Source organism: Drosophila busckii, chromosome 3L, assembly GCF_011750605.1.
Source record: "Drosophila busckii strain San Diego stock center, stock number 13000-0081.31 chromosome 3L, ASM1175060v1, whole genome shotgun sequence".
In the NCBI taxonomy this organism is placed as follows: domain Eukaryota; kingdom Metazoa; phylum Arthropoda; class Insecta; order Diptera; family Drosophilidae; genus Drosophila; species Drosophila busckii.
In genome coordinates this window covers 12,196,683-12,267,599 of record NC_046606.1, presented here as the reverse complement: position 1 = coordinate 12,267,599, position 70,917 = coordinate 12,196,683, and the positions used below count along the sequence as shown (strand labels likewise).

At 43.1% G+C, this 70,917-nt stretch overlaps 6 protein-coding genes across 6 annotated transcripts in view; 3 read left to right on the top strand and 3 right to left on the bottom strand.

Annotated features, from left to right (window-relative positions):
• The window catches only part of LOC108600105 (peroxisome biogenesis factor 1), a 9,810-nt gene extending 2,708 nt beyond the window's left edge, over positions 1-7,102 (top strand). The window contains exons 6-9 of the mRNA XM_017987475.2: positions 1-105; positions 360-983; positions 6,767-6,870; positions 6,933-7,102. The exon at positions 1-105 is cut by the window's left edge and continues 92 nt beyond it. Coding sequence (XP_017842964.2) covers positions 1-105; positions 360-983; positions 6,767-6,870; positions 6,933-7,002 — 903 coding nt within the window. The 3' untranslated portion in view covers positions 7,003-7,102. The remainder of the gene's footprint in view (positions 106-359; positions 984-6,766; positions 6,871-6,932) is intronic.
• On the top strand, positions 3,133-6,758 carry LOC108600104 (fibroblast growth factor receptor homolog 2). Its single transcript, XM_033293830.1, is given in 4 exon segments — positions 3,133-3,611; positions 3,613-3,824; positions 3,826-6,034; positions 6,092-6,758. Coding segments are annotated over 4 exon segments (3,168 nt in total). The 5' UTR covers positions 3,133-3,425; the 3' UTR covers positions 6,653-6,758.
• Positions 7,103-7,179: 77 nt separating the features above from the next.
• LOC108600106 (fat-body protein 1) lies at positions 7,180-9,376 on the top strand. The gene is made up of 2 exons (XM_017987476.2): positions 7,180-7,560; positions 7,617-9,376. The coding sequence occupies exons 1-2, from the start codon at positions 7,315-7,317 to the stop codon at positions 9,327-9,329; spliced, it is 1,959 nt and encodes a 652-aa protein (XP_017842965.2). The 5' UTR covers positions 7,180-7,314; the 3' UTR covers positions 9,330-9,376.
• A 14,530-nt stretch (positions 9,377-23,906) lies between these two features.
• Positions 23,907-27,576, bottom strand: LOC108600511 (fat-body protein 1). The gene is made up of 2 exons (XM_017988149.2): positions 27,417-27,576; positions 23,907-27,364 (listed from the first exon to the last, which is right to left on the bottom strand). The coding sequence occupies exons 1-2, from the start codon at positions 27,493-27,495 to the stop codon at positions 23,913-23,915; spliced, it is 3,531 nt and encodes a 1,176-aa protein (XP_017843638.2). The 5' UTR covers positions 27,496-27,576; the 3' UTR covers positions 23,907-23,912.
• Positions 27,577-33,966: 6,390 nt separating this feature from the next.
• LOC108598194 (transcription factor Sox-21-B) lies at positions 33,967-36,657 on the bottom strand. Its single transcript, XM_017984809.2, has 2 exons — positions 36,318-36,657; positions 33,967-34,856 (listed from the first exon to the last, which is right to left on the bottom strand). Exons 1-2 carry the CDS (start codon positions 36,551-36,553, stop codon positions 34,154-34,156), a joined length of 939 nt encoding a protein of 312 aa, XP_017840298.2. The 5' UTR covers positions 36,554-36,657; the 3' UTR covers positions 33,967-34,153.
• Positions 36,558-51,630, bottom strand: LOC108598195 (transcription factor SOX-14). Its single transcript, XM_033293526.1, has 8 exons — positions 51,524-51,630; positions 51,301-51,464; positions 45,958-46,024; positions 45,767-45,894; positions 43,281-43,378; positions 41,510-41,675; positions 36,736-36,809; positions 36,558-36,647 (listed from the first exon to the last, which is right to left on the bottom strand). The coding sequence occupies exons 1-8, from the start codon at positions 51,628-51,630 to the stop codon at positions 36,558-36,560; spliced, it is 894 nt and encodes a 297-aa protein (XP_033149417.1).
• Positions 51,631-70,917: the final 19,287 nt, after the last annotated feature.

Genomic DNA, 70,917 nt, shown 5'->3' with positions numbered 1-70,917 from the left:
AAGACGCGCGCTGATACAACTGCCAATGAGCTGCGCCTGGATGAGCTGCCTGGACTAGAGTCAGTGGTTACCGTGCTGGAGGAGGTGCTCATGTGGCCTTCTATGGTGAGAACGATCAAACGATGGAGACAGAAAGAAAGTTCAATTGTGATTAAGACTCTGTGTAAAAACTATTGTAGCCCGAAAGAGAAGTGAGAGATTCCATAAGAGTTATAATGTATATATTATTGAAATCATGTTTATCTAGGCTATAAGACTACTCAATCTATTTGTGCAGTCTTAAGATTGAGACTCTTTTTTCTATACTCTTAAACCATCGAAAGTGCAGCTAAGCTCATCATGTTCCATTTACTCCACAGTATCCGTCGATATTCAGCAGCTCGCCGCTGCGTAATCAAGCTGGAGTGCTGCTCTATGGTCCCCCAGGCACAGGCAAGACCTATTTGGTCTCCCAGCTGGCCACCAACTGGAGTCTGCGCATCATATCCGTCAAGGGTCCTGAGCTGCTGGCCAAGTACATAGGCCAGAGCGAGGAGAATGTGCGCAATTTGTTCAATCGCGCACGCAGCGCCAAGCCCTGTGTGCTCTTCTTCGATGAGTTTGACAGCTTGGCGCCCAAGCGTGGCCATGACTCGACTGGCGTAACCGATCGCGTGGTTAACCAACTGCTCACCGAGCTGGATGGCGTGGAGGGACTGCAGGGAGTGACGGTGATAGCAGCCACCTCACGTCCCGAGCTGCTGGATCCGGCGCTGTTGCGCTCCGGACGCATAGATCGTTTGGTGGAGTGTCCGCTACCGGATGCAGTTGCGCGCGTGCGAATCTTTGAGGCGCTCAGTGCCACGCTCAATCTGGACGAGAGCGTAGACTTTGATTGGTTCGCGGGCAGAACACATCATTACACTGGCGCCGATATACAAAGCGTGCTGACCTCGGCGAACATGACGGCGGTTAAGCAGGCGCTGGCACAATTCGGACCTGAGGTGAGTGCTGAAATCTTAAATGGAGTTCTTGGTAAAGCCCTTAGGCCGTTAGCGCTTCCGTTCACAGGGTTGTAAAACTGTCGAGCATGTAACAAGTGCATTTATAAATACTTTATATATAGTTTTTTTTTTATTTTTTAAATATTATTTTTGGCTGCGTTTACGTGCCTGGCATTTGGTTTAGGCTTAGAGGGCCTTATATGCGGGCCTAGGCGAAGACAAGTGCAGGCGAATAGAGTTTTTAGTTATTTTAGATATATAAGTCACGTAACGGATATTTCCTTATTGATATGCGATTATCGCGCATGCGCACGTACTTCAACAACAACAAAAGCAACAACAAGAAAAAAAGACAATGGTTACATTTTCTTCTTGTGCATAAATTAAAGCCGGCAAGCAAACAGATAATAAAGAATGCAAGCAAGTCCTCAAAGCCAACACAAACATGCTTAGAATAAAAGTAAACAACAACAATTTACACAACTACAAGCAATAGCAACAATAGCAAAAACAACTAAAAAACTGAGAGAGCATGCGGGTGGTTTTCTCAGAGTTTGCGCACAGGTAGCTGAGAGTCTTGTCAGGATCGTCGACGACTCTGATTTGCTAATCACACACACACACACACACACACTTACGTTTTCACGAAGTTGTCGTCGCTTGATCGCTCTCACCTTCGGCAGCTACGAGCTGCGCATTCGTCGTTCGTATGCAAAGTTTTTATTTTCTTTATGCGCTGTTTGTATTTTCAGTTGCCAGTTTGAGTTTTTATTTTGTCTTGTGTGTTTTCAATCGATCGTTACTTTCAGTTGAGTGCGCACATTGAAGCAAATCGGTTGGTTGTTCTTTCGAGTAGTTGTCGCCGTCGCCGTCGTCATTGAGTTGCCAACGGAAGTTGTCAGCCACCCACGCATACGCTCTTAACCCCTTTGAGCCCCAAAAGTTTTTTAACTTTGACTGCTGTCCAGTTTAATAAGAATTGGCAACCAAGCGGAAATGCAAAGGCCCCAAAGTCTTGCAGTCCAGGCAGCGCATTTTTTATGCTTTTATTGTTGCTTTGCTTTTTGGATTGACAACTTGTGTTTTTTATTTTCGCCTGCTGTGGCTTTTGGCTTTAATTTTGTCTTTTTGGAAACTTAAGACAAAGAACGTGCTCGGCGGCGGCGTGCTGCAAAAAAATCAAAAAATGCCGCAAACAAATAAATGAAAGCAACTCAAGTGCAATGAGACAAAGTAAAATATTATTGCTGTGCATAAAAATCAAAATTGCCCATAGGCATAAAAGTGCATAAACAACTCAATTGGGATACCAGTGCAATATATAATAAATTTTAAAATTGTTGACCATAAGCAACAGTTGGCGTGTGCTGAATGCTTAAGTGAAATGCATATAGAGTTAATTAAATATTAGTGTAACAACAAACTTAAAAGTTAGTTGGCATTGTTGTTGGCCAACAAATCGAAACATACGCGTGTTGCCATTAACAATAAATGACAAAAAGGAACTGCATAAATTAAAAGGCTGTGACGCATGTGCATAAAACAAAATCAATTGGGCACAACAACAATTATAATAACAAATGCAAAATGTTTGCTAACCAACCAAAAAATACAATAACAACAATAGCAGATGTCTAGACAGTGACTTGGCTTAAAAAAAAATAAACATTATAAATAAATTAACATTGATAATTTCATTAGTGACCAAGCAGCTTAATTTAAATGATATAGATAAAGTATACGCAAGGTTATCTAGAAAATTTCACTGCGCTGCCTTAGATAAAGCAAATATGTTAAGTGCAATTGCAGTTAATCAATAGCGAAGCGATAAACAAATTAGTGCACACTTTAGTTTACAAATTCAACTAACTTTGAACTGTTGTAGATTTTGTCTAAAGGTTCAAGTTGAGTGCTTGACATATACTATACACTTTATTGACTTTAACAATTCGCCGACAATTATTACTGCAGCACTAACAATAAGATTTCTAACTATTTGGCAGCTTTATTGTTGTTTTGTATCAATGGGCATGGTGGCCACATAAGCGGCATATATATAGCCAACTTATAGCCAGTCGACTTGCCCCCATAGCTACTTACAATTAATAGCAACAACAACGATTGCAAGTAGACGGCTATGGGCTCATTATAGAGGCAGCGCACATATTGCTTACTGAATTTTTTTTGTCTTGTAGATTTATTTTTCAAACGCATATTGAACACGTTCAGCAGTTGGCAACACCACCAAGCTACAAATTTATAATAAATTTAATAGTAATAATAATAAATGACACAACGTGGCAAGTGGCAAAAACAAATGATGAAACTGTGCCGCACTTAACACAGCAACAACAACAACAACAGCAACAATAAAAACAACAGTGCAAAAAAACAAAGCAAAACAAACAACTTTGAAGTTTTAGGCAAACAAACGAACGCGCCATGATGCCAAAACTGCTGATCATCATTTGCTTAATCATCGTTAAGCAAAGTGGCAGCAGCTACAGCAGCGCCGGAGCTGGCTGCCAGCTGGCGGCGCATCGTTGCCACATCGATGTGCTGCAAGAGCCGCCGCCACGATATCGCCAAGTGCCCGCCGATGTGGACATCACCTCGGACTGCCCACAGTCCGCTGGCCGTGTGGTACTATCAGCAAGTGCCGGCGCATAGTGGCAGCCGCTGGCTGCTGGAGCGTGCGCAGTCCGCGCAATCCGGCAGCTATGGCTGTCGCTATGCAGGCAACAGCTGGGCGAATCTCACCCTGCGCATTGGCCATCAGCGCAGCAGCAGCAGCGAGGCCACAGATGTGGCGAGCTTCAGTCGCCAGCTGTCGCCGGAGGCAGTACTTCTATAAGCCCTTGTTGTCCACGCCGCGTCTGGCGCAGCCTTTGGAGAAGTTTGTGCAACGCACAGCTGGCGGCATGCATCAGCTGAACTGCAGTCCGGCGGAGAGCATTGGCGCCAGCAACATAAGCTGGTATCTCAACGAGACACACCTGCTCAATGCTGGACGCTTCAAGCTCAAGAACTGGTCGCTCAACGTATTGAACTTGGAGCCCACGGACAGCGGCAACTATCGCTGCAGCCTGTGCAATCCACAGGGCTGCAGCAGCAGCGAGCTGAGTCGGCTGCAAGTCAATCCGCGTCAGCATACGGCGCCGCAGCTGAGCGCGGGCTATCCGCGCAATGTGAGCGTGGAGCAGAACCAAAGTGCAAGCCTGGAGTGCAAGCTGGAAGCAACGCAGCTGGAGCCACAGATTAGTTGGTTGCATCAAGTCGGAACGGGCGATATACAAGCGTTGGTGCAGCGGCTGCAGTCGCGCTCAACTGCGCTGCATGGCGATGCTGAGGTGGAGCCGCTGGTGTTCAACCGCAATGAGCCGCAGCTGCTGCGCCTGGGCTATGTGCAGCCGGCGGATGCGGGCTGGTACATCTGTGTGGCGGAGAATCAAGTGGCGCGCACTGTGGGCGCCGCTTATTTGCAGCTCTTGAGTCCGGAGCAGCAGCAGAGCAGCACTACGACTACGACTACAACAACAAGCACGCCTGCTCCGAGCAGCAGCTTGGCTGACAATGATGACGATTCGAATGATGAGAATGCTAGCAAGGATGAGGCGCAGCAGCAGGCACCCAGATTCAAGAAGCCCTTGACGCGCTTGCAGCATTGGGTGGCAGGTCGCACCGTAGTCCTGAGCTGTCCAGCTGTGTCGCATCCGCCGGCCAATATTAGCTGGACGCGCAACAATGCGGCATTGGATCGCGTCATAGGCGTCTACAACATACGCCGCTGGTCGCTCACCATGGTGGACATCATCTCTGCGGACTCCGGTATATACAAGTGTCGCGTCTGCAACATTTTGGGCTGCATTGAGTTCGAGTTTAGTGTCTCGGTGTACGATCGTCTGCGCTTTCCGCCCATCGTCAACAAGTTGGAGAACAAAACAGCGTTGGTCAATTCCGACCTGGAGCTCAGCTGCGACGTCATCTCGGATATGGAGCCCACCATACACTGGCTGCGCGCCGTGCAGCCGAATCACAGTCTGCTCCTGGACAGCGAGACGCAGCTGAGCAATGTCAGCAGAGATTTGGGGTTAATCAAGCTGAACACCTCGATCGATCAGGTGCACAAGCTGCTGCTTCACAACATCACACATGAGCAGGAGGGCTGGTACACCTGCGTCGCCTCCAGTACACTGGGCAGCAACAATGCCAGCCTCTATGTGCATGTGGTGGATCAGCTGTCCTACTACCAAATGGTGGGCATGATGAAGCTGCATCCGCTCGGCTTTACTGTCATCGCTTTGGTCATACTGCTGATCTTTCTGCTCGGCTGCGCCTTCATAATCTACATGCTGCGTCGTCTGCGCCGCGAGAAACTGCTCAAGCATCGCATCGAGACAGTGCATCAATGGACCAAGAAGGTCATCATCTACAAGGCGGCCAGCCTGGAGGGCAGCGGCAGTGCCGGCGATCTGCAAATACCCGTCATCAAAATCGAAAAGCAGCGCACCACATTCTCCAACACCAGCACGGGTGATGCGCTGCCCGCTGCGCAGGGCTTCAATGAGTACGAGTTTCCGCTGGACGCCAACTGGGAGATACCCAGGCAGCAGCTCTCGCTGGGCTCCATATTGGGCGAGGGCGCCTTTGGGCGTGTGGTCATGGCCGAGGCGGAGGACTTGCCGCGCAGTCCGCCCTCAGCTAACGGCACCATTGTGGCTGTTAAAATGGTCAAGGAGGAGCATACGGACGCGGACATGGCCAGCCTGGTGCGCGAGATGGAGGTCATGAAAATGATTGGCAAGCATATCAACATTATCAATCTGCTGGGCTGCTGCAGTCAGAGTGGTCCGCTCTGGGTGATTGTGGAGTTTGCGCCGCATGGAAATCTCAAGGATTTTCTCAAGCAGCGTCGTCCTGGCACGTTGCAAAGACGCAGCGACAGCGATGGCTACTTGGACGACAAGTCCATAGAGCAGCTGGGCGAGAAGCAGCTCACAATGTTTGCCTTTCAAATAGCCAGAGGCATGGACTACTTGGCTTCCAGACGAGTAAGTAAAAGTGGAGGGCGAATCTGACTACAGCTTTAATCCCTAACCAACTTGCAGTGCATACATCGCGATCTGGCGGCACGCAATGTGATGAAGATCGCCGACTTTGGACTGGCACGCGATATACAGGATACGGAGTACTATCGCAAGAACACGAACGGACGCTTGCCCATCAAGTGGATGGCGCCCGAGTCGCTGCAGGAGAAGTTCTACGACTCTCAAAGCGATGTCTGGAGCTATGGCGTGCTGCTCTGGGAGATTATGACGTATGGCGAGCAGCCGTATCCGAACATAATGTCTGCAGAGGAGCTCTATAGCTATTTGGTGACGGGCCAGCGCATGGAGAAGCCGCCCAAGTGTTCGCTCAACATTTATGTGGTGATGCGTCAATGCTGGCACTTCGAGTCCTGCGCTCGGCCCACATTCGCCGAGCTGGTGGAGAGCTTCGATGGCATACTGCAGCAGGCTAGCAGTAATCCGAACGATGCCTACTTGGATCTCTCCATGCCAATGCTGGAGACGCCGCCCTCATCCAGCGATGAGAACGAGTGCTCCGACACTGAAACATTCCCAGAGACCCTACCGCTTAGATATCAATATACCTATAAGTTTAATTAGCGCTAACGTCAAGGCTTTAACCAATATTTTCATCGAGCATGCAATCAACCCAATACTCATTAATAAAAACAGCAACTTTATACAATTTAAATATTCTCTAAACTCTAATCACAGAAACTGCCAAAGAAAATTCTTGTCAAGCAGAAGCATCTGATTGAATCCTTTCAAAGCACGCGTCCCTCGCTCAGTCCTGCCGATGTGTCCAAGTATCAAAAGACGTAAGTTCAAGCAATAATTTAATGTTAAGTAAGCTTTAATTATTGTGTTTCTTTGGTTTTAGCTATGCTCGCTTTACGAACAAGGAGAAGAGCTCCAGGGAGTTTGTAGCCAAGCGCGCTACTTTAGCCTAAGGGTTTTTTTTTTTACAGGTTGTTATGGGCTGCTAAAGCTTAAAGATACTTTTTTATAGCAATGTTGTTACAATAAAAATGAAGCGCAAAGTTTTTCAAATTTGAGCAGTTTTAAAGTAGCGAGAATTTCATTCAAATTTTAATTTAAATTGTTCTTTGATGCTTCCACTTTAAATTCATTTACAGCTCGTGTTTATATAACGCGAGCATCTACTGTAGGTCAACCTACAGATTGTTTGCATATTAAATAATTGCACTTGAGATAAGCCATGGCAGAGCAAACAAAGCAATCATTAAGTCATTTGCATCGAAATGCTGCAATTGTCAAGTCTCATCTGCGTGCTGCTGTCGCTAACTTGGCCTGCAGCAGTGCAAGGCTTGGCTGGAAGCTTACGTCCGCCATGGTGGCTCGCTCGCAGGCAAACGGCAGCGAGCGTCTGGCAGCTGCGACAGCGCTTTGTGCTGGATCTGGTGCTGCAGGTGCATAAGCCATTGCTGCAGGCGCAGCTGGTGGAGCTGGGGCAAGAGCTTAACGCCGATGCGAGCAACTACAAAGAGGTGAGCGGCAGCAATAAATCAATGAAGATAATAACATTTGATTTTTTACTTCACAGGGCACTTGGGAGAGCTTGTCGGACTTTATGACACGTGTGCAGGAGGATCGCATGCTGGGCATATACAGCATGTATAGCCAGCTGGAGCTGGAGCTGCCGCAGCAGCTGCTCGGACTCTATCGCTTTCTAGCGCTGGCCAAGGACTGGCGCCAGTTTCAGCGCAACGCCTGCTATGCGCGCACTCACTTCAATGCTGTGCTTTTTGTCAATGCGCTGCAGCTGGCGCTGGAGCAGCGACAGGACACACAGGACCTGCAGCTGCCTGGCATGCACGAGCTGCTGCCGCAGCTGTATTTCGATAGAAATGTTATACTGGCCGCACAACAAGTCAACTGGCAGCAGCTGGCGCCGGTGCCTTTGGTAACCAAACATAATCTGAAAGCAAAATTGTATGCGCTGCTGCATCCGAGCTTCCGGCTAGCACTGGAGCTGGACTTGATGCCTGCTACGCCAGTTGTTGTGGCAGCTGCAGCGCCGCGGCCAGAGCTTAGCTTGGATGTGCAGTTGAATGGACACTGGAGCAGGCTTATCAGTCGCCTAATGATCTATGCAGACTATAGGCCAGCTATAATTGATGGCGATCGCTTGATGGCATTTGGCAGTGAGCGAGCTGCGCTTGCTTATCGCCAGACTCTGGAGCGTGGCAGCCATGCCGAAGCGGCTCAAGTGCTGCTGCACAATGTGCAACAGTTTGTGGCGCTGCTAGCCATGGAGGAACAACTAACGGGCGTGCCTACAATGCAGAGCCTGCAGCTGGAATTGCTGACAACATTTGGTGTGCCCTATCAGCAGACTCAAGTCAACTTTCAAGCTGTGCAGCAGCTAATCAGGGCAGCGGTTCAGCAATTGGATGAGCAGCTAAAAGCGCATGCAGCTGTTAACTGGCTAACTGTGGCACAGATCTTGGGCAGACACTACTTTCAACTCTGTCGTCGCATAAGCTTGGCTATCAATGGCCAACAAGTCAGTCCAAATCTGCTGGGCATGGCTACTGCCAATCTGCGTGATCCCATTTATCGTGAGCTGCTCAAGCAGCTGGCACAGCTAAGTGCAACTTATGCAACACCAACAAAAGCCAAGCAGCAGCAGCAGCAGCAGCTGCTGCTGATAAAGCAAATCAATGTGGATACTTTGCACACCTTTGAGCAGCCTCTGGACTCGGATCTCATTAACTTGGTGGACCAGCAGCTGCTGCAGACGCAGCGCAATAATCTTCAGTACATAAGGCGACGCCTTGTGGCACGCCAAACGCGTTTGAATCACAAAGCTTTCAACATCAGCTACCACTTGCATGCCCAGACTCCAATGATTCTGCTTGCACGCTCCTATTTGTTGCTACCTGGCCACAAGCACATCCGACTGCTGCTTGATAGCTTCGTCTTGGAGCTGACAGCGGGCGAGCATGTGCTGCAGCGTCACTTTCCCTCCGCTGGCTTTGAGTCCACACTCAGCGAGCTCTATGAGGCCAGAGAGGCGCAGGATCTAGCTGCGACTAACATAGGCTCCTGTTTATTTCCACCACACTTGCTGCTGCCTCGAGGCACCGTGGCAGGTCGCAAATTACAACTTTCGGTGGAGTTTATACGCTGGAATAATACGGACGCAAAGGCGAATTGCCAATCGCTTGGCAGTGTGTTGGATTGGAATGCACCTGTGCTGGCAAGCTCGTTAGCAGATGTAACAATCCAGCATGAAGAATTTAATGTGACTTAACTGATAAATAAATAGAAATAAATATGTAAGGTTCGACCACAATCAAATTTTCAAAAAGCTCATTTTTGTTTTACTTTTTGTTTTACAGCGGTCACTAGGGACCTACATAAATCATTTTTGACAATTAAAATTATTTACTATATAGAAATGTAAAGGGGCTGTAACTTATATGCCCATGACTTGCTGTAATCAGTCGTAAAAGACGATCAAGACTTTAGTTAACGAATATGAGTAATATATATGAGTAGTATTCACTTGAAAATCAAATAAATCACCAGGGACCTAAAAACAATTGTGTGGTTTAAGTTATTATTAGATTACATATAAGTTTTTTATACGCAAAGTATGTATATTCTAGATCAGCACAACAAACTGAGTAAATTGAGCCCTGTCCATCAGCCAATAAAAAATCAGAGAATCTAAGAGCTAGAGACACACATTTTGTATCGCACAAGCTTTTCTGGGTGTATGTTTTCAATTGAACATAGCGGTCCTCGGGTTTTAGCTTATTATGTACGTATTTCAAGTGCAAAAAATGCTTAATGAGTTATTACAACTTAAACAAAATGTAATCTAGCATTAGTGTGCATAACACACTTTATATATTTTGCGACCAATGTGTTGCTGGCAGTCGATAATGGGGATTTAGCGAAAGCACAACTTTATTGAACTCAAGTTGTGTGCGCAGGTTTAAGCAAATCGGCTTGCTGTTATTTATAAAAGTTGCAAAATAAATCAAATTCACAAGAGAGTCATTTTTACTTTTTCGAAACGTAAACGCCAAACACGGACTATTGCTTAAATATTAAAACAATATTATTATGTAATTTAAAGCGCATAATATAAATTTTTGAATAAGTGGACAATATCTTGACTATGGCAAGCTCGAAATGTGCCCATAAGTTCTGGGATTAACAATAATTTAACAGTGTAAAGGCAGACAACAAACAATGAAAAAACTACTAATCATCATATGGATAATCATCAGCATTCAAATAACTGAAAACAAAAATCAGCTACCACATCTAGCGCCGCAGCTGAGCGCGGGCTATCCGCGCAATGTGAGCGTGGAGCAGAACCAAAGTGCAAGCCTGGAGTGCAAGCTGGAAGCAACGCAGCTGGAGCCACAGATTAGCTGGTTGCATCAAGTCGGAACGGGCGATATACAAGCGTTGCTGGAGCGGCTGCAGTCGCGCTCAACTGCGCTGCATGGCGATGCTGAGGTGGAGCCGCTGGAGTTCAATCGCAATGAGCCGCAGCTGCTGCGCCTGGGCTATGTGCAGCCGGCGGATGCGGGCTGGTACATCTGTGTGGCGGAGAATCAAGTGGCGCGCACTGTGGTCGCCGCTTATTTGCAGCTCTTGAGTAAGGAGCAGCAGCAGAGCAGCACTACGACTACGACTACAACAAAAAGCACGCCTGCTCCGAGCAGCAGTTTGTCGGACAATGACGACGAGTTCAATGATGAGTATGATGAGTACAATAAGGTGCAACTGGAGGCACCCAGATTCAAGAAGCCCTTGACGCGCTTGCAGCATTGGGTGGCAGGCCGCACCGTAGTCCTGAGCTGTCCCGCTGTTTCGCATCCGCCGGCCAACATTAGCTGGACGCGCAACAATGCGGCACTGGATCGCGTCATAGGCGTCTACAACATACGCCGCTGGTCGCTCACCATGGTGGACATCATCTCTGCGGACTCCGGTATATACAAGTGTCGCGTCTGCAACATTTTGGGCTGCATTGAGTTCGAGTTTAGTGTCTCGGTGTTCGATCGTCTGCGCTCGCCGCCCACCATCAACAAGCTGGAGAACAAAACTGTGTTGGTCAATTCCGACCTGGAGGTCAGCTGCGATGTCATCTCGGATATGGAGCCCACCATACAGTGGCTGCGCGCCGTGCATCCGAATCGCAGCCTGCTCCTAAACAGCAAGCTGCAGCTGAGAAAATCCAGCAGAAATTTGGGCTTCGTCAAGCTGAACACCTCGATCGATCAGGTGCACAAGCTGCTGCTGCACAACATCACACATGAGCAGGAGGGCTGGTACACCTGCGTCGCCTCCAGTACACTGGGCAGCACCAATGCCAGCCTCTATGTGCATGTGGTGGATCAGCTGTCCTCCTACCAAATGGTGGGCATGATGAAGCTGCATTCGCTTGGTTATACTGTCATCGCTCTGGTAATCTTGCTGATCATTCTGCTTGGCTGTGCCTTCAATTTCTACATGCTGCGTCGTCTGCGCCGCGAGAAGCTGCTCAAGCATCGCATCGAGACAGTGCATCAATGGACCAAGAAGGTCTTCCCAAATTCTACCCCCCCCCAAAAAAAGGGGGGGGGGGCTGGAGGGCAGCGGCAGTGCCGGCGATCTGCAAATACCCGTCATCAAAATCGAAAAGCAGCGCACCACATTCTCCAACACCAGCACGGGTGATGCGCTGCCCGCTGCGCAGGGCTTCAATGAGTACGAGTTTCCGCTGGACGCCAACTGGGAGATACCCAGGCAGCAGCTCTCGCTGGGCTCCATATTGGGCGAGGGCGCCTTTGGGCGTGTGGTCATGGCCGAGGCGGAGGACTTGCCGCGCAGTCCGCCCTCAGCTAACGGCACCATTGTGGCTGTTAAAATGGTCAAGGAGGAGCATACGGACGCGGACATGGCCAGCCTGGTGCGCGAGATGGAGGTCATGAAAATGATTGGCAAGCATATCAACATTATCAATCTGCTGGGCTGCTGCAGTCAGAGTGGTCCGCTCTGGGTGATTGTGGAGTTTGCGCCGCATGGCAATCTCAAGGACTTCCTCAAGCAGCGTCGTCCTGGCACGCTGCAAAGACGCAGCGACAGCGATGGCTACTTGGACGACAAGTCCATAGAGCAGCTGGGCGAGAAGCAGCTCACAATGTTTGCCTTTCAAATAGCCAGAGGCATGGACTACTTGGCTTCCAGACGAGTAAGTAAAAGGGGAGGGCGAATCTGACTACAGCTTTAATCCCTAACCAACTTGCAGTGCATACATCGCGATCTGGCGGCACGCAATGTGCTCGTGGCCGATGGCTATGTGATGAAGATCGCCGACTTTGGACTGGCACGCGATATACAGGATAAGAATTACTATCGCAAAAATACAAATGGACTCTTGCCCGTTAAATGGATGGCGCCCGAGTCGATTAGTGGTCAATTCTACGACACTCAAAGCGATGTTTGGAGCTATGGAGTGCTGCTCTGGGAAATTATGACTTTTGGCGAGCCGCCCTATCCCAACATTATGTCTATAGAAGTGCTTTATAACCATTTGGTCTTGGGCAATCGCTTGGAGAAGCCATCAATATGTTCGCCTAATATTTATGCGTTGATGTGTCAATGCTGGCAATATGACTCCGCTGCACGACCCACGTTTGCTGAGCTGGTGGAGAGGTTAGATGACGTAGTCCAGCAGCCTATAAGTTGTCAAAACGATGAGTATTTTTATCCGGAGAGGCTTATGCGGCAGATACCTTCGCCAGGAGATGAGAACAATGGTTTTGAGACGGAAACATTTCAAGAAACCGTTTTATGAAGAGAGTTAATACTTACTAACACTGATTTAATGGCTTCTTAGTCTAGCCGTGGCTTTATAAATATTAGGTTATCAATAAGAACTCCAACGTGCAATTTTCTTAAATGTAATGTACTCGATGCGTGGGCGATAGTGTCATCCATTTTTCCCATAAAACGCTCATGATGATTTGAAAAATCATTCATGACCTTTAAATTTAAAACAAATGTCTTCAGATCATGAATAGTTCACGCAGGCGAATCGTCAATCGATTAGCAGTGTATTGGGTATTAAACGATAAATAAAACGGGCCCGGACTACAATTAAATTTTCATAAAGCTCATTTTTGTTTTACTCTTTTAAGCTTTAATTCAGCGGTCACTAGGGACCTACAAAATAATTTTTGCCAAATCAAATTTTTGTTTTGCATTCAAACGCTGCATACAAATCTAAGTTTAATGTATAGATATAAAAAGGCGATCAAGACTTTAGTTGAGGAATATAAGTCAAGTCTTGGACTCTTTATCTTTACCTTTAGTATTCACTTGAAAATCAAAAAAAATCAAACAATTGTGTTGTTTAAGTTATTATTACATACAATAACATATTATATTATTATATTATATTATTATATTATATGTACATATAAGTTTTTTATACACAATGCAGTAGCTCAAATATATGTATATAACATAAGCATGATAAACAGTCAATTGAGTTCTGTCCAGCAGCCAATAAAAACTCAGAGAATCTAACAATAAGAGATACAAATTTTGTATCGAATAAGCTTTTCTGGGTGTATGTGATTTGGTGCGATCATCCAGTTAAAGTGTAACAAAAAGTTAACTGCGCTCAGCTTCAATGCGCTGTTGTTGTTTTTATCAATTGATAAGCAAAGTATAAATATTTTCAATCGAACATAGCGGTGTTCGGGTTTTAGCTTATTATGTATTTCAACAACAAAAAAATCTTACTATAAAAAGGCCTAATGTGCTTTCACAACTTGTACAAAATGTAATCTAGCATAAGCACACTTTATATATTTGGCGACCAATGTGTTGCTGCCAGTCGATAATGGGGATTTAACGAAAGCACAACTTAATTAAACACAAATCGCATGGGCACATTTAAGCAAATCGGTGCGGGGGATTTTATATATATAAAAGTTGCAAAATAATGAAATGTAGTCGCGAAAATTGGGGCAAGTGTTGATTTGTGTTATGTGAATTAAAGCGTTTAATGAATATTTCTAAATAAAAGTACCAAAAATATATATTTGCTTTTGGCAATAAATGAAAATTCCGACGCTACAATATTTAATATATATAATAACTTAACAAACAATGGAAAAACTACTAATCATCATATGGATCATCAATATTCGAATAAATGAAGGCATTAACAGTGCGTCAATCACAATTCAGCTGCCGCGTCTAGCACAACAATTGAGGAGCTCTGTGGAACTCCCTGCTGGTGACGAGCATAAGCTGGAGTGCACTCCTGCGAAAGACTTTAACGACAGCAGCATTTACTGGTTTCTCAATAGAACACAGTTGAGCAATAGTGAACGCATTCATATTAGTAACTGGACGCTCAACGTGTGGAACTTGGAGCCAGCGGACAGCGGAGACTATCGCTGCGTTTTGTGTACCGAGATTGGCTGCAGCGACAGCAATACGAGTCAGCTACATGTCAACACGACCAAAGTTGAGCAGTTGCGAAAGAGTAGACTGGTGCTTATGTCTAATATAAGCGCGACAGAGGTGGACAATGTCACGATTAAATGTGAAGTGGATGATATGCTCTTGGAGGTAACGGAGATAATTGTATGGATGCGTCAGATTAAACCGGGCAATATAAAAGAGTTGATGCAGCGATTACAGCAGAGTACAACAAATCTGTCAAGCAATGCAATAACATGGGCGGAGCTTGGCCATCAATCAATGATGGATCTGGAAATGATAGATGATCAACCGACATTATATATGGACCAGTTGAAAACTACTGATGCTGGCTGGTATATCTGCGTGGGAGAGGCTGCAAACGCACGCTTTGTGGGCGCTACTTATCTGGACGTTTTAAGCCACAAGGCACCAGAGTTTAAATGGGACTTACAGCCTTTGCAGCAAGTTGTCGCAGGACACACTTGGGTCTTGTCCTGTCCAGTCAAAGCGTACCCGCCGCTCAATATAACTTGGACGCACAACAATGTCTCGCTGAATAGCAACATGGATGTCTACATTATAAGCAAATGGTCATTGACCATAAAGAGCATTAGAACTACAGATGCGGGTTCTTATAGATGTCACGTCTGTAATACTTTTGGTTGCATAAACTTTCAATTTGAGCTGCTGGTGAACGATCTGCTGCCGCTCACCATTGAAAAACTGGAAAACAAAACGGTGCTGGTCAATACCGATGTAAAGTTTAACTGCCATGTCAGTATGGAACTCAGCCCGAACATTACCATAAACTGGGTACGCATCATCCAGCAGAATCATGAAGTCCCCCTCGACAGCGTCAAGAATCAGCTGGTGCTGAGAAATGTAGCCCATGATCAGGAAGGCTGGTACACCTGCGTGGCCACAAATTGGCTTGGCAGCAGGAGTACTAGCGGTTATCTACATGTGCAGAATACTCTCAGCAATCCGTTAGGCTTTAATATGATCGCTTTGATCATATTACTAAGTGTGCTGTTCGTCCTTGTTATAGTGTACGTGGTGTGGCGTAAGCGACGTAAGAACGTGCCCAACGAGATAGTGCATCTGTGGATCAAAAGGGTCATCGTCACCTACCAGCCTGGCAGCTTGAATGGCAGCCACTGTGCAGATGAGATCCAAATACCTATTATCAAAATTGAGAAACAACTCGCCACCTACTCCAACATCACAGCGAATGATACACTGGCAGCTGCGGAAGATTTCAATGAGTACGAATTTCCACTGGACACCGATTGGGAGATACCAAGGAAGCAGCTATCGCTGGGTAGTATATTGGGTGAGGGCGCCTTTGGGCGTGTTGTCATTGCCGAGGCAGAGGACTTGCCGCGCACTCCGCCCTCAGCTAACGGCACTATTGTGGCTGTGAAAATGGTGAAGGAGGAGTATACGGATGCTGATGTGGCTAGCTTGATGAGCGAAATGGAGGTCATGAAAATTATTGGCAAGCATACCAACATCATCAATCTATTGGGCTGCTGCAGTCAGCGTGGTCCGCTCTGGGTGATTGTAGAATATGCGCCCCATGGCAATCTCAAGGACTTTCTTAACCAAAGACGCAGCGGCAGCAATGGCTACTTGCATGATGAGTCCGTAGAGCAGCTTGACGAGAAGCAGCTAACCATGTTTGCCTTCCAAATAGCCAGCGGTATGGACTACTTGGCGTCTAGACGAGTAAGTATAATTAGCATATCATTGAAGTACTACGTACGTCTGGCATCTACAAATATATTAAGTATTTATTTATTTGACAGTGCATTCACCGCGATCTGGCCGCCCGAAACGTGCTCGTTGCTGAGGACTATGTGATGAAGATAGCTGACTTTGGCCTAGCACGTGATATACAGGATAAGAATTACTATCGCAAGAATACAAATGGACTCTTGCCCGTTAAATGGATGGCGCCCGAGTCGATTAGTGGTCAATTCTACGACACTCAAAGCGATGTTTGGAGCTATGGAGTGCTGCTCTGGGAAATTATGACTTTTGGCGAGGCGCCCTATCCCAACATTATGTCTATAGAAGTGCTTTATAACCATTTGATCTTGGGCAATCGCTTGGAGAAGCCATCAATATGCTCGCCTAATATTTATGCGTTGATGTGTCAATGCTGGCAATATGACTCCTCTGCACGACCCACGTTTGCTGAGCTGGTGGAGAGGTTAGATGACGTAGTCCAGCAGCCTATAAGTTGTCAAAACGATGAGTATTTTTATCCGGAGCGGCTTATGCGGCAGATACCTTCGCCAGGAGATGAGAACAATGGTTTTGAGACGGAAACATTTCAAGAAACCGTTTTATGAAGAGAGTTAATACTTACTAACACTGATTTAATGGCTTCTTAGTCTAGCCGTGGCTTTATAAATATTAGGTTATCAACAAAAATTTAAATTCCAACGTGTAATTCGCTTCAGCGTCATGTTCTCGATACTTTTGGAGTCTGTATTGGCTAGCCTCAGGTCGCTCGATAGTTTCATCGATTGTTTTGCACAAAAGCCGCATTATTCAAATACCAATATAAAATTATTTTTAAATGTAAAACAAATGTCATATTATGAAACTGACAAAAGATATATAATTCTTAATATAAAAAATTAGTGATTTGGTGGGGTGTACTGAAAATCAATAATAATGATGTAAAATATTAACTTTAGTACTAAAAAAAATGTTCGCTAATATCAAGCCACAATCATCAACAATCAAGAAATAATTAAGATAATTAAATTACAACATAAGTCTACTTGTTAATCAAAACTACGATTTAAATAATTAAATGATGGTTATCTCAGATGTAATAATAATTGAATTAACACTGAATTTGTAACAAAAACCTCAGGGTTTCTTGACAAATATAACACTAGTCTTTAATTTATGTAAAATACTTTGCTAATTTAGTAAACACATAAGCAAACTAATTTTTGCCATGTGCATAGTTTTCACAATAAGCTAGAGACTGTGAATATCAAGGTTGGCAAACTCTCAATTTGTTAGGATAGCATTCATATTTAATTTCTTTAGAATATCAGACAATCTCAGTGTCTCCCTCACACGTTGCACGTTGCTGTTCGTGTTCTTTCAACTGGGAATCAAATAAAACGAGTGGCAAATAGACAAATAAGTAGACAAGTCCCCCAAGAGAAAACTTGAAAACGAAACGGTTTATTATGCTTATGCGAATGCGATGACAACAAAAAGGCATAATAGTAAAATTAAATGTCTCTATTATGCCTGGCAATACAATACACACATAAAACCACACACATACACAGACATCAGCCCACACACACACACACATACACACTCAGGCACAGAGACAGTTGCAGGGCCGTTGAAACATTTGGCAGACAAGAAACGTTTAAGGAAGGATGTGTTGCTTAGATGAGCATGTGGGGTGGGTGGCAAGTGTTTTTTGGGTGGGCGTGAGAGGCTCGGTGGCACCAACAACCACACGCATAAAAACAAATGCACAATGATATGACAACAATAACAACAAACAGTTGAGTCGAGCAAAAGAGAAAAAGCGAAATCAACTTGAAGGTCCTGCTACTCGTGCCCTCAGCCTGAGCCTGAGCTCTGAGCCTGGCGCGGGCGTGTTTGTTGCCAGATAAGCGTCATAATATGCACGTATTTTACGACAGGTCCCCACAGTTGCCACCACGTAGTTGACCCCAACCCCACGAGCTACAGATTTGCACGCCAAATTTTCTAAGAATGCGCAAAATTTAAATGCGAATTGTTTTCAGTTTTGTTTGCACCCCGACGCTTTGCCTAATTGACTTTGCATGCCACGCCCCCTGCCCACACGCTAGCCAAAATAAAAAAGGCGAACAACTTTGTAAGAATAGACGACAATCAGCGTAGCATTTTGGCATTTTCTTTTTATACATTTTACCATTTGTTGTTTGTGCCTAATTTGTGTGTGCGGTTTATAAAATGAATGCCAGTCACACAGTTCGCGTTGCCGTTGGCCCTTAATGAAAAGTGATTGCCCCCTGCCCCAAGGCATGCATATAAAAAAAGGGCCAAAAAGAAGCAACTTGCTCATGGCTTATTAATTTTCGATTGTTGCCAACTTGGCAACTTAAGAGGCTTGGGCAGAGTCAGCTAAAGCGTAGACATATTTTTGAATTAAACAAGATTATTTCTATTTTTTATATTTATTATAGATACATTTTAACAGAAATATTTAAAGTCTTAGTTCATTGTTTGACAAAAGCTAATAAACAAAGCCAAGGTAGTAGTCCAAGTGCTAGTCCATGTGTCGCATTGGGGCCAGCAGGCATCATCATCATCATCATTGCTATTCAGCATCTCTTGTGGCATTCCTGGGTATTGTATTTCATTTCCGTTTTCATTATTATTTGTGGCTGGCCTCCGGGGCTGTCCGACTGTCGCTCAACTCGCTCTTGTCTCTGACTTTGGCTGCCATTTGCTGCTGCTGCTGCTGCTACTTGTGCTGTTTTTATTTGATTCTTTTTATCGCACTTGCTGCTTGCTGCTGCTGCTGCTTGTCGTTGTCGTCTTCTTGGTTGCCGTGAAGAAACAACGCCAACGACGCTGCCAACTTCCTGCTATCGTGCTAATTTCCGTTGCTTTATCTTGACACAATGGTGCGCATTAATAGCGTGTGGGGGTGTGGGGGTTGCGGGACTCTACGAACTGCTGGCAAACTTCATAACTAAGGGCGTATCCTTGGCTGTTTGGTTGGGGCTCCAATGCAGGCGCTGACCGTTGCGCTTTTATTTCCGCCAGCCCCGCAACATATTTTTTGTCGCCATATTAGACGCCATTTTTGTTTTCTGCATTGTCAACACATTGTCATTGGACGACAAGGAAATGGGCTTGACTGTCTGCTTGGGGATGTTGCCACTTAATGTTTTTGGGGAGCAGCTTTCAGTTCATCTGCTTTAGCATTTGCATTTTACTTGCTGCTGCTGTTGTTGTTGTTGTTTTTATTATTTCAAATATTGATAAATGCCGCCATTAAACGCGATTAACAATTTGAATTATGTGGCAAAGCCAAATTTTATGGCCAGCACACAGTATTCTATGGCCAAACAAATGGCATCATTATTCAAAATATAAATATGTATGCATGTGTTTTGTGATAATGCAAAGCGACCATAATTGGGCTGCTCTGGGGTGGGCGGGCTGAGTGTTAAAAACTCACAATTTGCGCCGCTTGAATTTCAATGCAACCGCGTAAAATTATTGCCAATTGTTTGTGCTTCAACTGCTCCAGAGCACCGTGCGCGGCCCTAACAGCCAACAATAGCCTTGGCGACTAATGCAATTTTAGTCTAAACAGTCACCAACAATTTCAATGAATTGCATCAATTGCCGGCCCATTGTTGCGCCCAAAAATACGCAGCAGCACTCAACGCACACACAGACCCATAAAAAAAATAGAATGGCTCTGTCTATTGAGTGGGCGTGGCATGCTGACTGCAGTACTCTGGCTGTTGCTCTAGCTCTGCTTGTTGTTTTTTATGTGCGTTGCACTCGCGCGGGGGTAATAAAATAATTGCAGCGCACGTGTCAAAAATATTCAAAAGGATTAAGCAAACGCCTCTACGCGCAGTCCATGGGTGGTGGCAGTTTACTTTGTCCAACTGATTGCATAAATTGTTATGGAATGCCATAGACGCTGCTCGTACTTTTTGTAGAATGCCACTGTATGCGTTAGTATGCAGGGATGGATGCTGGAAGGATGTGGCAAGGAGTGTGAGGGATTATTGTCAATGGTCAACAACAAGCCTTCGCTTTTGATGATAAACTATGCTCTACAAGCTGCAAAGGGTATGTGCACCTTCAGCTGCAGCTTGACAACATTCGAGATAAATCATTAAATATATGGCACTGCTTAAATAAGCGTGTTGAGCCTTCGTATTGAATTCATGGCTTTTTTATTCGCTTTGCTCTAGACTCTAGAAATTATTTTGATTTGCAACAAATTTGCTGCGGCATTGTGGATATTGTGCGTGTGAGAACATTTTTATTGCTTTTCGCATTCGTTACTTGGCACTTGAGGGCTTCTTTATTCTGCCCGCCAGGGTTGTCTTTTGTGTGCGTGTGTGTGGTGCGGGGGGTTGCGGTCCCTTTAGCTTTGTTTATTATTGTTTTTTTTTTCATTTGTGGTGTGAATAGCAAATAAGCCGCAACGAATGCGAGTTTATTGTTTGCTCTTTGGCGCGTATTTTGTAGCATACTTTATAGCGCTTGGCTCACTCATATTTTATTCTAATTACAAAGCGTTCATTCAGCCTGACACAGCAAATATTGCCAGCAATATTGATGCTCCATTAGTTGACAAAATGATCGAAAATTAAAATGCATACAAAATGAAATAAAATAAAATGTGCACTCGCTGCAATTTGTGTGTGTGGCCACAAAATCAATTTGCGTTACAAATTTATAGCAGCTAAGCCTTGATACCCACAACATATTGGAAAATTAAATGCATTTGCGCTTTGGCTTTGGCTGTGGTTACGCAAAATTGATTGATTTTGCTGTGACAGCAACAGTAATTGAAAAAAAAATGTTTGTAAACTATAAGTTGTGTGCTTACCTGAGATTTTCAGCATCCAGCATCCCTTCCTGTGCACATTTCCGTAATGCCTTGGCGCACGCTTTTAATCCCCTCTTCAATCCAAAAGCCTGTGGAAACCTTACTCACGCCTTCTTATCTAGCAATGCGCCAAAGCGTGTCAGCTGCGTGCCTCCATAGAGAGATTGGAAAAGGGCAGGGGGCGGCCAGAGAGATGATTGTGGTTCTATTTTTTACAATAGCAGCAAAGCCTTTTGACAATGCCTCGCCTGAATTTGAATGTATTTTCTTCAACTGCGATATTTCTTTTTCTTCTTTTTGTTGCTTTCCTTTTGCTTAATTCGCTGCAAATTGAATAGACGACAACGCAACGCTTGCCACATGTAGCAGCAACACCTAAACGCCCGCTGCTATATATTGAATAGCTTGTAACCAATTGGTTACATTGCTATTCCTAGTGCTCAGCCCACACCCACATACACAGCCTGCCCCCGCTTCAAGCAACATTAGCCTTTGTATTTTCTGTTGCGTCGCGTATATCACATTTCCGTTTGTTAGCATTTTTCTATATTGTGCACATGCTCGTCGCTTGTAGATGCTTCAATAGCAGTAGAAGTTTTCTGTTCAACTTGATAGCTCTCCGCCCCTCAGTTGCCCTCAACTCTTTCCAAGGGTATGTAAAAATGTTTATTGTCAAGTTTTTACGGGGGTGTGGGGTCGTCGTGTTGATTTGCATGCAACTCACGCCCGTCTCTGTTGCTTTTAACTTGGCCAAATTGTCAATATTTTCCACACGTCTTAACAAAAGGTAACAAGAAGTTTTGAGCACATTAAGCCAGCAAGTTATTTCTTTTGCAAACATGTCTTTGGTTTTCTTTTTCAATTAATTTCCATAGCTATTCAGGCTTGGAGTTCTGCTCAACTGTGAAATTGTTTGCCAAACTAAATGTAGCGTAAAGAAAAAAGCACACTTTTGCCACAGATAAGAGCGCCAACTTGTTTGCTTAATAAATAAACTTTATATTCATAACTGAAAAAGTTTTGCGGGCGAAACAAACGCGTACGCCGTAGTACGCTAATTTGCTTTGCAAAAACTTTTGCGTGTCGAGCGCTCTCAGATGTATGCTATGAAAATTGTTGCCACTACTAAGCGCGACGGCATTTCCGGCGCAGCTAGCCGCACAACATAAATTATGCGGCATTTCCGCATCAAGTGCTACACAACCTTTTCGCCTTTTGCCAGTTGGCTGCTAACTCGGCGCTATCTGTGCTCTGAGCTCTCGCGCGCTAATCACAAAAGTTTCTTGAGAATGCGCCTTGCTACCTTCAATTGCCACTTGGCGCAAGTTGTGTGCAGTGGCAAAGGGTTTCAAATTCGACTTGGGGGCCCCAAAAGTCGCAAAGTTTTTAGCAAGCTCCCACTGATTAACGAGACATAATTATTTTTGCATTAAGCCAGCCAAGCTAATAGGCCATGTAATGCCAAGTGCTTGCCGCTCTAATCAGCACAGCAGACTGATGATGGCAACAACAACAACAAAAAAACACACACATAAAGTAAGAAAAAAGATGAAAAATAATAGAATGTGGATGAGAAACACTCAAAGATAATGAAAGTGCATTCAGGCAGCAAAAGAGTCAGCGACAGGTCGAGTGCCTAGCATTTTTCCATTATGCGTTGTGCCACATTCTTTGCCAGCAGAGAATGTAAAAAGTAAAATAGAAGTCAAGAGGCAAATACCCTCTGAATTTCAAAATTAAACGGAGTAACAGGTTGCATATAGCTTTATTGATTGCTTTATACTTGGCACGAGTAAAATGTTCGATAGCTTGGAATTCTTAATGCAAAGTTTCTAGTGTTCTAATTTTGTATTAAAGAAAAAGTTATGTCCTGATTTATGACTTTGCTTCCATCTAATGTTCGTATAAAATTATTATCAAATACAAGTTGTATATTCTCTTTTCTCTTAACAATTTTACAGCGCATACAAATCCCTTGCTGTATAACTGTAAAAAAATGCAACATATTGCAGCCCGCAGCGAAATGTCTGCTGCTTGCTACGCTGCCAACGTTGGTTGGCCAACACCAACGCCAGACCAGACCAGACCATGGGCAGAAATGGGCGTGGCAGGAGTTAAATGCTGAGCTGAGTTGAGCTGTGCTCAGTGACAACGCCACAACGGAAAGTGTGATTATATTTTCATTTTCAATTTTTTACGGCCAATTAATTTGGCAATTGACGCTTCGCTGCGCGTCTGCTGCAGACCAGATATGCACACAGAGCCAGAGCCATTGAGTGGAGCTTGCGGTGGCGCGCTTGTGGGGGGCAAGCAAATTGAGTTGTGTGGCAAGAATAAGAAAAGTCTATTATAGTAGCAGCTGCAGCTGCCTGGCAGCTATTTTGCCAGGCAAAAGTGCATTGTCTGCCCCAAACATAATGTGCAAGAGCTGTCTGCCTTTGTTAAGGGGGCTGCTTCACTAGCACCAGCACCAGCACCAGGCTCTAATCCCGCTCTGGCAATTTGCATTAAAATTGTTGCTCGAAATTAGAAAAGCCAGTCAACTGTAGCCGAGTTGAGGGAATTTTAAGCAGTCAATTGATTAGAAAAAAGGTAAAACGAAACAACATATTGAGTTGGCAATGCATTTATGCATCTATTGCATAGTTTTATTCGAGTATTAAAAATATTATTTAAAGTTTAAAATTAATGTTACATATCGTTGGTGTCAGAGGGGTGTGCAAAAGAGTTTAAAAGGCTTATCGGTCTTTCGTTTTAGCTAGAGGAGTTTTAGTTATCATGCACTATGACCACATCCTGGATTTGGACATTGGACAGATGCAGCAGCTGCTGCTCGCTCTCAATGCGACGATCCAGCGGGAAGCCTAGCGGACGGCTGTCCATTAGCGAAGCCAAGCTGATGCCAATAACGCCATCAATGCGGCGCTCCACGCGGCCTTGACGCTGCATGGGCGACACTATAACCAGCAGCTGCATGGGCAGACCCTCGACACGTCCACGTGGCAGCAGCAGACGCTGCGGGAAGCAACCAGTCTCACCCACCATCTCGGATATAACCAGCTCATCCGATTGGCCACGCAACGCAGTCATCACACGGCGATAGATCTCGCTTAGAGGCGTCACATCACGTGTAGTCCAGGTAATGTCGGCGGAACGCAGCTGGATGAGATTGCGGCCAGATTGCAGCTGACGATTGACAGCGTCGAGCAGCACAAAATCAGCGCGACGCTGCTCCAGGCTCACATCACGGCCATTGACATCCTGGCGTGGACCCAAAAATACGCGTATGATGACATCCTGTGCACGCTGCGAGCTGATGTCCATATCAATGGTGAAGGGCTTGTTGTTGAGGCGCTGCTGACGCGCCACTATAGTCTGCTGTGTCTGCTCCAACATGTTGTTCAGCTCCACATCGAAGTCCTCAATGCGAGTGCGCAGCTTGCTGACGCGCACATCGTTGATGCTCACATCGGACATGAGCAGTTGCTCGCGACGATAGACGCCCAACAGCTGCTCCCGCTGCTGATCCACAATGTTGACAATGCGACGCAGCGTGTGCAGCAGCACGGGATTGTTCAGACGCAGCTCATCCAGCTGCAGCAGCTCACCTAAAATGTTGATAATGCCAACCTCGCCCAGATGACCCATGAGCACATCGCCAATCATGCACTCCACTTCCTGCTGCTGCTCCAGCTGCATGCCGTTGTTGATGTCGATGCCACGCACTTGCTGATTAATCACCTGCTGCAGACGACTCTCGATTTGGTTTATCTGCTCCAGCATCTGACGATTGCGACGCGATTCCATGCGCATCTCATTCAAGCGCAATGCATAGCGTTGTGCCTGGTTCTGTGGATACAGCAAGCCGAGATTATCACCCTCATCATTGCCCAGACGCAGTGAAATGCGCTCCTGGTTCAGGCGTGCCAGCAACTGTCTGAGATTCTGCAACAGCACCTCGCTGCTGCGTGGACGACGCTCCTCAATCTGGTTGACCACACTGCGACGGCTGCGTATGCCACGCTCAATGCCATCCTCGTTCACTTGCTGCCTGCGCAGGCGCTGCTGACGCAGCAGCTCGATGATCTCCTCCTCGCTGAGCTGTGTCAGGCGATTGTCGCTGCGTATGAGCTTGGCAATCTGCTCCTCGCTCATGACTTCATCGTCCAGCACACGACGGCCCTCACCAATGCGTTGCACGCGCATGGGACTCATGCCTTGATCCAGGCGGCGTCTGTTGATGTGCACCAGGCGCTCATCATCGCGTGCCACAGTGGGCAGATCATTGATGTTGCTGTCACGCATATTGCTAACTCCCTCAATTCTGCGATCTCCGCGCACAACATTCATAAAGCGTTGCTGTTCCGTTGGGTTCTTCACCAGACGATTGCGACGCAGCGTGCTCATAATGTCCTCATCCTCGAACTGATCGACACGCTGATCCTGGCGATTGTATTTGCCAATCAGCACATTCTCGTCCAGCACACGGCGACCCTCACCAATGCGTTCAACGCGACGAGGCATCAAGTAGTTCAAACGGCTGCGTGGCGTCATGCTATCGGACTGATCCATGCGGCGTCTGTTGATGTGCACCAAGCGCTCATCGTCGCGTGCTACAGTGGGCAGATCATTAATGTTGGAGTCACGCGTGTTGCCCATGCGCTCAATATCGTTCTGCAGCACACGCATGAAGCGCTCCTGCTGAGTGGGCACCTTAAAGACGCGATTGCGACGCAGCATATCCATGTTGTCCTCATCATCAAAGCGATTGCGCATATAGCTGGTGATGTCATCATCGTTGTCCACGACACGGCGGCCCTCGCCAATGCGGCCAATGCGGCGTGGCGTCATGTTGTCCATAGAGTCATCCAGTCGACGGCGGTTAATGTGCAACAGACGCTCATTGTCGATGTCCATGTTGCCGAAGCGGCTGTTGATTAGACGATCTTGGTCCAGCATACGTGTGCGTTGGTTCTCATTCAGCGACACGTCATCCTGGTTGAGCTGCTGACGGCGGCGACCCACATGCAGCAGACGCTCGTTGTTGCTGTCCACAGTGTTCAGCTGGCTCTCCACATTGCGACGGGTGCCAAAGATGTTGCTGCCAATGTTCTGGCCGTAAATACGCTCCAGAGGCACACGATGCAGCTCGTCACGCTCGCGTTGGTTAATGTTGTTGATGCTGTCGTCGTCATCATTGATGTTCTGCTGCTGCATACGTCTGCGATTGAGGCGCATCAAACGATCATTGTCCATGTCATCCACATCCACATCACGTACGTTGCCAATTGTGCGGCGTCTTTGATCGGTAATGTCAACATCGATGTTTTGTTGCTGCTGCATGCGTCTGCGATTAAGACGCATCAAGCGATCGTTGTCCATGTCATCCACATCCACAAGACGCTGCTCCATGTTTATGTCACGTACGTTGCCAATGGTGCGACGTCTTTGTTCGCTGATGTCCACATGCACAGCCAACTCCTGGATGAGCGTCTGTATAAAGCTGCGCAGGCCAATGTCTTCGGTTAACAAACCAATGTGCTCCTCCTCCACAGACTGCGTGGGCACAATGACGCGATTGAGCTGGGGCAGCAGTTGCTGCTTTCTCAGCGCCATTTGCATGCGCAGATCGCGCCAGGGCATGACAATATTCATAATCGGATTAACCTGACGCATGCGCTGGCCCAGACCCACCAGGTCCATAATGCCGGGACGCACACTTTGCTCCGTGTCCAGTTGCAGACGCTGCGCGCGCTCAATCACCTGCTGATCCAAGTACAGCTCTGGCAGAATCTCCTGCATGGCGGGCATGATCAGCGACTGAGTATCGTCGCGATCACGTATGGCCATGGTCAGAGCATTGATCAGCAGCACGGGATTAATGTTGCGGCGCAGATAGATTACATTGCGCTGCAGTGTGTCAAAGTCCAGGGCACGCACCAGCAGGCGATAGATGCCACGCAGCTGCTGCACATGCAACATGTTGCCAATGTTGCAATTGTCATTGATGCCCAACAGCGCGCGCTGGCGATCGAGCTCAATGACGCGCTGCATCTCCGTATCAATGCCGCCGCGATAGCGCTGAGCATCGGTAATGAGTCCTTGGTCCAGCTGGATGAGCTCCTGCAGCTGCAGCGGCTGCTGCACACGCTGCACAATGTCCAGCAAGAACTTCTGGCGCAACAAGTCCTGCGAGGACATGCGCTCAATGCGCTGCCCAACTGCAAAGCAAATCGTATAGTGAAGAGCAGTTTAACTGCCGCCAATGCTTACCCGTGTTCATGTCACGCTGCAGGATGCGTCCTGCGGCGACGCCGCCCAGCAGCGCACAGAGCAACAATAGCCTTTGCATACTGATTGTTGTTGTTATGATTGTTGTTGATGAGTTAAACAATTGAATTGATTTACTGAACACCAGAGAACAGCAAACGACTGCGATTTGTGCTGTCCCAGCGCTTGGCTTTTATACCCCAAGCCTTGCTTATCAATCCCGCCTAGGCCTAGGCCTATGCCTACGTAAACACTTAATTGTCTCCAAGACACGCCAAGCCAAGCTGGCAGCACATTAAATTTGTTTATCAGTCCGCATTCGCAGCGCCCATTATGCAACTGATAGAGTGCCAAAAGGTCAACAGATTCGGTTTTCGGGCAGACTCATGTGATTGCCAATTGGCTGGCGCTCGGTTGAACGGCTGCGCCAGCAGATAATGAATCACATCAATTCGGTCCATTGCACTGGTGTATCAAATTTTGCGGGTGCATCTTCAATTGCAATTGCATTTGCATTTGCCAAGTCTGGGCCTTTGACTTATTTGTTTGCTGCCTTTGTTTGCTCACACACAAAAATGTTGCTGCCAAGCTGGCTGCAAGTTATCTACAAAGCAATTAAATCAATACATATCATGTGTATATGGTGCTATATTTATTATAAGCTTGCATTATTGCAATGCTTTATAGCTTTGCGTGATTTTCCAACAAAACACTTTTATCTTTTGAACATAACAATATTATTAAGATTATTTTAAGTTGGAAAACTAACAACAAAAACAATTTTCATTCAGCAACTAAACATCAAATGACATTATAGCTAAAAACTAAATAGTTAACATATACATAGTTACTTGCAGTTGATTGCATCTGATTTCAGAGTTTTATGTCTAGTTAGAATCGTGAGAAGCATCTGGAAAAATAAATTGCAAAATGATGCCGTCTTCATTTCTTATCAGTTTCTAACTTTGAGAAGCTCTATCTCAGCCAAACATAATCGGACTGAAACGTTTAGGCTTAGTTGGCTTAGCTTACTCATGAGATTGTAGATAAGTATATGCTGTTGTGTTTAATCAATCTAAAAATGATTTTAACAAAGTTATGGCCATAAAACCAATGCCGAAAGGCTACTTTTTGTTTAAATTCAAGATTTGCGAAGCTATAACGCGCCTAAAACGCATTCCGATTTGGATGTTTTATACCATTTTATGTGGGCGTGGCATTAACAATTAAAATGGAGTATAAAAACGTTTACATAACACACTGTTTTGCAAAGTTTATGAACAAAATAATAAACACCGCAAGACAAATTCTGTGAAATATCGCACTGTTGATTAGCCGTAATTCAGGCGAAATGGCTCCGATTCCGAGTTTCATGTCTTGTTAGATCGTGAGACGTTATCTTGAACAAAACTGCATTCAAATTTGGAAGTTGCAAGATTTTCGATATTTTGACAAAAAACGTGATGTAACCCCTGTAAATTTTTGCAAAATCAGGCCGTCTATCATTTCTTAACTTCTAACTTGGGAGGAAGCATATCTCAGCCAAAATGATGGTATTGAGAGTTTTTTGGCTTAATTCACTCATGAGACAGTAAATAAACATATGCTGTTGTGTTTGAGCAATAAACAATTGTTTTGGCAAAGTTATGGCCATAAAACCAATGCCGAAAGGCTACTTTTTGTTTAAATTCAAGATTTGCGAAAGCTATAATCGCCTTAAACGCTTCCGATTGGATGTAGTTTACCATTTTGTGTTGGACGTTAGGCATTAACAATTAAAATTGAGTATAAAAACGTTTACGTAACACATTGTTTTGCAAAGTTATGAACAAAATAGTAAAGAAACTAGACAAATTTCTGTGAAATATCGCACTTTGATTAGCCGTAATTCAGCGAAATTGCTTCCGATTTTAGTGTTTCATGCCTTGTTAGACTCGTGAGATGCATCTGAATAAAACTGCATTCAAATTTGGAAGTTGTAAGATTTTCGATATTTTGGCAAAAACGTGATGTAACCCCTGTAAATTTTTGCAAAAATCAGGACGTCTTCATTTCTTAAAACTTTCTAACTTTGAGAAGCTATATCTCAGCCAAAAATGATCGGACTGAGGTGTTCTTTGGCTTAATTTACATCACGTTTTTTGTCAAAATATCGAAAATCTTACAACTTCCAAATTTGAATGCAGTTTTGTTCAGATACGTCTCACGATTCTAACAACGCTAAGCTATCATTATTTACAGCCACCCAAACACAATTCAAATGGGCAAAACATTAATAAATAGAAAATTATGTAGCGAAGTTATGAACTAAGCAAACAAGCCAACTATTTGTGAATTAGTTGTAACGGAGCGAATAGCTTCAAATATTTGTATCTGTTGAATTGGAATACATATTCAAATTTCTGAAATTCATATATGCGGCGCTAATTTAATGCCAATAATGAGTGCAAGGACAATAGATGCTGCGTTTTGTGTTTTTTTTTGGAAGCTTACAAACAAATGCAGACAATTGTTATTGTTTGAAACGTTCGAGTGATTGGCGAATTGTAAGCGCAGTCTTGTCAAGGGCAGTTGTTGCTAAGAAGGGATGGTGAGTGGTGCGTGGGTGGCTAAAGCTTCTGCAATTTTTCTATTCACATTTAAATTGGCAATTCGTTTGGCCGTTGGCTTTTGTTGGCTGACATTTTTTGAATGCGCTGCGAGTGCGTTGCGACAATTTGCAACGTGCTTGGCATGCAACGGATGTGAAAGCGCTACGTGGGTGCCACATGCCGCATGCCACATTGGCTTAGGCTAAAGCTGTGCGCATTGTTGTTGTTGCTGCTGCTGTTGGCCACAGCTAAAGTAAATTGCAATTGTTTGCCGCATTGACGAAATGATCGTCAGCAACTTTGGATTTGGATTTGTCTTTTGGCTGCCACTTTGCTGCAGTTTTTTTTTTCTGCAGCGCCACTCAACACATTTTTCATGCATGCCCAAGCGCATTTTTGTGTGGCATTAATTGCTTCTTTATGCCACAGCGAATGACGCTACACAGCTGCATGCTCAGCAATTATGCACTGACAATTTCGCATTAATTGCTCCTTTGTGCTGCTTGCTGACCAACCAACCAGCCAGCCAGGCAGCAAAAGAAAAAAAAGAGCAGCAGTTCATGGCTGTTATTGTCTGCGCTTATGCATTTGCTGCTGCTGCTGCTGTTGTTGTTGTTGTTGTTGTTGTTGTAAGGCCTGCGAACAGTTTCAGCAGTCGGCGCTCAGTTTAATTGCTGCAGCTCTTGTGCCTTGGCATGCAAACGCATCCTGCAGGATGTGCAAGAGCAGTGTCATTAATGCTATACAAGCGTAACTTATAAAAAATAAAAGACGAAAACAAATAAAAGTGTGTGCAAGTTAAGCATAAAAATTAAAGTGATAAACTATAAATATATGAATCTGTATAAATTTGTTTATTAATTCAAGCAGCAAGCTTTGTTTACTTGTATTTAAAAGACGAAAACAAATAAAAGTGTGTGCAAGTTAAGGCATAAAATTAAAGTACTAACTATAAATATATGAAGCTGTATAAAATTGTTTATTAATTCAAGCAGCAAGCTTTGTTTACTTGTATTTTATATATGTTTGAAGCTTTTCAGTGAAGTTGCTGTTGCTGCTGCTTTTGTTGTTGCTGCTGCTGCTTGGCAAGAAGCTGTAGCATAAGCTGAGGCGTTGAGTGTTTGCTTGGGGGTTGCCGCGTCTCGCTTTGACTTAAATGAGATTTAATGCCTTTTTTGTTTGTCTTCCATGCGTCGGATATCCGTTGACGCGGTGGGCGTGATAAACCGCAACAGTCAGGCCCTGCCCTGCCCTCCCCTGTCTTATCCCCAAGCCCGCTGCGCTAATTTGCTTGAGTTCTGTCTTCTTTTTTTTTTATGTCGCCTTGGCGTCTTAATCTTATATCCTTTTATATGCGTATATTTTTCAGCTGGCTTGGCACTTAAAAAATGTAGTCCTTTGTTGGCGCGATAAAACTGCTTACAAATGCTTAAAAAATTAAAATTTATTACACGCGATTATGTGGCAAGCATAAGTAGTAGCAAAAAGGTTCAACTTGCGGCAAATGCAAATGGAGTGTCAACTTTTTTTTCTTTTTTGTGGCTCAGCATATTTCCGTAGCAATGAGCATTGGCCAATTGATTCATGGCCACACAATATCCTCCGTATAATGGCCACTGGTCCAGCCAAAATAATAATAATAATAGCAGCAGCAGCAGCATCAGCAGCAAATAATGCACTCTGCTCAAATATAAATACAAAAATACAAATATAAATATGCCACTAGTAATAATGCTCTGGCACCAGCTCTACGCATGCCAAAAAGAAAATATTTCTTTTTATCAAAGCGGATGTGAGTGTGCCAGGCCAACAAAAAAAAAAAGAAACGTATAGCAAAAGAACAAGAACAGAAAATAGAAGATGCTGGCAAGGTTAAAGGGGACGTCGTGCCAAATAAATAAAACAAAAATTTTCTACTCTAGTGCCAAAGGCAAAGTATCTACAGCTCATTGCTACTTTTGTGCTGCAGCGCCCTTCCCCCCGCCCCTCGCTGCCACTCGACTGAGAAAATCAAACAACTTTCGTTTCACACGTTTTTCGATTGTCCTCTGGCTCCTGCTGCTGCTGCTGCTGCCTTGAAACAAGTGAAACACCAGCGACAAAAACCAAAGCGAATTTGTAAGAATTGTGGGTGGGTGGCTGCTAACTGGTGGGTGGTGGGTGTGGGTGCACGTGTGCTACGCGTGTCTGTTAGTTTTGATAGCTATTGACTTTTGTTCGCAACGCAGTTGACCCGTTAAATTTTGATAATTGATTTAAAAGACTGCGCTGAGAGAAAGAGATGGCTATAGAATTAAAGAAGCTTATAGATTTTGAGAGCATGCATTCCCATTTAATCAGAACTTCATTAACTTGTATGCATTTGTTAATGCTTCCCAACATGCGTCAGGGCGTTTTTTAGATATAGTTTTATTTCATAACTTGGCCAAATATCAATCGATCTATAAAGGTTTTTAAGTTTTATGCTCGTATTAATGCTAACAACAATGCTGCATCATTACACTTAGGATCTTACAAAATATTAAATTTATCGCATTTTTGGCATAAATTGCAAGGGGTAACATCACGTTTTTTTGCCAAAATCTCGAAAATGTTAAAACTTCCAAATTTAAATGCAATTTTGTGTAGATGCATCTAACGAATCTAACAAGGCAATCGGATGCAATTTCGCTGAGTTATAGCTTATCAAAGGTTAATATTTCACACAATTCTTACTCTTTTGTTTATTTACTTTTTTGTTTATAACTAAATGGTATAGAGCACTCAAATTGGATATTTAGTTCGTAGCTTGGCCATTTCCATGTCATTGTCTTCATTGTTTACTAATTTATTTAAGCTGCATAAGGCTACGCTCATGTTTCCCATTGTATAAACTTTGTATTTTAATTGCAGTTAAATGTATATATTATTTCACTTCATTGTGCTGCCTAAATAGCTTTGTTACTTTCGTGCTTTAAAGATAAAAAGCTGCTGCCATTTGAGCTATTTGTGGTTGCTGTTGGTTGTGCCCCAGCTCCTGTTGGCATTGACAACTTCATTGGGTAAATATTATTGTAGCATTTCATAGTATTTCGCACAAGTGATTTGCTCTCTTACTGTCTCTGAGGGTCAAATACAAACAACAAGGGGGAGGCAGGCCTGTCCTGTCCTGGCCATGGTGACAATGTCTTTATTGCCGGAGCCAGCAATACTATAAAAACGACCTTGCGGGCAACAAAAGCCAGCCAGACGTGAGCGTTTTCACACTCTGCAGCAATGTACGTGTGTGCTTGTGTGTGTGAGTGTGGAGGACTTTTGGCTGCTAGTTGGAAATTGCCACAGTTTGTGGCACAGACAGTAGACGGCGCGAGCTTCTCACTTTTCTTATCAGCAGTTTGGCTGCGTTGCAGCGTGGCATTTGAAACTGTTTTATGTGCGGCTTTTCAGCTGGTTATGAGTTGTTGCCTCATCAGCAGCAGCTACAGCAGCAGCCACCCCCTAACAGCTTTGTTCTGTATAAGGTGTCAATTGTTTTATGCCGTGAATGCCACGCCTCAACGCTATTCACAGTCGACTGGCTGAACAAGTGGGCGTAAGCAAATCCCATTAAGCCAACAGTGCTCAATTGCAACCCTCTAAACTTTTTTGTATGCTCGCAATACAAACTCGCCCCGAGGCGGCCAACAATTTAAACTAATAATCAACGCATCAGCAAACATTGTCGTTATTATACACGCGCCTGTGGCGCCCCCTGTCGGTTGACTGCTGACAGATTGGACTGGACTGGATTGTCAACTGGGGAGATTTACAAGTGTAGTCATCAATCAGCGAGGCGTGTGTACTATTTAAAAATCGTTTATTCGCTTACAGTTTTCCTGCTTTATATCACATTAAAATATATAGTTTTTGTTTTTCTGTTATTTATATACGAGTGTATGCATATATTTTACAGTTTGAGAGGCAGCGACGCCTCCGCTAGATAAAGCACTAAAACATGTTGTTAACTTAAAAAATAACACGCAACTCAAACTCACACAGATTCAGCTAACACTAGATAGACTACAACTATTGTTAAGGAAGTGGGTGGGCTGGGGGGTGGTGGTGGTGGTTATAGTTGCCCGCTTAGACCGCATGCTCAGCGGCATTGGCGCCGTAGCGCAATGGAGTCGGTCAAATAATATTGGGCGGCGTTGTGGCCAGAGCAGGCACCACGGCTACGGGCGAGGACTTGCCCGACTTGACGCAGCCGTAGGATGAAATGCCCGTGCCGCTGCTGCTGGGCGGCGAAGGCGGCGTCTCCGGACTTATTAGCGGCAAATAGCGCCACGGATGATACAGACTGCCCGCATACATGGCCTGCAGTCGCGCCTGCAGATCGAGCGCCAGTGTCGGATCCAGCGGATAGTGCGCCAGGCTGGGAAAGCTGCTGGGCACGCGTGGCAGTGTCAGCTCCAGCGGCGAGCCAAAGCCATACTTGGCGGCCAGCGAGTTGGGCGAATGTGAATGCGAGTGGGACGCTGCGGCGGCTGCTGCTGCCGCCGTATGCAACAGATGCGCATGGGCGTGGGCGTGAGCATGAGCGTGGGCGGCATGTGGCAGCGAGTGGTGCGGGTGATGCGGATGATGGTGATGATGATGCGACATTACCGCTGCATGCGGTGAATGCTGCGGCTGTGTGCAGTCCTTGCCCAGCTGTCCAGCATGGTTGGCGGCATGAGCTGATGAGTTGCTGCCAGTGCTTGTTGCATTGCCGTTGCCGCCACCTCCAACTCCTCCTCCGCCGCCGCCACCAGGCACTGGTGACTTGTTGAGCGTCTTGGGCTTGCGGCGTGGACGATATTTGTAGTCGGGGTGCTCTTTCATGTGCAGCGCGCTGTAAATTGAGTAAATGTTGAAACATTGATCAAAGATCGTCGATACAAGTATATGGTAAAGCGATTGAACGCTGGCGATGATATCACAAAGTCAATCTATTGTCTGCCTTTGGAATAAGGCAATCGTAAAATTAAAAGCGACTAAGCACCAGCTAAAGATACCCTGCAATCGACTGCAAGTCAACTATATATTAGTTTATTATTGAGTTTAATATGATAAGTACAATTGCCGACAGAATTTTTTAGAGAGAAACAATTTATTATTGAATGTAATTCTATTAAAATAAATTAATTAAGTCTTTGTATTTCTGAAATATTCGAAAAATGATGCATAACTTTAAATAAGTTTATTTATTTATTGAATGTCGTTAGTGGACAGTCGATTGTTAGAAACATTATTGTTAAGCTAAGTTTTTTTTAATAAAAAATTATACAAAACTGCTTTCTTTACTTTTTTTTGGTTTTACTTTTATTGAAACTACTTTTGTTAGCCGTGTACTTCAATTGTTAAAGTAAAGAATATTTGCCTGAGCTTTATATACATATTTGCAACTTTAAAACTCTGCTGCTATAGCTTTGCTATATGTAGCAGGCATACCCAAAGATCTCTCAAGTTAAAGGGTATACAAACTAAAGCCGAAACCCTTTCATAAAAACCTCGCTGCTGCTTTGTATCGCCTGCTTATCTGACCACTTGGCAAGTTAAGGTTGCTGCTTTGACTTGGAGCATAACAAATTCCCGCGCCAGCACACACACACATATGCACACGCAGTATGTGTGTCTGCATTATTCCCAGCTGCAACACAATGCGCAATTGTTGACATTTGTTTGACAAACCAATAAATGTTGATAAAAAGGTGTGTGGGATTGAGCTGTTGTTCACTTTTCACTTCACTTTTGCTTTCTTTGCCTTTTGCCTTTGCCATTCCCTAATTGGTCAGCGCTGTTATCTCGGCCCCGAAATTTATACAAGCGCAGTGAATGTTTTTATATTTAAAAAAGAAGGTAAATAAATAAGGAGTAATATCATCAAATTGAAATGATATGCGAGTGTGCCGTCTTATCGACGCCTCGCACATTGGCAAATATTTAAACAAGAACGCGATACATATATCGTCGTATCCAATGGCCATTAGTCCCAAGCCCGGGCCCAGAGCAGAGGCTCATTAATAAATGTCACTAAAAGAACTTTACACAGGCATTTGGCAGTCCAATACAATCAATAAAAGGATTATGACAGTGCAAACACAGTCATCAGTTTGAAATGGAAACACCAAATGCAAAATCGAATGCCCAAAAGCAAAGGCCAACAAATTCAATTGGATTGTTTACCCAAGATATGGGCACCAAACTCAAGTCCCTTACAATAGCTGCCCATTGTCTTAGCTAATCACTCAAATTGTAACCAGTCGACAAACCCACACACAGACACGAAACCAACACAGACATAGATACTCACCGCAAACGCTTGGCCTCGTCAATGAATGGACGCTTCTGTGATTCGGTGAGCAACTTCCACTCAGCACCCAGGCGCTTTGATATCTCTGAATTGTGCATTTTGGGATTGTCCTGCGCCATTTTGCGTCTCTGCCCCCTTGACCAGACCATAAACGCATTCATTGGACGCTTAATGTGGTCATGATGAGAGCTGCCACTGCAACTGGAGCCATTGTTGTTACTCTGGCTCTGCTGCATTTTGTTAGCCAACGGCGGCGGCGGCAGCGGCGGGGGTGTCGTAGTCACAGCCAATTGTGGCGAGAGGCTGCTGCTGTGGTGACTGCTGCTGCCGCTGGTATAACCATTGCTATTATGGCTGTGACTATGATTGCGATGCAGCAACGCCGATATGCTCGTCATTTTAGCAAAATTTCGCTCACTCCCCCCAGACTGCTGACCCCAAAAGTCTGGTAGTTGCTCAGGTGTTGGCACAATTGTCCGCTGCCCGTCAATGCTGAAATGCAAAATGGAAAATTGAGTTCAATAGATGCGCTTTGTCTGCAACTGAACAGTCGCGGATGTGAGTCATGTCCCCAGTTAGAAAGGGTTAGGTAAGCAGCTTGTGGTTAGCCCATGCTATACAGCTTATTATTCGAAGTAGCTAAAGATAAGCAATTGATTCCTAGAAAAGCTTTTATTTGAGACAAGTTCATAGCAGTCAAAACTAATAATAAATATATAACAAATTGCTGAATATTTATTGACATATTAAATGAGTAAAATCAAACAGAATAAACTTTAATAAGTATAATAATAAATTCTATTCTCTTTGGTAAACTTGCAGTATCATTTATTTGCTTTAATTTCTTAGCAACTAAAACTATTTCATTATGTCACCTAAGCAATCAATCAATTGGTTAGTTTTTGCGTCATACAAAACTAATACTTAATTATATTTTAAAACTATAACTTACTTTTGATTGCTGCTCTGGATCGAAATGTAATCCAATTTAAAATAATTTTATTTGAATAGCTTTACTTAAACTTTGGCAACACTAAATGTATTCTTAGCACTTTATCACTAAATAACTTTTAAATTGTTAAATGTTGTTTTAAAAATTGTTTTAAATATATGTATATGAAATATTTTTAGTTTGATCTTAACACTTGTCAGTGGCACTTCTTGCTATTGTTCAACTAAATCCCGTAGCGAGCCGGAGCCGGTGCGTCCGTGTCGAGTGCGCGACAGTTTTGATTTGAAACAGCAACAATCTATGGCTCTACGGCAATGGGCACAATCTATAACATTCGAAAACTTGCGACAGTTGGCAGAACAGAACAAAAAACAGCAAACAAGAGCTGAAGCAATGCACTGTGCTGGGACTGCGTGGGGTGAAGCCAAAAAGGCAGCACACTGTTATTGTAGTGGTTGCAAGCTGATTGCTGCATGCAGCACAGGAGTAAGCGAGAGAGCGGCAGCAGAGCGATAGAGAGAGCGCAACTGAATTGCCACAGAGAGCGAGAGTGAGAGAGAGAGAGAGAGAGAGATAGGTAGGTCTTGTTTGTAGAGTTCTTTTAACACCTCGTAGGACGCAAGAGAGCACGACGACGACGACGCTGAAGACGCGACGTCAACGTGGCGGCTAAGTGATAAAATTTTAGCTGCCGCTCTGCCGCTTACCTTGTTCATTTGTATGTCTGCTCTGTTGTTGTTGTTTTTGCTGTGTATTTGTGTTTATCTTTTGTGGTCGAAATTGTCTTACGCTTTTTGTTTGTCCTGTGTGTACCTTTCTCCCGATAATATCTTGCATACAAAATATATTTTTGTTTCTCTTGCAACACAAAATACAGTTGCTTATCAATAAGGCAAACGCTTTGTTTGCGCTCACAATCGATCGACCGTTTGGCAAATATCTATATAGCCGAGCTGTGTATTTGAAGAATCGGTGGAAGCAACTATTGTTCACTGGGGTTAGCTTACAAGTTCCATTGAATTGCTTGTTTACAACAGGAAATTCCGTGGCTCAACAATTAAGGCTCTTTTAGCATTTAAATTCGCCAAGAGTAAACAAAAACATGTGCAAAACATTTCGCATGAAATCGGGATATAAAACTTAACTTAGTAAACATTTGTTTAAATATTGCAAAGGGGCTTTTTGAAATACCTTTGGCGCCAAAGTTAAGTTGCTGCTGCGCAGGCGCTGCTCTCCAAAGTGTCAGTCCAACTGTGTGTAGAGTTTTGCCACTTCGAAGGGCTTTGTGGGCCGCCACCCGCCGCCTGGCTCGTGCCCATAAAAATGGCAGCAATTTCAGCTTTTCTAGCAGCCCCCATCCACACTCTTTGGGCACTATTGTGTGTGGGCAGGCGTTGCGCGCATGTCGACGCTCGAGTGGCGCTTTTGGCCAATGGCATAGACAATGTGCTGCCGGAGTGGGGGGCCAGGCTGGCGCTGTGGCTGCTTAGACGCGTTCTCAATGGTGATGGCGTTTTTTATCGTTTTTGTTTTGCATGCCAACTGAATGCATTTTATTGGCCAAACCCCCGAGCTGAGGGGAGCCGCAAGACAATGGGCCAGCAACTGGTGGCTTTTGTTGGCATTCACTTGACAGTTTTCTGGGTATCTCCAGCTCCCACAGCTGCTCGCAGTTGTCGCGTGTTATCATCGTTCCAGCACACTATGCCAAAGAGACATTTGTTCTCGCATAATGGTCATTATTGGGGCTCCTATTATGCCCAGGCGCCAGCACAATGAGCACACAGCATCATTCAATTCCGCTGGCAAACAAAAATTGTGCTACTTATGGCCCAGCACTTCGCTGTCTAGTTGTGTGTCCTTGTGTGTGTGTGTGTGTGTGTGTGTGTGTGTGTGTGTGGGCCATAATTTTGGGTATTTTAGCATTTTCCTTTTTTGTGGAGCTGCTCCGCCTCTGTTATTGTCCATTGCTGACTGCCGTATTGTTTGCTCTGCTTGCATTTAAACTGCAATAATTTATGAAGTGGCTCTGCATTTGCGGGTGATAGTTTTTTGGCCAAATGGAAATGTGTTACGCTAAGCTTGATTTATGTTTAAAATAAGCAACGTGTGCAGATTAAACAGAATTTGCTGCGTGTTCTAAGCATTTGCACACATCCAAAACCTTGATTGCTACTTTGCCGGACTCTTAATATTCAATTTAGTTCAAATTCTTAAATTATTACTCCTTTCAAGTAACAACTTGCAAAATTGTAAAACGATTGTCGATAGCCAGCGCTCAATTGTAAAATGTATCGAAGGTTAAAGTCTCGACTAAATGTTATTTGTAACATTCGATAGTGAGCAATGTTATTTTACAGTACTCACTGTTGTATGTTATTTAACATAGCAGTGTTGAGTTATATTTGGTACTTAACATTACGCGCTCAAATTCAAATTTGAAAATCAGTAAAAATAAGAACCTAATTAATATACAATTCAAACACTTGGCTCGTCAGCTGATGGTTGCTAATAAATACAACTGAACTAACACAATTCTTACTTTATCTCATTAATTATTATATTATCTTATAAGGAATTATCATTTTATGAAAGTAAATAATCTCTATTTTCGTCGTCGTTACCGTAGATCTCAACTATCATAGTTATTTAGCAGCACTGCTTATAAGCCGCACAGCTAGTTAAACGTAGTCACGCCCCTTTTTTCTTATCGCCTTACGTTTTTTTTTTTGTTCTTGTTGTTTACTATACCTCTCTTGGAGATAAGGGCTAGCACTGACTGTGATAGCTTCACTGACATTACCAAAATCATTATCTTAACAAGCGTATACTTATACGCAAATGAATCAGCAGCGCAGCTCAATGAAGCGTTTCACCTTAACAAATGTTATCATGAGCTACAATAAAACTTATTATCTTATCTTTCATTTGATAAGCAACTATCTTGAATAAATATGAAATTTGATTTCAGCAGCAATGGCGGCCCACACCATTTTGACCAACTATCTTGCCTTTTCTTCGGGAATAGACTTTCTGCTGAAGATTCATTTAAGTCCCTTAATGACTTAAAATTAAATACACTCAATGCTCATTACACTACTTGGTATACTTCTGCTGCTGAGCAAAGTGCAGGACTTCATATTAAAAAGGGCGTAAAATTAATTAAATTTTAGCGGCGGCTTGCACCTTGATTCGCACTAATTAGTGGCCAACGGTAATTTCTTTGAGTTGTTGCCGCTGCTTGAGCACACAACATTTCGCAAACGTGTGGATGTCAACAGATGTGGCTGGTGGGCGGCTTGGGGGGTGGCAGCGACAGAGCTGATTGGCCAACAGCAAAGTTGCCTTAATTAGGAAACGTTTAGCGCGCACTTGACTGCCGCCAACCCGCACTCTATGCACAATTAATTAAAAAACAAATTGAAATTCAAATTCAGGGCGAAAGTTTAAGCGTAAATAAATCAACTTCTTTGCTGTTTTCCTTATGAAAATGCGTGTGGGTGTGATGTCTTTTTTATTTTTTGTGGTATTTTGTATTGTTTTAGGTTTTTGTTTTGATTTCAATTACAATATATATATCTTAGCTGCTGTATATGTGTAGAATTTATATATAATTTTATATAATTAAATTTATGCTATGCACTTCGTTCAGCTTTTAAAACATAAAAAATTGCACCGCTCGTTGTTTCTTTTTTTTTTAGATCTCTGCACTGGCTCACACATTCGCTCGTTTTGTTTTTTAACAAAGCTTAAGTTTAATTTACAACTCGAGGCTTAACTGTAAAGTTGGCTACGTTTAACTTTAATCTCGCATTTACTAAGTCATAGACAAGTTCAACTCCTCGCTGCCATTGGAGGATGGTGGTCAGAAGATCACCGTCAGCGGTCGCCGAAAATCAGCAGCAGCAGCGCCGCCACCAGCAGCAGCTGCTGCTGCGCTGCCAGCACCAGCAGCCACTGCGCCAGCCCCAACGCTGGCAGCAGCAGCGCTGCTCAGCTGTCCGCCATACTGTTGAGCATACTGATGAGCATAATCCAAGCCAGCATCGCTGGGCGAGTGCAGATGCGGCTTGGCCTCAACGCTAGAGCTGCTGGTGTCCAAATGCGGCGTGGCATCGCGCTCATCCAGCTGCTGCTGCTGCTGTTGTTGCTGCTGCTTGTTGCTGCTGCTGTTGGTGATGCGCTGCTGCATGTTGCTGTGCGCCATAGATTTTGGATATATCAAAGGCATAGTTGGCACGATCCTGATACATTTTGGAGTCAAAGTAGGCCTTGGTGAGCACACTGGGATCCAGATAGGCGCTGTAGGCGCTGGCCTGGCTGCCCGCGGCGGCAGCAGCAGCGTTGCTTAGATACGAGCTGCGCTCCAAGGCGGCAAACTTGTCCATTTGCCCAGAGAGCGTGGCCTGCAACGAGAAATACACATTTATGAGTATACACAGATTATATAGAAGGGGTTGGTGGGGGGTTGGGTGTCAGTTGCGCTGGTTACGCTTGTCTAGTGCAAATTGCTTAACACTTTTGCGGCTTTATTTGACCAACTAATTGTGGATACAGTGTTAAGCATAACGCCCAGCCAACCCACACCCCACAACCCCACCCACTGTCACTCGTTTTACGCAAGCAAACAAGTCTCAGTTTAATTCTATTTGATTTGCAATACGTTTCACATTGCCAACACCAGTTTCCAGTTGTTGTTGTTGTTGCTGTTGCTGTTGGGTTAAGCATAGCAACTGCCTGCAATGCGAAGGGTTGTTCTTCATTTCCGTTTTGTTTTGAGTGGTTGCTGCTGCTGCTGCCAGGGGTTGCTGCCAGCACAGCCAGCACTTTGCTTTGGGCTATAATTATGTTGTTAACACATCATCATCAGCGGCAGCAGCGCCAAGTTGCACTGATGTGAGCCCGAAAGCGTTTTGGATTACAATTTGATTTGATTTGATTTGATTTGCGCCCAATTGGGAATTAGTGAGGTTTTGGTAAATATTTTGATGCGAGACATTTAAGCGTTTTGTGTTTTGCTGCTTGGCAGTTAATTGATTTGGCTTTGGCAGACAACGAGCTGTGCAAATAGAGAAATAAGTCTAGGCAACAACAGCAGTTTATGAGCCGAGCTATAATGAGAAATGCACGCTATATGCAAAAGCTTCCTTATGGCCAATGGCCCCAAGGATGCTTTGGTTGCTTTGGTTGCTGCTCAGTCATGCCCGTAGTTAGTTGAAAGTCTTGAGCGTTAACGCCCACTATGCAATTTTACTATACATATTTCAGATTGTTGGCTTTGGCAGCTTTGGGCCTATTATTAAGCCACGGCTCGCAAGCCGTATCATTAAACGGCCCAAAGCCACAGTACGCGCTTTGTTGGCCGTGGCTTTCAACACCCGCCGCAGACATCAATCACAGCCTCAAATAGGCAACGGCAGCAGCAGCAGCAGCAACAGCAGCAGTAGTCGTTGCCACGGCCAAAAGTCAACAATGCCAAGCAACAGTCATGACTTTTAATGGTTTGTTAATAAACACATGAAATGGCTTCCACAGACGCGCACGCCCCCCAAGCCCAGCAACAGCTTTTGGGGCAGCCACTGCACCAAACTCAGGTTGCAAGTTCGCTTGCGTTTTAATTGCCAATTTCTGTGCAACACCCAACACACAGCACACAGCTGCCAAAGCCGTTTTTATTATCACCTGTTTGCCGCTTGCTGTGTGTGTTTGTTTTTGCGCTCAAGACCTTGTTATCGACTGTCCAAAAAAGCAGCAACAACTGCACAGCAACTGCAACAAACAACTGCGTTTTGGTCTGTGTGTCAAATCCTTAGCATGACAGTTCAGAAATATGTTGCCTGATCAGGAAGCGTGTCGCGCTTAGTCACGCCTTTTAAAGTGGGCGTCAGCGAGGGCAGCTTGTAATTATGTTATTAAGGCAACAACACGGCACAGTTGGCAGTTGCAGTTGCCCCTTAACCTCTTGTGCATAATTGAATGCTACCGCGCACTGTCGAGTGCTTCGAACTCACCTGTGTTGTGGCTGGACTGGCTGTGGACTGGCTGAGATGGCTGCCCAAGTGATAGGCAGCCGCTGTATGTCCCGGCGCAAAGTAACCCGGCGAGATGCCTGCAAGCAAACAAACAAACAAACAGAAGTTCAATCAAAAAGATAAGCAACGAACAGTTTACAACAATTATGTTGCTGCTACAAATAATTGCCACTCGAAATATTTTGCGTCCTTTTGTTAAACACAACTCTTTCTTTCAATTTAATTGTCTGCTGAATCAGCGTATCTCTGCAGCTGATAGCCCAAGCCAGTTATTACCAATTGCCCTAAACGGTAGTCGGTTCGGCTGCCCTCTTGGCCTGGCCGTAATTACAAGCGCCGCTTATTGAAAAGAAACTTACAGAAAAAAACGAAACTTCATTGATGGCGCCCCCAATTGTTGTAATTGTTGCTTTTTTCTTTGATTTGAATGTTGGCTGCCGCAATTAAAATTGCTTAGACAACAATAAGAGTTGCAAGTGGCACGTTAACAACATTTCGATGGCATCATCTTTCTATTGTTGGCCAACACATAATAGCGGATTAGGTAGTTGCCTACAAATATTTCAACCAAAAATTAACATCACAATCAAAAACAAATTTTGTTTGGCATGTAAAGAAATAAATTTTTTTTACACATTTCCAACTTTTTGTTTAACGTTTTGTTGGTCAGGCATATAACTTTGGCTATTTATTAAATGAAGAGCCAACCAAAAAATACTATTCACTCATAAAAATTTATTAAAACTTAATTGCTCTAAATGTAAAGTTATGTCATCATAGACACTCGCTCACATCGTCAAACTACTACATGGACAATTGCTCTCAACAGATTTCGCGGGTTAATGACTGGGTATTTTCCTTGATAGTAAGCTGAAGTTTGACAAACATGTTTCTTAACTGTCAGAAGGCAATTCAAGTTCTCGGCTTTATCAAACGATGGGCTAACGAATTTGATGACCCTTAACACAACTAAACCTACTTTATATATCTCTTGGTTCGACCGATTCTGGATATGGATCTTGTATTGTCTCCACAATAACTCGCAACCAAGATTATATTGATCTGTTTTCAAAAAAAATTTGTATTATTGCTTTAACGTGGCTTTAACTGTTCCAGGTGTGATCTACCATCTTACTCTAGTAGACTACTTTTTTAATTAATCTTCCATCTTTAACTAATCGACGAATCGTGCTCGGTGTCATGTTCATGATTAAATTAATTAAAGGGGAAATTGATTCTTCATATTTGTTGGGTCAACTTAATTTCTCGGTTCCTGTTAGGTATACTCGAAATTTTGTTCCCTTAACTCTTAACTTTTGCACAACTAACTATTTACTGCATGAGCCTCTTCGAGTTCTCTGTGCTGATTATAATAAACTTCATTCTGTTATCAACACAGAGACCTCAGAGTTTATTCTAGCGGTGGCATCTTAAACTTACTTAATATTAACAATTAACTTAATCCAGATCTGTTGGGTTTTTCGGGTTTCCCCAATTCTTGCAACAAATGTTGGGTCTGTTTAACACTCCAATATCTAAGGTTTTAAAATAAATACATAATTATAAATTACCTTGTAATTTAATTTAACTATTTTTGTTGGCAGTGCTATAATGTAATTTTTTCTTTCGCTGTCAACTGCTCTTAGTGGACATTAAATAATTTAATAAATAAATAAATAAAATTTACAAGTTGTCAATAAATAATAATAAACATAATGTAAGGGTTTCGAATTTCTAAACATTCACTCAAGTTAACAATACTAAATATTAATAATTAGAGCTTTTACGCCAAAATACAGTCCCTTATACAATGTTATTTAAATAATAATCATAGCATATAATTTAAGGGTTTTTCGCATTTGTTCTGCGCTCTTGACGCTTTCAATTTTCCTTGTGCATTGGCGTGTAAGACAGACAGGCTAATATGCTTTATTTATTATGCTTTTCCTAGTAATTTTATTATCATTTCCGTAGCGCATAAATCATTGCCACAAGCTCATCCACAAATTTGCTGCCACATCAGCAGACTTAACCCCAAAAAAAAAAAAAATAAAGAGCAGAAACGAACGCAAGTTGCGTTTAATTTGAGAACGCAAGACAAAACTGCTAAACGTGACAAATGCTAATTTAAAACCTCCCACTACAGCAACTACTCTTGGTTGGTTGGTTGGGCGGTTGGGGGGGGGTAAATCATGAATGGCAACTTATGGTTCATGTCTAGTAGCGTTGTCTATGCCAGGCGGACGTGCTGGTGGCTTGAATGAGTTGTTAAGCCAGGATGATGACTTCACAGTTTGTCACAGACACTACAAGCGAAGGGGTGGTGGGTGAGCCACCCCCTTGTCATAAACAATAAGCAAATAGACAGACAGCCACTCGAGTGTGAGCATAGTTTATCATATTTTGTGAGTTGGGGTTGGGGGTTGGTACAATAATTCTTGTGGCATTTGCATATGTCTTGTTACCTGCTCGTAACGCCTCCACGGGCACCGAAGGATATGGCATGGGATATGGGTAGCCATCACGGCGTAGTGCCTTTGGCTTGCGTCGCGGTCGATATTTGTAATCCGGATGCTCCTTCATGTGCATGGCGCTGTAATAAACGCAAACTGTAAATTTGGGCAGCTCAAAGTCTTTGGCTGTTGTGTGGACTTACCGCAAACGCTTGGCCTCGTCAATGAAAGGACGCTTCTCCTCCTCTGTTAGCAGCTTCCACTCGGCACCTGCAATTCAAATTCAAAAGTTGTTAATCCATTAGTTACTTGTGTGCCTCAAGCAGCACTCTTGGCAACATAATTTTCTAAACAGTTGCACACACACATAATCACTGTTGTGTGTGTGTGTGTGTGTGTGTGTGTTAACTTGTCTTGTCTGTGCAGACAGGCAACAAGGATGCCAAACAATGTTGCTGTTGTCAGCTCTTCCTCAGCGCTCTCTCACTCTTGTTTGCTATCTTGCCATCTTACTCTCTGCTCAGCCATTGTCTGTCTCTGTCTATTTTGGCCACCATTGTTGCCAGTTTTTGGCATTGTCGTTTGTCGTTTGTGCCTTGTTTGTCAGTTCGGTTCAGTTTAGCTTCAGCAGGACAACAACGCATAGTCCTTGCCAACATAATGGCGCGCAGTCTCTCTCGCTCTAGCTCTAGCTGTCTCCCAGCAGGTGGCTTGAGTTCTATTTGTGGGCGTGCTTTGTGCTCTGTCTCTGTGTGTGTGTGTGTTGCACGTGCCACATAAGTGGCAAGCTGGCTCGTAGGCGTAGACTTGTGTGTCCTCTGCGGCTTTTATGTGCAGAAATTGCAAATGTTTTCAAGTTAATGTAAAATGTTATAATGACATGTGTCATAATGCGGCTGTGATATGAGTTACCCACCCAAGCGAAGAGGGTCCTGGTCCTGGACTATTGTCACAAGGAGCTCTTTACAAGCATTCGCTACAAATGAGACGATAAATGTGGAGTAGAGTTCTTTTATTTTGGGCGCTTTAAACTGGGGTTGCTCCAATGTCAAGTTCTAAGAGTGACTTTCTAGCTATTACTAGATGCTATCAATGGAGTAACTACGAGTGGTTAGTTTGGCAGCTAATGCTAGACAGCATTGAGTATGCAATTTATAACAATACGCAGTAAAATAAAATTGAAGTTGAATTAGATTTTTATGCGTCAGAGGGCTTAAGAATTTCTTTAATTTCTTATGCATTTTTTCATACATTAGCTAACCATAGTATATATATATATATATTTAATTGCCACAACTGCTTACTGAACAATTGCAATTGTCAATTGTACACATTTCTTTCTTACTATTATTATATGCTTATCTTAATCTTTGTACAAATAGTAAACAAATTACGCTCTTGTTCACATTGTTGAGCCATTTTGTGAACAGATTGTCATAAAATGAGCTTGTGGCTAAAAAAGAAATATAGTTGCTGTCCGCTGGGAAATGTCAGTAATTAGTTAGAACGCATAATTTAGTTTGCTTCACTTCCGCACACACAACAGAGCAAGCGAAAGAGAGAGCGAGAGAGATAAATAGCATTGTTATTATGACAAAGGCAGTAACAATAGCAAGACACACACACTAGTGACAAAACTCCAAAAGCTAGTAGACGTGGCTAAGGCGTAGAAGTAGCACAGCTGTCAGCTTCAGGGGCCCACACAAAAACTATAACAATAAATGCAATACAAAAGCACAATTGTGGCACAACGACTAACTAAAGTGGCATGCCCCAGCCCCAGCCCCACAACTTGGCTCTCTCGGCACTCATAAGGCAAGTAGCTGCTCTTAACTGACAACTGCTGCTAAAATACTAATTTATAGATACATTGACAGGCTGTACGTACGTTCAAGTGGCAAGTGTGGCATCAAATGCGCAACTTGTCTCTCTCTCTGCTCTCTGCTGCTGTGCACGACACCTTAATAGCAGACTAAGTAAATGTGTGTGTGTGCTGGGGCAGCAGACAAGTCACATAATAATAAACAAGACGGTCAGCCAAATAAGGAGAGTGGGGCGGGGGGTTGATACAAAAGGATGACAACAATGTCTGCTGTGGCTCAATGTTTGCCAATTGTCGTCTGGCGTCGAAATGGAACTTCAAGTCGAGTCAGGCAGGCTTAATAATTGATATGGAAAACAAACCAGCTCCGTAGCCCAGTTGCACATCATGACAGTTTGTCCAAGCATAATTAACAAGTTTTTCCAACGACTTGGAAAATGGTTACAGCTAAACAGACGCACAAATATTGAAACAAGAGCCGGCTCCAGTTGCATTTTGTTAGTTCACACACAATTGGACTGTCTAGTTAGTTTTTTTTGGGGAGTTTAGAACTTTTCACACATTATACAATTGAACTACTTAGATGGGACTACTGTTGACATAAAGTTTAACAAGGCGCCAGCGTTGAGGCCTGTATAAACAGCTCCAGACCAAAGATTAAACTGTTTGCTAACCAAACGTTTCAAGTTTACCAAGTTATGTGAGTTGTTCAGCTTTATTTTTAGCTGCTGCTACGCCTAGAATTGTAATTACAAGCTCAGACAATGAGCGCGCTCTCTCTCTCATTCTTTCTTACTCCCACACACCTGTCAATTGCCAGGCTTACCCTTATGCCCCACTCAATTGCAAACTAATCAATTGTTTGCGCTTTATTGTGCAACAAAAAGCGTCATGGGGGTGGCTGCTGCTGCTGCTGCTGCAAAAAAAAAGCAAAGGCTTGAGTTCGAGCTTTTGTTGCTTCGTCGACGGCAATCGCATCCAAGTCAAAGTCAATGCCATTGTTCTGGTCTTGGACCCAACGGACTGCCCATGCAGACTTTGTTTAATATTATTTAATATGCCCCGTTTTGTTGCTGGGGCGTGCCATAAAAACTTTTGATTAAAAAAAAGCATCACGCAGGCGCTCGATTGACGATTCGACAGGTTTTTCAATTATTTTCACAAAAATGTTTCATACAAGCGACTGCTATTTTTATTGTTGCTTGCCACCGTTGCTTGTTGTTGTTATTGTTCTTGTTGTTGTTGTTGTACTCTTGGCATTGTTGGCTTTTGTTGTTAATTCAAATTTCCAGACAGTAATTAATGACAGTTACAATTTCAATTAAGCAACGCGCCCGCCCGCTCAACAAAATTGTTTTCTATAACAAAGTTTTTTATAAATTATATACATGCTGTTGTTGTTGTTGTTGCTGTTGCTGTTGTTGCTGTTTTTTGTGCACCTTTTGTTTAATATAATAAAATAAATGGCAACGCCGCTGCTGCCAACGGCGCTGGCGACGGCGACGCCGTCGTCTGAAGAGCTCTTCACAGTTGCCAGTTACCGTTACTCGACTCTTGACGCAGCCTTATGCTCAATGTGTGTGTGTGTTTGTGTGTGTGTTGCAAGAGTAGCTTTCGCGCCGCCATTTTTTGTGGCGCCTTTGTTGCTGCCACAGTATTTTATTTCATTTTATTTTATTTATTTGTTTGCGCCTTTGGGCTCTGCACAATTTTTCATAATGAGCGGCTGTGTACATTTTATTCATTAATTGAATGCCAGTGCAACTTTTCAAGTGCAAAACTTTGTCATTTGTATAAATGTGGCAAATTCAAGCCATTTTTTTTGCTTTGTTTATTTTAATTCAATTTGTTTTGTAGCTTCTCTCGCTCTCTTTAACACGCTTGACAATTTCTGTGGCTTAAATTTAAGTTGAAAATTGAAAACTTGCCAGCACCCTTGGCCTATTATTTTCGATTTTCTACTTAGCTTAAGCGAGTTACCTACATCTTGCTATCAACAATGCTCTCGTCGCTCTCTTCAGTCAACAATGGCTGCAACTGACAGCAAATATTACACAGAACTGTCAATTGACATAATGGATTTGCCAAAATACAACAACAACAATGGGTAAAGCAAAAAAAAAAGGAGGTGAATTGAAAAGCCAACAAAAGCTCGCGCCTTGCTGCTGAAGCAAAATAAAGTAAAAGAAAAATGAATAAATTGTATATACTATATGTTTGGCATACTTGAAGACTCAAGTATGTTGTGCAGTGTCATCGATTTTTTGAGGCTCCGAGGACGACACACTTGAACTTTGTCAGCTGTGTGAGCAGCAATTGCTTGCAATTGCAATTTGCCAAGACTGATTAAGATTCTCTTTAATGGCCGTGAAATTTTTAAACTTAGCTTTCAATTACAAAAAGTGGAAATATATTTGACTCTGGCCTTAAATTCAAGTGTTATTATAATTTTCAATGTTTAAAATTATTCTCAAGAATTTTTGGTTGAATTTAAATTACATTTTTGGGTTAAAAGTTTGAAAGTAAGACTTGCTAATTTTTATTTAATTAATATTTAATGATTGACATAAAGAAATTAATATTAAAGTAATTGAAATTAATTAAAATTTAATTTGAACAGCTTAAGGAGAGACGAAGGGAATTTTTATGCTACACTGTTCATTAATTTTATTTTTCTAATAATTCTTATTGGCAATCCCTGCACTTAACAATTTATAGAGTATATAAAGATCGTTCATTCAAACTGTATGCCTTTTGTTTTTTATTCCTGTGCTTGTTGTTGTTGCGCTCAACTGCGCTGCAAGTGAGTCGCGTTTAATTTGCATTGTTTTTGCTTAAACAAAGGTAAAAAAAAAAACACTGCTAAAAAGAAAAAGTCATTTCACAAGTGCTTAACGAGCAGAGCCAAAGTGTGAGAAGTTGCCCCGTGGCGTTGATTATTAAAAAATTGCACAAAATGGCTGCCACATTGCCGCATTTTGGGGCAGGCTAGAGCTATCGATGATAGCTTGAAGCTTATTGTTATCGCTGTTTTGACAGTAGAATTTTTTCGAGGCTGATTAGTGGCAACTAAAGAACTCATGCAATATGCATGAGCTGCTGTTAAAGGTAGAGCCATCTTGCCTCTATTGTTATGCTAAAGATACTGCCTGTCACTTGCCACGTGCCACAAGCTTGCCTGACAGCGTGTGTGATTGAAATTGAATTTGATGCGAGCCCAAAGCCCAAAACGTTCTGACTGATAAGCAAAGCTGCTGCTGCCGTTGGTTGTGCGTGGGATTAGCTCAAGTTGCCTTTGGTATAAACTACTTAACTTTGCAACTAGTTAAGCGGCAAGACAATGCGGCAGACGACGCAACTACAACACACAACTGTAAACAGAGAGCTGAGAACTGGTGGGAGAGCAACCCTTCACATATATAATCAACAGCTTCCTCTGGCTTGATCAGCGCGCTTCCTGCTTTTGTTTGACAGTCGCTTGTCACAACTGACAGTTGCGTGTTTTTGGTTTGTCATTGTTGCCTGGCAGGGAGGGGGTGGAGTCTGGAGCACGTTGATTAGTTCAAGCTGCATAAGTGGGCAGGCGAGTGAGTGAAAGGCGCAGAGTCGGAGGAGTTACATAAATGAGTGGGCGCGTTAGATTGTCAGGTCGTGTGCCGGCTTTCAATTTAGTTTTGTGGCATTGTTAGGCAGCTTAAAATCTATTTGTGGTTACAGTACTCACCCAGCCGCTTGGATATTTCGGAATTGTGCATTTTGGGATTATCCTGTGCTATCTTGCGCCGCTGTAAACGCGACCAGACCATAAACGCGTTCATTGGACGTTTGATGTGCTCCTCATTCTGGCGCTTCGTTGTATTCTGTATCATCAGGCTGAAGAACACATCGCTGCAATAGAAAGTACAGTGAAGCTGGCAGCTCTTTAAAATGTCTTGTTGATTGCTTACCTGGCGCTGCTGCCGCTGTTCATCAGACTGCCCATGTTCTGGTGCAGATTGCTGATGGGCGAGGCCTGCGAGTTGTGATGCAGATGCGCAGCGGCGGCGGCGGCCATGACGCTGTTCGTTGAGCTGGAACTGGACGTATGATGAGCTGGCGTGCCGCCTGCTGTAGAGCCCGAGCCGGAGCCGGAGCCTGAGCTGTGACTATGATGCTGGCCAAGGCCGTTGCTGTGCGTGGGCTGATGCAGTGACTGCGCCTGCGTCTGGCTGTGCTGCGTGTGCTGCGAGGACTGCGACTGGTGATGATGATGGGCATGCAACTGCGAGTGCTGTGAGCTCAGATGATGTGCGGCAACTGCAGCGGCAGCGGCCGAGTGATGCAGATGCGGATGCAGACCCAGAGCGCTAGATGTGACGTTGTTGCTGCCGTTGGGTGAACCGCCGCTGCTGTTGCTGTTGCAGTGATGATGTTGCTGCTGCAGTTGCAACTGCTGCTGCTGCTGCTGTTGCGCTAACTGCTGGCTGTGATGATGTGCGGCGGCGGCGTGGCTATGGGCGTGACTCTGTTCGCTGCTGTGTTGCTGCTGCTGCTGTTGTTGCTGTTGCTGCTGTTGCTGCTGCTGCTGCTGTATAAGCTGTCCGAGATGCGTGTTGCTGCTGCTGGAGCTCACGGAGCTGAGATGACTCTGCAAGGGATGTGCGAGCGATAGGCCTGAGAGCGACAAGTGCGTGGACAGACGTTCCATCATTTTGTTGATGGCAGCGAATTGCAAATTCTGGCTCTAAGCCGGTTTATGCTAACAAGATTGCTGCTCTGTAGATTGCCAGACGAGCTGCAAAGCAAAAATATTGTGTGTTCAGAGCTTTTGTTAATCAATTAACTAATTGATCTGAGCGCTTAAAAGTGTGTCGTGAAAACAAAGCAGTTACATGCCCCAACCCCAAGCGGCCACACCCAGCAAACTCTACACCGAGCTCGAGATCTCGAACCCATTGTATGCACGAATGTCAACCCTTAAGGGCTTTCGGCTTGCCGGCGCATGGCCGGGAACGGCGTCCAGAGACGTCCTGTTCATTATGCGTCTGAGCACTCGAAACCCATTTCTTTTCTATTCACCTTTTTGTATTTTTGTATTTTTTGGGGGTCATCAACGGCTGTTTTCAAACTCACATGTGCGTGCATTATAAGCGGGATTTATATGGTCCACTTGATGCTCACACAAATCCTAATCCAAGTGTGGGCTGCTCGCATTAATGTGTTAAATACACACACACACACAGACATATGCTAAAGGGTTTGCAGTTCATGGTCAAGAAGCAGAGCCGTCCGTCTAAATGCTTTCAATTTGTTTAATGGTGCAGTGCTTAGGACGAGCCTTCGAAACTCTCAAATACAATTGAGCTGGGCGTGTGCAAGACATACGGAAGTGCGGGAGTATGGGTCGGATACGTGTCAGCTGCAGTTTTCATATTTATATTTGCATAGCATGCGGCTGCGGCTATTGTGGGTAAATAAGAGACGTATATGTAGCTTAAGCAGTGCGGTGTCCACTTGGCAATAACATTGCAAGTAATTAGACATTGAAGGGCTTGTTAATTGGATTATCTGAGCTTGAAAGCTGAAACTTTCGCTGTGTTCACTTAAAGAATATTAGAGTCAGCTGCAGCAGTTTTAGCTTCTCAATTGCAAATAAATTTATGCAAATAAAGTTTTAGTCTAATTAAATTCATTTAATAAAACTCATTTCGTTACATCTTTAACATAGCAAGTTTTGTTTTCAATAGAGTGTGAGTCAGAGAGAGAAAGCCGACGCTGTATTGAACGCTGCTCGATTCATTTTAGTGATGCTCGCTTGCCTATCGATATGTAATTATTTAAATTGTAACGTTTGCCAAATGCAATTGCTTAACTTTTAGTTTAGTTTTTAGGCTTTGCTTTCCCACGCCATTCAGCAACAAATTTCAATAATTAATTATTTATACATTTATGCACTATTTGTAGTGCAGTTAACTCGTTTTCTTTCGTGTCCATAACTCTCTTTCTTTAGCGACATTTGCGACATCTGCGCTGCTTCCGGGCATTAAGCACTTGGTTGGTGTTAAAGTAAAAATTACCCAGACTTGCGTATTAAGCATGAAATTTATTTTAAAAATAAAACAACAACAAACTGCTGCTGCTGCTTCTGCTGATCGTTGGAGACACGCATATTTGTAATCCTTATGGAGTGCAAACAAATTTGAGTGTTGTCAAGCTTGTATGGCAAGCGGGGTTGTGGCAGCAACTGTTGCAACTGTCTTGGGGCTGCTGCACCACAGGGCATCGGCTGCACCAACAGTTGCACCACCAGCTGTGTGCAAATTGCACTCCAGATATTTTTATTTGCTGTGAATATTCGAAGCCCTAAGCCCACTCACAAAGATTTTGGGGGCTTACAACAAAAGTTGTGTTTGATCAAACAAAGATTTGGAGAGAAACGTGGGCGGTGCGGCACCTGACTCTATGCGCTGCTCTGCATCTAGCGTTAATCCAGTAACACCAGTAAAAGCGTTAATAGATATCAGCCAGGTTATTTATGAGCAATGCTACGCCTCGACTCGACTCGACTCGACGCTCCTCTCCTCTCGACGCTTTTATTATGCAAATCTCTGGCCACGCAGTAGGAGTAAATTACCCCTGGGCACAGGTATATGAGCAAATACAGATACCTCGGCTAGTCTCTAGCCTTAGTCGCTTAAGCCTTGGCAGCTTCTTTACATACTTGCGGGGCAACTGCTGAACTGGTAAGTGGCTACCAGACTGAATGACTGGGAAGACTGTGTCTTGCTTCTCGTTCATTTGTTCATCCGTTTGTTGCAGTGTCAAACAAGAATTATGATCGGCTTAGCCACATGCTGAGCCCCAAAGAGCCCTGAGGCCCCAGCTCCAGCCCCAGCTCGAGCGTCTGCGACTGCGACTGCACTGGAGTGAAGTGGCAGTTAAGCAGTTGAGAAACTGAATTTTCGTTTCGTATTCAATACAGGTAGAGCTTTAAGTGTCTCCACTTTGTGTTGAAATGTATCGTTCCGCTTCTACTTAGGCTCAAGCCACGCTCAGAAGAGCATGCCTTATCCACAAAGCACTGACATGCCACATGCAGCATGCCACATCCAGCATGGCCCATTGAAAAGTGTCTCATGGGCACACGCTGTGATTGTGATCCGTAGCCCTAAGCCGCTGTGGCCCCCTAATGTTTGTAATTAAGAACTTTCACACTCGCAACAATCGCATCGTAAATGTAGCTTTTGGTTTAGTGTCAAGTTCGTGCCAAGGGCAGCCTCGATATAGGCTTGGTATATATACAAATATATATATATATATGCATATATGAATATTAATTAGAATGCCAAAGTTTTTTTGCGGGCCTACCAACTTGGCTTATTCGAGAGACTCTCTTGTTTACCCACTTAGTTGCGCATTGTTGTGCAAAATATGGGACTAGCATTATAAACAAAAAATAAAAAAAAAACACTGTTAGTGTTTGCACAATTGTTTTGAAAGAAAACTTGAGACTTGAACTCTGTTTGAATTAGAAAACACACGTGAATTGACTATGAATTGTTTATTGAACAATTTGCGTCACATCTAAATAGCTCGAAGAGTCTAAATATTATAAACATTATATAAGATTAAATTTTACTTTTGCTTTTATTGCAAAATTCTGAGGACAGCTGCTAATTAATTTATGCAATCAATTAAAATAAATATATTAAATTCCATATTCTTTATTTACCTTAAATGGTGCTGCATTGCCTTTGTCTTTTATTGTCCCGCAATTGGAATCAAATATTTATAACAACTAAAGCTGTTTTGGCTGCTGCTCGATTTTGAATTCGCGTCGCTTTTCGAACTTTTCTATTGTTTTCGTGCTAGAATTTTGTTGTTTAAAGCAATTTATGTGCGACGTTAATAAGCTTAACTGCTCTTAGCTTTTGTTAACTTTATTTTGTTTGTCGTGCTTTGCATTTATGTTATGCGATTTGTGGCTGTTTGTTTTACACATTACATTTCGAACTCGAATACTAGTTTATGTTTATTTGTTTGAGCTCTTCATTCATTCAGAGACACACACACACACACACATACACATACACAGCTTGAGATTGAAGCTGGCTAAGCAGCTTATGGTTATGGGATTTGACAAACTTTATGAGCAATATTATGTAGAATTAAATATGCACTTCAGTATTGAATGTAAGTTAATTCCAATTGGATAATATACACACTGCAAGTTGAGCCGTCAACGTGTTACTTGCAACTGCAACGGCAACAACAAACTATTTGCCACAAACGTATTTTCCGGTCTGCTTTTAATTGTTGTTGTTACTTTTGAGAAACTATGGTTTGGTTTTGAAACTAAGGCCGCGCCGTCGCTGCTGCTGCTGCTGCTGTTGCGACTTCTAAACGTGTTGCCTTTGGCTTTGGCTGACTATTCAACGTATCCCACGTACCGACGCGTAACTAAAAACTTGACGCGCGCTCTCCACACGAGCCACAGACGAACGAGTCACAGTCCACACGGACTTGTCATATTTTTCGGGGGGTTGGCGCTGCGTTGCTGCAGCGGCAGCAACAGAAGCAGCAGCAGCAGCAACCGTCGCAGCAGCAGCGAACAACTTGGACACACACACACATACAGTTGCAAGTGGGGAGCTTTGGCTTTGGCAAGTTTTTAGTTGTTATTCGCTCAGCATTGTTGGGGCTCTCTCAGCAAAACAATGCCAGAGAGAGACGGAGCGCAGCGCGCAGATTTTTTATTGGTTTATTTGTTTGCCTGCCTTGTTGATTAATAAGTTTTTTCTTTTCTGTTGATGACAATTTGTTACATGTGTAAACACGCAGAGCTTGTCGCAACGAACTGAAACATAAGAAAATAAAAATTCGTGCCCATGCAAATGAGCAGAGCAGCCATGCAGGTGCCCATACATGTGGCTGTGTGTATGTGTGTGTATTTGTGTGAGAGCGCAGCCAACGACAACGTTAATGCTAATGCAACCAGGTGCAGTTGACACTTGAGCCTAAGAAAAAAAAAAAAACATAGAAAGTATGCGAGAGAAAAAAAACGCGTCGAAGAGAGAGCGCGTGAGCGAGCGAGCGCACAAATGACCCAAAGAGCGCCAATTGAGCGCCACGCGTGCACGTTACGAGCGAGCGAGACAACACTACTGTCACACAAACTTGTCTCGCCATCGCTCTTGTCGTCTATTGCTGTTTGTTGCCGTCGCTGGTGGGCGTTGCCAATTGGAAATGGCAATGCGACTGCGGCCGACGCTGAGTGTGGAGTGAGGAGTGGGGGGCGCTTTACATGGCTGCTAGTTAAATGGGAGTTGCTAGCGCTTATTTTTATGCTGCGAGCACTGACTGTGTGTTTGTGTTTTTATTTATTTATCGCATTTACTTAGCGCTTCAAACTATCGAAAGCAAAATCAACTAATCTTAATGGACACTTTTTTCGCCAAACTGAAGCTGACATGACCTGAGTTTAAAGCTAATCCAGCACTTTAAATTTTAAACATGCTGCTGGCTGCGTTGTTTGTCTGTTTGTTGCCTTAATTTTCTTGGTGTCCTGTTGCCCAGGGCAACGCTGACTGCAGCGACGGCTCCATTTGTCGCCATTGTTTTTACTTTGTATGTGTGTGTGTGTGGGTGTGTGTTGTGCAGGTGTTTGCTTTTATTACGGGGGCTGATTTTGAATTTGTTGCGCCAGCGACTGGCACTTGAGTTTCATTTTAATTAACAACAAACTAATGACAAATGCAAACACACACAAGCTATGCTCTAATTCTAATTTGAATTCAACCAACAAGCTCGAATTCTAATTCAATTTGGCTCTAACGTCGAGCGTTGGCAGGAGCGAAACAGAGAGAGAGAGAGAGTTGCAGCGCTGCTGTTGCTTTTTTTTAACTGTACTCGTTACCTCTTTTGCCAATTGTCACTCAACAATTGTAAGTTCTGAACAATGGCGCACGTTTTTCCAGATCTCTTTTAACTAACTAACTGACTATGCCTGTGTGCTTCACTGACAACAATTGCAACTGTGCCATTCACTCTGACAGCGAGGGTGGATTTGTCACTTTGTAAGCAATTGTTAGACTTAACGCCATCAAATCAGCTTTAATTGTAAATTCAATTATTGTTATTTAATAGACTAAGCACAACAAGCAAAATAGGAATGCAAACTTAAAAGCTATTTTGAATAATTCATTTTATTTTTGCATACATGAAAATAAATATTATATAGTTTATTCAGATTTAATTGCAAATTAATTTAATTAGAACTTGCTTTGCATTAAACGCTTCAAGCGCACCTCGCATTGTGGCCAGGCTTTTGGCGCTCTGTTTTTTTGTATGCTTGGCTCTGGGCCATTGTCTTTGGCAATGTTGCTGTCCCTATCTGCCATCTCTTTCGCTGTTAGGCAGCCATTGTTTTTGCATAAAACATACCCTGTGGTTAGACTAATGGATGCAGCCAACACTGCAGCGCAGTTTAGTAAATTAAAATAAACAAATTTTAAGCTATAAAAGCAAAACTTTTAGCTGTTAAATTTAGTTAGCAATTTAGCTAATGCATAAATTTATAGAGTATTCGTTCGGTCGTTGAGTGTGGACGTTGGATATGCAGTGCCATTCTTAGTTGTTAACGTAATGCATTTGTTTGTCTGTTGTGTTGTCTGTTTGTCTATGCGCCTCGTTGTTTGTTTGTCATATTTATCATAGCAGTTGCTTTGCCATTGCATTCGCATTCGCATTCTATGCACTTGCAAGTAAATGTTAATGAGTAGTTGAACAAAAAGCGCTGACAATGCAATCTCTGCTAACCAGGCCCGAGCTCCACTCAACTGACTCAACTGACTGCCTCTTAAATGCAACTGATTATAATGTGAATGTGAATACATGTGGGGAGGGACGAACTCCCTTGGGGCTGGCTGGGGGGTCTTGAGCAAGCTTTAAGCCTCTGCAAATGCCACAAATCAGCGGCAATTCAATGAATTCTAATGCCTAAATCGTTGTTGGGGTTGCAGGTGCTGCTCAAGTCAATGGAACATTTTCTAAAGAGCTGCACAACAAAGGCTCAAAATAAAAAGAACGTCGTCGTCGTTGCTATGCAAATATATTTTTTCCGTTTGCCACTTTTTGTTGTTCATTAATGTTAATCAAAATGGGAAAAAACATACCCGTAAATAGGTAACTAAGCAGCCACCGAAGCTATTAAACTTTATATTCGATACTAGAAAATTCTTTAATTTCTGATTTAATATGTCATGTTCTTTTATTTCCTGTATGGGTTAGCTAAGCAAACTTGAGCATTTGTTGTGTTTCGCAAAAGATAAACATCGGCTTCAGTTACATAGGCCACAAAAGCAAACAGTTTGCCAAATTGTTCAAGCGATCCAAAGAACACACACACACACATGTTTAACGATATCGATCGGCATATTGACAATTGTCGTATTAAAACACACACACACACATATACAGGCAAACAATTGAGATGCGCATCATTGCCTGAGTGCGCTTAATCCTTGCAAATTTCCATGAGCAAATAAGGACCCAAACATGTGAGTTTATTTCTGAGTACAGAACGTAAACAATGCCACTCAAACGGCTTGGCAAAGATTTGTTGTAAACTGATAAGCGAACTGCCAAAACCAAATGCAGTTATGACAACGATTGATGTGATTGATAAAGAGAAGTGCGTGTGTGTCTGTCTTCTAGGAAAGACCACAAGCGCTACTCATTGCTGATAAGACTAAGAATTGAATCTATAGCTGCTTTATTAAGCAACTAAAGAGTTGCTTAAAGAGAGTAAATTCCAAAAATTGGAAACTGAAATATATTTGTGCAATATAAATATCAATCTCAACTTACTTTAAGCTCTTCAAAGGGTACCAAAAGGACTTAAAGCTTTAATTCCGGAAAATAAAGGCTGAATTGTATGTCTTGCAAGTCTAGGAATAGTCAATAGAGATTATTCCTATAGAATTTGCTTTATTTTAAATTTCATAGAATTATTGAAATAATTTTTATGCTGCAAGTTCATTGATAAACTTCTAAAAATTGATAAAACATTTAGTCAAAGCAGTACAATATTAGAAAATAGGCTGCTCGCATCCAAAGCTAAGATAAGAAAATTACCTATATATAGTTTGGAACATAACTTTATTAAACAAATAATTGTTTGCTTTGCTTTTAAGACTCTTGACTTCATTTAAATTGCCAACAATCTCTCAAGTAGCAGCTCAAAAGGAAAAAATATAAACGCTCATGTATTTTTTAGTTAGTTACCATGTGTATTACAGAAAGGAGTTAGCCTTTTGATAGTCCTTTTGGCAACAACCTGTTGCAATAAACAACACTGCGAGCTGTCAGTTGACGTACGCCCAGCGTTAGAGCAAGTCAAGCCCTTCAAATGGAATTCGTGGAATCTTTTCAAAAGCGCAACAAGATACAAAAGTCAGCAACACAAAAAGAGAAGAAAAAACTGAAAAATAATCTAATGCAAGGGATTTAATGTTGTTAAAATGCCAGAAGAACGCATGTAATTGACTTTTGTGTGCGCATTTTTCATTCTCATTCTCAGTCTCAGACTCAGACTCATTCACATTCACATTCATGTGAATGCATTCAGAGTGAGAGACGATAGATAAAGGGGCGGCAGCAAAGAGTAAAGAAGCGCAACATGCAGTCGCCGCCGCCGCAGCCGCCGCTGGCGACAATTCATTGAGAAGCGAGGCAGTGTCCAGACAGACAGTCTGGCGACCCGCCGGCCTAAACGAATCTTTAGTCAATGGTGCAACGTGCCATGTGTGTGTGAGTGTGAGACGCTTGCTAAGGATACGCCGAAAAAGTGTCAAAATTCCTATAATCCGCTTTAAGGTGTTTTAATGCCAAAGCGACTGACTCGCCCGCACTCACTCACTCAGTCTGTCGCTGTCTCTTTCTGTCTTAGGTTTAGCTACTTCTACAGTTCTCACCTTGCGCATGCGTTTGCCACCTTGCCTGCTCCGTTTCACATGAATGAATTTTCAATTTGCTGCAGTGCTGCTGCATTGTCTTGGCAACGGCCAGCAGCAGCAGCAGCAGCCGCCCGCATCCTGCCATTCAGCCTGGCACGTAGGTGTTTTATTCTTTTTTTTTGTGCCCGGTCATTGTCTCTCTTGGCCAGCACAAAGGCACAGCGGGCAGCGGACGGCAGCGTCACAAATGCCTCAATGACCACCACACGAGCAGGATAATGCGCGCGCTCTGCTCCGCTCAGCAGCAACAACAAAAAACAAAAGCTAAAAGAATGATGCAGCCACAGCTTCCAGACAAGGTCAAGTGGCGTACAGTCTAGTTACTCAATTGCCTGGCCGCGTAATCATTTTGCATTTAAAAGCGATCAATATCATAAGCTTCCATTAGTCCTGAGATACTGACCAACTGTGTCCATGATTTGGCAGTTTACATCAACCGGTCAAGCCGGCGAAAAAAAAAAACACTTCTCAATAAAAAGCAATGCTCACTAATCAATAGCTTAGCAGCGACAGGCTGTCTGACTGGTCGCTCCACTGTGAGTAAGGAACACATGTCTGGCCATTGATTACTCACAACTGATAAATGTATTCATTTATTTTTTAGGCATTTTTTCTATTTAAATGCAACGTTGCAAGTTTTGACAAGAGTTTGCTATACATAGAAAAAAGGCATAAAATCTTAATAAAATTCATGCTAAATTATAGCAAAATATGAAATATAGCTTCATTATATCTTTATATATTGCCAGCCTAGATAAAGATTCTACAAAATTAACTTCAAGTTTATTCTAGGCAAATATTTGAAGCTTTAGCAAACATTTAAAGATTTTTGTCTTAGCTTATTACATTGTTTTGTTATTAAATGTGGACTGTTGACAGTCGACAGTAAAAGGAAAATCTTATCTTATCAAATATTCCAAGCTCTGCTGCTCTAGATATTTGATTTTCTATTCAGCATTTATTTCTGACTCAAGCAATAACTCGCGTTCTATAAGATTCAACTTAAGAAATGATTTGTACCTTAAGAACTACAATAAAGATTATTATTGGCTTACAAATAATAAAAGTAATGTATGTAGGTCTTTTTTGCTATAGCATATGTCACTCAATTTTAAAAACATGCTTCGCATAGCCGAGACCAATTGTTAATGCAAAAAGCAAAAGGCAGTAAAAAGGCAAATGTCAGATGTGGAAATTGCAAACAATTTGCAAATGCATTTGATTTCAATTCCAATTCAATTTTTAGGCTAAAGATATGCCTATCATAAATTCGCATAAATTAATGATTGGGTAGGGGGTAGCCCAATCGATACGCAAATTTGCCACAAAGCGCAAATATGAAAAAAGCGACACACGCTGACAAATGGAAAACATTTGTAACGGCTATTAAAATGTTGTTGTTGTTTCTAGGCAAATGCAAATCGAAGGGTTAAACGCTGCGTCTGTAGCGTGGCGTAGAAAGGGAGGCAGGGAGGAGGCGTGCTTGCCATTTTTAATGAAGCCATTAAAAATTGCTGACATTTGTCGTTAGGCTAGGGCGTTGCCAATAAAATTGTAAAATTGGCAAATTTACTTGCCTTTTTGGTTGGCAGCAGACACGCCCACTTTTATTTTTGGCAACACACACAACACTAACATATATTGATTATTTATATGGCTTACAGTAAAAGGGTTAGAGCCTGAGCTGCCGCGTGGCCTTTTTTTTTGTATCTTACGCATTTTCAATTTACAAAGTTTGCGCATTAAATTGGCCACGCCTCAAGTTTCTAATTGCCAAACGATGTTCGGGTCAGCCGTTAAATATTTTGTTTGAGGTTACAGTTTGGGAAAGTCGTAAGAAAGCCGTTACTCACTTGCTAAGGGCAACGTTGAGCGCTCGGAAATACAAAATGGAAAACTGGAAACGCTGCAAATTGAAACCAGATTAATTTGAATTCAATCAAAAGGGTCTACGGTCACTTTCGCCAGCGAACAATCGCAGCTCATCAGCGTGTCGAGTGTCTCGATCTCGATGTTGTTGTTGTCTCTGCAGCTTCAAAGGGCTGCGCCATGTCCTTTCGATTTGCATATAACGACAATGACAACAACAAATGCAAACGCAAACAACAACAACAACAGCTTTGACCCAAACCCTCGCTCAGCTCCATGGCCAAAACAAACTTGCTACACTTATGTCGCAAAGACGCAAGTTCATCATCATCAGCCACATCATCTACATCATCCACATCCACAATTTGCGATCGTCGCGATCTCAGCGCGCTCTGCCGCGCACAGCTGCTGTGACTCAGACTCGGAGTCAGCCTGTCCTTTGCCTAGTCCTTCGCTCGTTCGCGCGCTGTCAGAAGCAATCAAGTCAAGATACTACAAAAAGCGATGCGTAACTCTTCGAGAGTTTTGCGTCTTTTACGTCTTACACATTGCTCTTCAATTCCGTCAAAGGAGCGTGACCAGGGTTCGCTAATTTGGCACCAAGCAGCTGGCCATGGCCATGGATGACAATAACTAGGCCTAATTGCTGTCTAGTCACCTGGACTTGAGAGACGAGGCAAGCAACAAGACTTGCATAACTCCAGCTATAGCTAAGACTGCAAAAGAATTGTAATAAAAAAATTAATCAAATTTCAATTTCAATTGTTTCTAATCATCTTGACTGCTCAAATCTAGCCAATTCAAAAGACTTAAAGCCCATGGTAGTCCATAAAATCAGTAGTCGTACTCTATAATAAGTTAGTTTATAATTTTACATTATCAAATCTTCATAAATTAATTTGATTGATGTTGATCTTGGACTGCAATGTTTTGAAACTTTTGTGCAATACACTTAACAAAAATCTCTACAAATAAACAATTCCCATAAAACAGAGCAATGATCTCTGATTTGATCTCAGCTGTTCTCTATTCTTATCTCATCTTGAAACAAATGCCAGCTAATTGCTTGCTTCATTATCGCACTCAACTTTTGAACTCGTTTTAGAGCTATGAATTTAATTGAATTTAAACTTTAGCCCTTCTAGTAGCTGCTGCTGATTGTCCCTGTTCCTGTTAGGGGCAACGTTTGACCCTTGTCTCCTAGCTGCAGCATCCCTTTGTCTTTACCTGACCTGCAGTCAACCCTTTTGTCACCTTTCAATTTTGATGAACTCACTTCCGTTACCTCCAACTAAAGTCTCAACTGGATCAAGCGTCTTGATCTCAAGCCGGTCTGCTGCCTTGTCAGCTTTGATTAGTTGAACCACTCCAGGCCAGCCCAGGCTGCTGCTGCTATCCCGTGTGGGAATGCGCGCGCGTAATTTGAGCAATGCCGACTCGACTGGATCTGAATCTAAATCTAGGCGATAAGACGATCTTGTTGTGCAATTCTTTGCCATATTGCACCGAGTCCGAGTACGAGAGTGTGCTCATAATTTTCACATGACCAAAACAGCTTAAGATCAAGTTAGCCATTTAAGCTGACAGCTGGCAGCCCCTTTTATGACATTCGCGCAATGTTAATCCCATCATAAGTTTGTTTGCCTTGGGCTTCTCCATTTCAATTAGAGCTAAGAATTCTGAAATTCATTTTCATTTGTTTGCAATTCAAAGTTTTCCAAACACTGCCAAGTTAAGCCTGCTAACCTGTTTATACATAAAGCGGCCCTATCATAGCCCAGTTCGGTGTGTCTTATGCAAATTTCGGCAATTGCTTTGCTGCTGATGATCAATAATAATCATAATGACAGTTTTAAGTGGGTTAGCTATATAGCGAAGTGAAGTGAAGTGTTGCCCTTTGCATTTGCATTTAACATAAATGCGTCTTGATGGATAGCTGTCTCTCTTGCAACATCATGTGGCTGCCACGCAATTGTCTGTGCTTGCTGTTGGGCAATCAATCAGCTTAGCAGCCGCTGCTTCATTACGATTATGGGCTTGTCCTCTATAATTCTGCATATTCGCATTTAAATGCATTCAAATGCCAATTTTTCTTTCATATTTCTGCTTTGTCAATACCTAATCCGAGGCTGGCTGGGCAAACGCTTTGAGGTTTTCCTTTTGAGCACACACAAAGGCAAAAATCTGCCCATTGTGGCTGCTTCTTCTGCCTCTATTAATTCCTTTATAATTTGCGCCTCACTGACCAGCTGTAAGATGCTTGGAGCCGCCCTCACTTCAACTGCCACAAGGTACGCATAAAAAAGTAGAAAGAAAAATATGATAAAAGCAGCAGAAAAAACTCAAGTGGCACATACAAGTTTTTGTGCTTTTTTTTTTTTTTGCTAAGAGCATAAGCCAATATTTAGCTGGTGTCCAGTTTGAGGATTTGCTGGCCCTTTGTGGGCCAGCCAGGCGTGTAACTGAATGGTCAGCCGCAAATCGGATTAGCACTAAGCGATTTTGGCACTAGTTGTCAATACAATCAGAGGGCCAAGCTCAACGGGAAAAGCTGCAAATTGTGTTTCGAGCTGCGCGCCCCAGATGCCACTAATTGGCCACACCCATGACTTTCTAGCGCTTCCTTTCTCAGCGCCATAAATTACAGCAGAAAATTCAAAGGAAATTAGCAAAGGACTCGGCCACAACGGGGCACCTTCCATAAATTGTACCCTAATTTTTAGCGCTGTCTAATGATGCCACAGTCCAGCCAGCAAATGCTATAAAAATTTAGCTTACAAGCTGAGAAAATGTTGCTTACCTTAGGAGAAGAGAAGAGGGAAGCGCATATAAAACAATTGACAAAAGACAAGACAGACGCGCGCTGACCCCAAGCAAAAGGTCACGGCAGCTATTACCCTTGCTAGGTAAGGATAACATTTGAAAAAATTTGTAACAATCAACAGCCAAACAGCTGAAAAAAGGGGTGGTGCTGGTGGTGGTGGCTGGCAAAGCATAGCGAAATTTATGTGTTTTTGTCTGAAAAGTAAAAAGATGTTCAGTTAGCTTTATGCGTTTTTAGAAAATTCGAAAGTGCTTTGGCTACAAATAGCTGTAAACAGCTGGGCGCTGTGGAAAACTGTTGTTGGAACAATGAGAACTTAATAACAAGAGCAACAAATAATAACAACAAAGCAACAAACAAAAGACACAGACAGACAGACAGACAGTCCAAGGAAGAAATGCAGTGCATAACAACGCATATTTTTCTTTCTTTTGGCTCTGGCTGTATCTGTATCTGTCGGATTAAAGGCGTGAAACACAGCCAGAAACAACAATCATAATAATAATAATAAATATTTGTTATGTTGCGTATACTTTCATACTGCTCATATATGTTGTGATTGATGCGCGCAGCGCGCGTGTTGAAAGCCAACAATGTATCTAGCAGATACAGATACGTCGCTGTTGCTTAATATGCAACGTAGCAATTGCTGCTGCTGCTGCTGCTGCTGTTGCTGTTGCTGCTGGCTCATTATTTTTGTCTGCACTTAGAACTGTCGCTGGCTAATAAATGAGCTTAACATGAACACAGTTACAATGACAATTGGCTTTTGTTCGCAAGTTACTTATAATTAAAATTTCGTGGCACAAACAAAAGCCAAAGAAAAAGTAGCGAAACAAATGCGCCACAAAGAGCAAACCAAGCGAAAGGCAACAGCAACAACAGCAACTTACAACAGCAGCAGCAACCAAAGAGCAGAGCAATCGAATGACAAAAGCCCACAAATCGGATTGTGGCCCTCTGGGCCTTTTCATGCTCTTCAATAACTAAACAACAAACAAATATTTGTCATGTTATATGGCCAAGTGACTGGCCAACAGTTTGTAGCTATAAACTGCAGCCACGCATTTCTAGTTAGAGCGCACTATTGATTTAAATTTTATTTAAAATAAATTTATTTTTTAGTGTATTTATCGTGTCTGTCTTATGCTTTTAAAATTTGTTTTTATTACCTCGTTTTTGGTTTTTGTTATTGCTGACAATTTATTTTCGCTGTTGACTTTATTGAATTGTTCGAATTATTAAGCAATATTTGATTGATTGCAAATTCCTTTTCATTTGTTGTTATATTTTTTTAAAGCTTTCACGTAGCGCCGTTGTTCGAACACAAGCCACTTATTATATATAGTTTCTATATAAGCATTTTGTCGCCCAACTCTCATTATTTGTTATTATTTTCATATCGTTATTTTTACTTCTTTTCCATTTTGTTATTACAAACGTTTATTGACCCAATTTGCAATTTAACACTTGCCGCCATGCACTGTCAACTGCACCACACAATACATACATACGAAAGTATGTAGCTGTAAGCATATATGTAAGGTAAGTGAGTGTAAGGCGTGCTACCATAAATTTTAATCCATGACAAAGTTGCCAACTGGCTAGCAGTGCCGCCCAAGTTGCTGCTACGCGAAATTAACTACAGTTGGCCAGAGCCACCAATATAAACCTGTAATGGAGCTAGGCTAGTAGTACAGTGGGGTAGGTACAGTGGGTATGCAGCAGTAGCAGCCTGACGAGCGTGCAGAAAAAACGTAACAATTTTTATAAACATTTTTTCGCCAGCCAATTTATTGTTGTTGCTGATCGCTGGACTTGCTGCCGCGCACAGTGGTGCAAAAGCAACAAATTTTAGAGCTAAGAGTTGCATTTAAAAATATATTTTATGAATGGTAGTAACTAACAAAATCTTTAAACTCAGCGCATTCTAGAATTTGTTTTGAGAGCTTTCAGCTTGCATTTACTTAAATATATTAAAGTTATTGAAGCTTCGACTTACCATTTACTGCATTTGCATCACAGTCTGCCCATAATTCAGCTATTTCGCTTTCATTAGCTGCATTGGGACCGCCCAGACGGCCGCTTGTTGATCCTTTTTGGCACTGATAGGCGCAAACATTTCGCAATTTTCTTTATTTTCTTTTCGTCGCATTGATAAAGTGTGCCATAGCTTGGGGTTAATGTCGCGCCAATGATTTAGCACCTTGTTACAGTGGGCATCCCTACACAGGCCCCCCGCCCAACTTTGCGCTTAATTGCGCTGATCGCGTGGACAGCAGCGGATCGGCTGCGATCTGGGCCCACCATGGGCGCGTGTCGAATCCTCGTTTTGTGTGTGGGTGCGTGCGCTGATTTGTTGTGATAAATAAGTGGCAGCATCAGCAGCCAAGCCAGGCAAAGGCATAAGTAGTTACAGTTTGGCAAGCACTGCACATAAATTCCCAGCTCTGGTGGATTTTCATTAAAATTTTTAAGATTCTTCAGTGTGTGTGTGTGTGATTTTAATAAGAACAAACAGGCCGTTGAGTCGACACAATCGCTTGGCGCCCCATGGTGCCATATTTTTGTTAATCTCTCTCCCCAACGCCAAATCAACGTAGCGCACATAAAATTTTATTATTTATGGATGGCAACCAGTGCCATATCCTGTGGCATTTATGACGCGACCGAAATTCCAATTGTTTCTGTCGTTGGCTGCCGTATCCCAAGTCTGCTGAGCTGCTGCTGTTGCTAGTTCGCATCTGTAGATGTAGCTGTGGCTGTAGATACATTTGTATCTGTAGAGGCGTAAAGCATTGGACGGCCGCGCTTTGATTAACCTTAAGCGCATAAATAGTGGATTCAATCAGACCTGCACGGGTAGCGACCGTTGCCGTACCCAATTGAGAACAAAATGCACTGCAAGAAATCAAAAGTTTATTGGAAGTAATATATTGCTTTGTTGCTCAACTTTTTCTTGCAGTGCATTGGCACTTCACTTGCTCGCCTCGTCAGGCCAACAACTCATTAGGTTCGATTCTTTAGCCTTGTGGATTCTTAAGAAACTTTTGTGGCCCAGTCATTGTTATTGTTGCCTTTGGCTTGTGTGTGTATTTTTGTTGTTGTTGTTGTTGCTGCTTGGTCTTATGCATATGCAACAGCATGTATAACAACGTTTGGTTGCGCTTTTGTCAGATGTCGAATAAGGAAAATGAAAATGTTGTTGTTGCTCTATTGATTATTGCATATTGATTGCCGTGTGGCTCGCTTTTTTATTGAGGCAAGCAGCGACACTTGAAAGAAATAAAAGAAAAAATTATAAATGCATTTCCACAGCCAGCACAGCACAGCTAAATTATATGAAAAACATTCCTCGCCCCAGCTCCAACCAGTTGTTGTTGTTGTTGTCGAGTTGTTGTCTGGAGTCGCCGACTGGTCTGGCGAGAGCCAGACAGGCTGGAACCAACGACAACGACAACGAGAGGCAACCAGCTGTGCTTGGGGCTGATCGTCGTGTGGTTGGGTTGGGGTCTGAGCACTCTCGAAGTGCATTTCATACAGAGTCATCGTTCCAATCGCATGACAGTCGCCACTTTATAAGACCCACTGATCAATGGGCTGGGTATCTTTGGTCTCAGCTCTTGTCTCTATACGGCCAATGCATTTTCATATTGTTTTGATCACAAATTCGTTGAATTTTGTACAGAATTTTGACACATTTCGTGGAACTCCTAGGTCTACAAGCGATAAGGTTAATTGAGTTATTTGCTCTGACAGCTGATTAGTTGGAGTTGTCCGAGTGTGGAGAGTGGAGAGTGGGCGAGCTTGCCTGGACGGTGTGCAATTTCATGCGGCAAAGTGGAAAATTATTATGCTTGCGCCCATTGTGCTTGAAGTTCAGCCCACGCGCTTAAATTTCATGCCTGGCTTCCATTTGGTTCCCAGTGATGTGCACGCAGGATAAAAGATTCAATTACAAGATGTGTGTGACTTTTTTTTTTTGCTTACGAGTGGGCCAAGACATGTAAACAACAATAACAGCAGAGCCATCAAAATGATGGATAACACTTTGATAGGAAATAAATGCGCAATGCACTTCATACGCAACCGCAAAAAAATTGAGCAGCTGTCTTAGGCACTAGAAAATGAAAAATGAATGTCAGACGCTCAGCACAAAAAATCAAAAATAAATTAAAAATCAACAAACAGTAGCACGCCGAGATGTCAATGAATTTGAAATGCATGCAAATTCACATTGTCTTGACATTTCTCGATCTTTAGCTAGGGATATTGCCAATTGACAACTAAAGTTTCTGCACATGAGTTGGGTATTTGCAACGAGGGGAGGTTTTAAGTTTCGTTTTGCTATTTTCGCCACGGTTGCAATTTTCTATTGTTGCGCAATGAAATTGAATCTTTGTGTTTTCAAAGATTTGCATATAGATCGGCAAATAGATTGCCGACACGACTCAAACACACTCGATTGGTTTTGAATGGGATCAATGCGCTTGAATTTGAATGCGAATTTGGTTTGGAGTAAGTTGACACTTTTGAATGTTAGTTAGCTCTCTTATTTATCTCAAGTGATCGCGTTTGCCTTTTCCATGCCTGACTTTAAGTGCAGATGTTCATTTCGACAATTGCCAATATCCTTAATGCAAATTATATACGTAATACGATCGTCATGTTACTTTGACTTGCAAACTTAAAAAACATGCAAACGATCGATCAATTGCTTGCTCTAAATTTTGTATAATATTTTTTCTTTAATTTTTTGGCGCCATTTCATTGATTTTGTTATTTTCGTTTGCATGTTATTGCAATCAGGAGCACATTGTTTGCCATTTAAGACAGAAATCAAACCCCTTTTGCTTCGCATCTCCAGCTCCAGATTCACTGCACTCCTCGCTGATACCAATAAATAAACAACAAAAGAGTTAAATTCAATTGCAACTCTCTTTCCACGACCTTTGTCAGACCCATATAATTACATGCTTGCAAATTTCTTTTGCTGCGCAACCTTTGTGCTCAATTATTTTGCACCTTTCTGAACCCGATCGAAGGATCAGCGCAAAAACTCAATCAAGTCGAAAACCCAATTGACAACCCCGTTCATTTTTTTCGCGTGACCCTTTTTTTTTTTTTTATAGTCTTAGTTATTCTTATTTTTATTTTTTGTCAACTGCGCAGGTGAGAGTTCGCAATTTGTGCTGATCTTTCACAGGGTTGCCCTGCGGGTCGCATTTGATTTCTTGACGGCACTACAGAATTGTCAAAAAGAAAAAATAATAACAACGGTTTAGGGTTAGAGCAAAGGGTGCTCTAGTTTGACAATCGATTGCCTAACGAATTCATTGATTTGGTTTCTATTTTTTGGTGGCAATTCCTGTTGTTATTGCAATAGTTTTGAATAGACATAAATCATTTTGGGTTGCAAGCTTTTGCTAGCGTGTGAACTTTTGAGCCTAGACGTACGCCTAGAAATTCCCACAGATTTGCATGCGGCTTCTAATTATAATAATCACCGCTGAGCTGCGGTCATTTAAATCTGGCCATGGCTAACTGGCTAAGTCCAATGAGGCCTGAGGTCTCTAAGTAAAAGCCGGCTTAGGCTCAGCAACTTACTTACTCCTTCCTGTGTTTGTTTGCACCTTCTGGTTGTAGCCTGGGA

Coding starts and splice junctions, on each gene's coding strand:
- LOC108600106 (XM_017987476.2), top strand. CDS start 7,315: ATGCTGCAATTGTCAAGTCTCATCTGCGTGCTGCTGTCGCTAACTTGG. Junction 7,561..7,616: donor ATGCGAGCAACTACAAAGAG/GTGAGCGGCAGC, acceptor TTTACTTCACAG/GGCACTTGGGAGAGCTTGTC.
- LOC108600511 (XM_017988149.2), bottom strand. CDS start 27,495: ATGCAAAGGCTATTGTTGCTCTGTGCGCTGCTGGGCGGCGTCGCCGCA. Junction 27,365..27,416: donor GCAGCGTGACATGAACACGG/GTAAGCATTGGC, acceptor TTTGCTTTGCAG/TTGGGCAGCGCATTGAGCGC.
- LOC108598195 (XM_033293526.1), bottom strand. CDS start 51,630: ATGGCCGCCGCCGCCGCTGCGCATCTGCATCACAACTCGCAGGCCTCG. Junction 43,379..45,766: donor CGTGGAGGCGTTACGAGCAG/GTAACAAGACAT, acceptor GTTTGCTTGCAG/GCATCTCGCCGGGTTACTTT. Junction 36,648..36,735: donor GGGTCAGCAGTCTGGGGGGA/GTGAGCGAAATT, acceptor TGGTTATACCAG/CGGCAGCAGCAGTCACCACA.
- LOC108598194 (XM_017984809.2), bottom strand. CDS start 36,553: ATGCAGCAGAGCCAGAGTAACAACAATGGCTCCAGTTGCAGTGGCAGC. Junction 34,857..36,317: donor GACGAGGCCAAGCGTTTGCG/GTGAGTATCTAT, acceptor CTCAATTTACAG/CGCGCTGCACATGAAAGAGC.